The sequence below is a fragment of the Mesoplodon bidens genome, assembly GCF_964165515.1.
Source record: "Mesoplodon bidens genome assembly, chromosome: 4".
Lineage (NCBI taxonomy): Eukaryota > Metazoa > Chordata > Mammalia > Artiodactyla > Ziphiidae > Mesoplodon > Mesoplodon bidens.
In genome coordinates this window covers 86255403-86327491 of record NC_138160.1, presented here as the reverse complement: position 1 = coordinate 86327491, position 72089 = coordinate 86255403, and positions in this window count along the sequence as shown.

Genomic DNA, 72089 nt, shown 5'->3' with positions numbered 1-72089 from the left:
AGTGCTGGGAATGAAACCTTTAATAGAGCTAATAGGGAATCTGCTTTGGAGTATATGTGGAATTAGAGTTCCTTGAGGCCGTGAAAATAATCCAAGTGAAAGATGTAAAAATACAAAAAGGGGTGTGGGAATGAGAAGAGGATTGAATATAAAAGCTCATAGAATATGAGAGATATTTTAGAACTGGAATTCATAGAACTTTAAGGTGGGAGCTCCCTAAAGCAAAACTGTTCCTTTAGCTGAGATGGTTCAAGAATATCTTTCTTAAAATGTAGGTGTCTAGCTGTAGCTAACATATTATTTTATGCTGGTTTCCCACAAAAAGCAGACCTTGTTATGAGTACAAGTAGTTTACTAGGCAGATCTCAAGAAGCACTAGTAGAGCAGGAATATGAGACAAAGAAGGAAAAGAAGTCAATACAGGTGCATATGTAAACAGGTTACCACTGTGAGTTACTGAAGCTCAATCCCCCTGGGAAATGTTTCCAGGGTATTCCACCCAAAGTGTGATTCCCATTCATCAACTCCATCCATCACTTGGTTGTATATTACTCATGGGGGCATTAAATTGTTTGCACTCTGCCTTGACCCTTGCCCACAGACTGAGAATATTTTTATAGCCTAAGATATGCCTCCAGACAGAGTCACAGGTGTTTGCTGTAAGAAGCTGTCAGAGCTGTGAGCACCAAGGAGATTTGGGTGCGAACTCAAAGCATCTGCTAAATACATTAAACCACTATTTCTCAACTGAGAGAATTCTGTTGAATTCTGTATGAATTTCTACAATAAATTTTAATGTTTTTAAAATTTTTTTATTATGTACTTAAACATAGCTTCAGCATATTCTGAATCTGGCTAATACCTTTGAACTTTGCTTCCTGATAGTTTCAGTAACCAAGTGATAAATCATACAAAGAAGTATAAATTTTTAGAAAATAAATAAGAAAAAAGTCATGACATATTGTATGAATGGAGGTTTCAGAGAAATTTTAGTAGAGAAAAGTTGGAGATTTTGTTCAGATGGCCCAAGCTAATAAACACATACTGTTATGGGTTGAATTGTGCCCAACACCCAACCAATTCATTTGTTGAGTTCTAACTCCAGTACCTCAGAATGTGACCTTATTTGGAAATAGTCAATGAAGATGGAATTAATTAAGATGAAGTCATTAGGATGGGTCCTAATTCAATATAACTAATATTTTTATAAAAAGGGGAAATTTGGACAAAGAGACACATGTACACTATGTGAAGATGAAGGCAGAGAACTAAAACCCAAGGAATGCCAGAGATTGCCAGCAAACCAGCAGAAGATATTTCTTCTGGAGGTCTTCTGGAGGAGGGAGGCATGAAACAGATTTTTTTTCAAAACTCTCAGAAGGAACGAAACCTATCAACACATTTATCTTGGACTCTGGCCTCCAGAACTATGAGGTAATAAATTTCTACTGTTTAAACCACCCAGTTTTTTACTCCGTTTTGGAGGCACTAGCAAAATAACACACATACCAAAGTAAAATAAAACCTGTGTCTCAGTAGGCAATAACAAATATCATGATCATAGTGAGACTAGAACACTCATTGTTCATCCCATTAAGTTAATGTTAATTTTTATTTTTATTGGTTTTGTAGTTTTATTATTTTTTATTATTTTTATTATTATGGTATATAACAGCTATAAGCATAAGGAATTTGTTATAATTTCAATAAAGTTAACATTTTAATAAAAATAACTTAATAGTTACTACCTGAGAATATTTTTAATGGGTTCCATTAAAAAAAATCTTGAGAAATCCTGAACTATTGGCATTTTTTTCTTATTAGTATGGTATGACTGATGTGATGGTTAATTTTATGTGCCAACTTGACTGGACTAAGGGATATCCAGATAGCTGGTAAAACATTATTTCTGGGTGTGCCTATGAGGATGTCTCCAGAAGAGACTAGTATTTTAATCAGTAGATTGAGTAAAGAAAATTGCCCTCACCAATGTGGGTTTGCATCAAACAATTCCTTGAGGGCCTGAATAGAATGAAAAGGTGAAGGAAGAATAAATTAGCTCTCCCTGAGCTGAGACATGACATCCACCTTCTCCTGCCCTAGGACATCAATGCTTCTGGTTATCAGATGGGGACTTAGACCATTGGCCCTTGATTCTCTTCCAGTTTCTCATCTTTACTTTTTTTCTTTTGGGGGGGGGTATCTTTTTTTTTTTTTTTTTGGTCTCCAAAAACCTTTATCCATTAATATAAAAATATGTGGAACCTGTAAACTTTCAGGCTAACACCTTTCATTTTGGACATCTGAGATGAATTGAGATCACTATTCTAAGACCTAAGTTCCATGACAAGTCCAGCTTCACAAAAGTGCCTATAATTTTTTATGTTAACTTGGCTGGGCCATAGTTCCCCAGATATTTGGTCAAACATTTATTCCTGATGTTTCTGTGAATGGTTTGTGCATGAGATTAACATTTAAATTGGTGGACTTTGAGTAAACCAGATTACTCTCTATAGTGTGGGGGTGGGGGTGGGGTGGGGGAGGCTCATCCAATCATTTGAAGGCCCTTAATAAACAAAGACTGACCTACCTGGAAAAAGAAGAAATTCTGCCAGCAAATGGCCCTCAGACTTGAACTGCAAACTTGCTTTCTCCCTCCATCTCCAGACCTCCAACTACCTTGCAGATTTTGGACTTGCGAGGTTCCGTAATTACATGAGACAATTCTTTAAAATCAGTAAATCAATCTCTCTCTCTCCCTCCCACCACCCCTGCCTCTACATATACATCCTATTGGTTCTGTTTCTCTGGAGAATCCTATTTCTGAGTACCTGTCCTTAAATAAATTACCTGGATTAATATGGGTGCAAAGGGTATCATTAGTCTACCTTGAGTCAGGTAGCCATCTTTGAGCCAATCAATGGTGGGAGAAGACTGGAATATGCAAAGTATGTCAAGTTCCTATATGAGCATTTGATCATACAGTTATAGCAAGAAAGAAAAAAGTTATTTTACTGAAGAACAAAGTTTGGAGAGCTGTATGAAGAACATCTCACACATATAAATATGTTTGCTGAATCAGCCACCAAAAATAGCACAGTTTAAGATAAAAGACATGTAAAACTAAGGTCCGGGTGTGGTATTTTTTTCCAAATAAAAAATATATAAGAGTTTAATTAATTCCATCTGGCAAAAAGTACCATGTGACTAAACTTAATTAAACCGGTGAATTTCAAAGTACGCAACTGACTGGCCTCACACATCTGCTATTTTTCTAAAAATGACATTTGTAGAGTATCTTAAAAGTGCTTTGGACCTAATTTGTTTTCACTATTGAATTCAATCTAAGTTTTACATGTTATATTACAGATTACATAATATATTATGTAAAATACACAATTCATCTGATTTCTTAATTAAACTGAATTTAATCTAAACAAAATATGTATGGAAATTTAAAGTCAAATAAATATTGAAATATGCTAAAGTATTTCATGCCATAACATTTTATGGCCACATAATTAAGATTTATAATGTGCAGTAAATGTTTACAGCCTGAAAATAGAATCAAAAGAATGTCCAGATATGAGAGAGACTCATGTATTTCCCCCATGATTCCATTACAAGCACTTTGGTAAAGATTTTAGTCACACAGTGGTTGGGTATATGAGTTTGTGGTCAATTCTGGACAAAGGATAGATTAAATTGGAAGGCTGAGGACTGCTAATTTCTATTTTATAGTCTTTCTTAATAATAGCAATCAACAGGAGAGTGGAAGTCTTTCATTTCTGAGGTTCCCCCTTCTTTCATTCAGACCCTAATATAAGGTACTACTACTCTGACAGAAATGTACCAGTAGATCAATTTTATGAAGAATACAGTAATTGTCCAGTAAGTGAATTCATGTCCATAGAGAATTGAGAGGGAGCTAGCTGGCCTTGAAAGCCAGACAACATACATCTGTTGCTAACTCTGTCACCCATTAATTGTCACTGAGGAAACATGTGAATTCTCTGGACATTATTTTCCTCAACTGGATATTGTGGGGAATAGAAGGAAGTCTCCATCCTTCAATTAAATGAAATAAATTTTGATTCTACTATACATAAGTGTTTTAAGGAAAATATCAACAAATAGGGCAGTAGAACAAATACATTTTGATTCTACTACATGTAACTGTTTTAAGGAAAATATCTACAAATAGGGCAGTAGATGTGTCAACTGTTCACAGAACAACCATTTTCACTTTTTCAAGCACATCTCATGTCTTTTTGCTCTGTCAACAAGACTTTCTTTGGGAACTGAAACTGAGTCTCAATACATCCATTTCAAAAATCTGCAGATACTTCGGAATTTCTGTGCATAATGAGATATTTTTCAGAAAAAAAAACTTAGCTGTGTGTGTAATATCAAACTTGCAGATTGAATATTTTAATGTTATATTTTTGGTCACAGAATCAAAATCTTTCTCAACTGAATACTTAATCACTATAACATATCCCTGGAACTTATTTCAAATCTATGGCTTTAAGTTACTTTTAAAATACCATGAGTATTTTTAAAACTAGCAGTGAATACTCCCCATTCCATAAAATGCAACCCTAAACCAACATTCAGGTTTGCACTGTGTTCTCATACTTCCTATTTTTCCATATCATTTGTCTTGTTTCCATTCTTTCTGATTTAGTATCCAGTTTACATAAGCAATTATTATCATTTCAGCTGCTGAGTGCTACAGGATATATTGCCTTAATATTGTTGTTTCATACCAGCCGTTATTCCTGGTGCCTACAACAAATGATCCTTCAAGTAACACTGCAGAACAAGAGTAGTAGGTACAAATGCACTGCTTCCAGGAACATTCAATCTCCATATTGATTGAGACCCCCGGGACATTGGATAATTGTTATGACAACAGAACATGAGTAGTTTCATTTGTTTGTTGGTTGATTTGTTTTAAATGTATTTGTTCATTGGTTCTTTAATTCATTTGCCTTTAAGTTATTGGCTTTTACTGTGTATTTTATTTTGTTGGGTAGTAATTATGAGGGGGAGGCAGGTCTCATTTTTAACCAAATAATTTTTTAAGCAGCCATTGTGGAATGTAGGTACTCTCACAAAAATTGTGTTTTTGCATATTGTTTTATACAGGATCAAATGTTATTTTGCTGTTTTATAGACAACATTGCAATATAACTATCACACACTTGCTTATGCCAACTCTGCTTGTTCCCTCTGATTTTTCTACTACTCTCTTTCTCCTTCTTTTAAAAAAACATTTCCTTTATCTGCCTGGCTACTCTTCTATTTTGTTGTTGTTATTGCTGTTACTTATTTGATTGGTTTGTTTTGTTTAGTTATCCAATTATTATTTGTCGATTAAATCATAATAAATATCACATTCAGAGCCTAGTAAGAATTCTTGTCTCAGACAATTTGGGATAATAGAGAAGGCTTCCATGAGACTCAGAATGCAGGAGAGAGCTTTTAAACATGCTTAGTTTTGAAAAAACAATAATATATGCTCAGGTATAGTACATTTGGTATCCCGAAAACGTACAGTGAAATGCAGTTTGGGATATAAGAAATTTAATCAACATCTGTGGAAAAATAAGGTGGGACAAAAAGAAGAATAATTCAACTATGATATAGGTCCAACAAAACCTCACCCAAAACAATGGAAAGGTCTGAAAGGAATATTGCCTTTCTGAGTGTTCTGTGTCTGGTTGAAATGCCCAGATATTTATACTCCACCTCACTCACCAACCAGATCCATACCACCCTAAGGAGAGCATAACCTTATACAAGGCAGCTCTCTGAAACTTAGGCCAACTCTGAACTAGAGGCTTTCTTTTTCTTTTTCTTTTTTGGCCGTGCTGTGCAGCACGCAGTAGTATCTTAGTTCCCCAACCAGGGATGACAGAACCTGTGCCCCCTGCATTGGGAGCGCAGTGTTAACCACTGGATCACCAGGAAAGTCCATCTAGAGGCTTTCTGATGACAGTATTCCCACAGATGGAAATAAATACTCCTTACACAGGGATCAGGGTGGAACCTCACTGTGTCCACAACATCGGAGAGGACTAATTTGGAATATCATAGACAGATGTTACCATGATATATATATATTCTCTGGCTCAGACCCAGGATATTTTTTCAAAGTTTCACGAAGGAGGAAGCTATGAAACAAAATGAAAATTAACTCTGAGGACCTAGAATAAATTTTAATGTTTCCAAGGTCAGAATATCCCAGTAGACTCAAGTATTTCTAGAAAAAAAAAAACCTGAACTTTAATTTTAACAGAAACAGCACGTTAACAATAGTACATTAACTACATTGGTAGGAAAAATACTTATCCATTCAATAAGAATTTATGCATGCATATTTTATGTTGGAGGTGATGCTGATGATGGAGGGGGTGGAAAAAGCATAGTAAGTTTCAATTGCAGATATAATTATCGAAATTTCAGAAGCTCTCACATAAAAGCTTATCTTTTATCCATATTAGGATGGAGGATCATGACAAGTTTTTGAACTCACTTAGGAACCCACATTTGTTCTTCTATATTTTTCAAGTCCACTACGTTAAGCCAATAGCTAGGGAAGAAAAGGATGGAAAGCAGGAAGTTTCTAAAGATCAGGTCTAATAAAAAGAAACGAAACAGAGTTATTTGTAGTGAGGTGGGTGGACCTAGAGTCTGTCATACTGTATGCTAACATGTATATATATGGAATCTAAAAAAAAAAAAAAAATGGTTCTGAAGAACCTAGGAGCAGGACAGGAATAAAGACCCAGACATAGAGAATGGACTTGAGGACATGGGGAGGGGGAAGGGTAAGCTGAGACGAAGTGAGAGAGTGGCATGGACATATATACACTACCAAATGTAAAATAGCTAGTGGGAAGCAGCCGCATAGCACAGGGAGATCAGCTTGGTGCTTTGTGATCCCCTAGAGAGGTGGGATAGGGAGGGTGGGAGGGAGACGAAAGAGGGAAGAGATATGGGGATATATGTACATGTATAGCTGATTCACTTTGTTATAAAGCAGAAACTAACACACCATTGTAAAGCATTATACTCCAATAAAGATAGAAAGAAAAAAGAAAGAAAGAAAGGAAAGGAAAGGAAAGAAAGGAAGAAAGAAAGAAAGAAAGAAGGAAAGAATGAAAGACCAGGTCTAGAAGCAGTGCTTATAATTTTACTCACATTCATGGACCATAACTCAGCCACAGATTACACTGAACTGCAATGGAGACTGTAAAATGAAGCCTGGCAGGGTTCCAAGATAGATAGGACAAGTTGGACATTGGTGAACATTCATAACCTCTGTAGCAACTCCTGAGATGAGTGAGAACATAGGGAAGAACTCAAAAGAGAAATACTCTTGGTAAGGTAATTATACTGACTTAGAGTTCAAAGCAAGTAGAAGTGTGATTGTCACTCATGCCACCTGAGAAAGTCTGTAGACAGAAGAATTACCAAATAAGAAAAATAGGTTGCACTTTTGCTCTTTTAAGCAATTAGCCTAGGAATAAGTTGAAAGTTATATAAAAGAAAATCTCAACAATTCAACATTCAAAAATTTTTTTCATTTGAAGTACATAATGTACAAAGATTTCTTGTTAAAAACTTGGAATATTTCTGCTTTTGAGTTATAAACTTCTTGTACTTATAGACAATTAGTGGGTATATGATACAATCTTCCATGCAGCTTCAACAATTATTGAAGTGTAGGATGATGGATTACAATAATTAATTTATTTGAAGACAAAATGATTACTTCCAAAATATTGTTAAGTGTCAAGAAAAGCATTAAAATGTGTTGATAGGTTGTTGTAGTTCAGTGGCATTCATATTTCTAATGACGTAGAGGAGGAGGAAGGAAAGAATCCAAATTACCTGTACAATTTTAGTATGTAATCACTTGAGAAAATGTGAGCTTAAGATATAGCATTATGTTGTACACCTGAAACCAACATAATATTGTGTGTCAAATATGCTTCAATTAAAAAAAAAGAATATAACAGAGGAATAAAATGGCAGGTCTATAGAAATCAACCTCCCCAAATTATATGAAATATATGAAATGACCTCACAGCTATGAAAACTCTATGAAGAGCCATACCATTAAAATTATTGAAAGGATGCTAAAACTGAAAGTATAGTTATGACTAAAGGAAAAAAAATCCCAGTGTATGGTTCTATGTGCTCCCACCATACACCCACTGCACAACAATGTTTTGTGGTGAACAGTCACACAAGGAAAACTATGCATGGAAAACAGTAGACACAGGTCAAAGGGACTGAGGAAAACATCAAGAAACATTAAATCTGTCATAAATCTGAAAATACAAGTAAGTAACTGAACTGACAAGAGAATGGACTAAGAGAAGGAGTTTCAAATTAAGGATAATTTCATGGGCCAGACACCATATAAAGCTCCAGGCAGGATATTTAAAGGTACAGATTTCGTTCAAATGGGCAAGCCTGATTTAAATGGACCCACTTCTAAAGACATAGCTTCTGATGGAGACAAAAGTCAAAAAAGAAGAAATAAGCACAATTTGGCAATTGGGTGGAAAAGAGGGAAAGAAGAAAAAAGTAGAAATTTTAGAATCCTGAAAGACAAAAGAGAACTGCAAAAAATCATGGGACTCGCAATTACTCTGTTACCAGCAAAATATAAAACAAACAGCCTTGTTATATATCTGGACTTTGATAGAGTAGCAGAAAAGGATCCCATTAAACTAGAAATGTGGATAACACCCCAATTTCATAAAAGTAAACAAAGTGGTCTATAGACCACTGTTGCAGTAAATCAGGAAACAAAATTTCACAAAAATCAACAGAGGAAAATTTTCCCCTTAAAAATAATAACAAAGCAGAAATAAAGTGTAATTCTGTACTCTAAATAGAATTAAATATATACTCAAACATTTGAGGATATGTAAAATCTTCCTTGAGTCATAATTTCAAAAACTATTAACAGTAATGTACAAGACAACTGGGAGAAATTAAAAGAGTTGATTGAACTTTGAAAAACAATGGAAGAAAACAAAAGCACTGCATAAATAAAGGAAAAAATTATAAGGTGCTCAAGGAGGAATAGAGATGGATTAAAATTTACTAAGGATCTTTGAAGAAAGGCCAGAAAACAACCAAAAAATATAAATGGTATATAGAAAGAATAAACATGGCAAGAGTGAAGGCAGTGGAAATGGAAGACAGAAAAAGAAAGGAACAGTATTTGTATTATTAGTCTCTGAAGTAGAAAAAAATGGAAGAGAATATCCAAGAAAATATTCCAGAAATAGAAAAAATCCTGGATCTACACAATGAAAAAACTTACTAGATACCTGGGAAAATTAACCCAGAATGATCAATGACAAAATACATCTCAAAAAATATATATATTTCAAAGATAAAAACTAAATCCTCAAGACCACCGCATGAAAAGTTCAAATGACTCACAAACTCAAAAACATTTCTCACACTGACCTTTCAAAATCAATCTAAAAGTCAAGCAACAATCAGCCATCACTTTAAAAAATTATAAAGAAAGTACAGAACATGGATTTTATTATGTCCAGCAAAGCTATCTTTCATGTATCAAGGCCATAGAGAGAGAGAAAAAAAAAAAAAAAAAAACTTCTCAACATAGCTTAAGAAATTTTGCACCCATCAGGTCTTCTTAAGGAATCTACTAAAGGATGAGCTTCATCCAACCAAATAATGACTAGGAAAACTACGGTAAATGGACATATGGTAAATGTCTCTCTAACCCTGGTGCAGAAAAAGGCTTTCTAAATTTGACTCAAAATCTAGAGGCAATAAAAGAATATAATGCTAAATTTGGTTACCTAAAAAAATTATATGGCAAAACCCACCATAAACACAATCAAAAGACAACTGTTAAGACCAGGAGAAAACATTCACAACACATGACATCTATAAAAGAATTATATCCCTAGAATAAATATTTCTATTAAAACTTGAGAGGCCAAGTACCCAAAACCTAATGCAAAAACATGAAAATGTATAAACAGACAATTCAAAAATAAAAGATAAAAGTGGTCCTTAAATATATAATAAAATGTTTATACTCACTCATAATTAGAAATATGAAATTAAAACAATACCAAGATAGCACTTCTTACCTATCAGACTGGCAATATCTATATCTATATCTATATCTATATCTATCTATCTATCTATTTACCTGCTACCCACACATTTCATTGGTAGTCTGTTGGGAAATGGGTACTCTCATACATTGCTGACAGTAGTGCAAATTACACTTCTATGCAGATACTTGATAATACTTAATAAAACTGCTTATATGCACATACTTATTTTTATGCACTTACCAGTAGGAGACTATCCTGAAGATGCAGCTTCAGTTATTTGGAAATATATATTTATAAGGTTATTCAATACAGCATTGTTTGTAATTGTAAAATATTGTAAACAACCTAAGTATCCATATGTAAGAGAGTGGTTGAAAAAACTATGGTACAGCTGTACAATGCAGTGCTATGCAGCTGTAAAAAAGAATTGAGGGAGATATCTACTAACCAACAGTGGAATGATTTTGAGAACATACTGTTAAGTAACAAACAAAAAGCCCAAAAGAGTACCCATGTTATGTTACCCTTCAAATGAAGAAGATGGGATATAAGAACACACACATATGTGCTCACTGGTTACCTGCAGGGAACATGTGGCCAAGTAGTGGTAAGAAGGGAAAAACGGAAAAGCAGCATCAGAAATGAAGAGGGAGTGACACTTCTCTGATTATATTTTATAACTCTGACTCTTAGAAACAGTAATGTTTTACATATCTTTCACTCACCACAAAGTAAACAATTAAAGCCAAGCAGGATGTGGAAGAAAGCCAAAGTGGAATTCATACACTAACAAATGAACGGTTTTACATATAATAGCATAATTGCACTGAAGAAAACACAAGGCAAACCAAAATTGTAGGAAATTCTACAAAATAGTAGATCAGTACTCTTCAAAGTTGTCAAGATTTTTAAAGACAGGAGAAGATTAAGGAAATATTACACATTGGAGGAATCCAAGGAGAAATAACAGCTAAACAAAATGTGGATACCTGGATAGGATCCTGGAACAAACAAAGGACCTTGGACCTTAAGGTCCAAGGAGAAATAACAACTAAATGAAATGTGGATACCTGGATAGGATCCTGGAACAAACAAAGGACCTTAGGGGGAAAAACTGATGAAATGTGAACAAGGTCTGCAAGTACTAAACCAATGCTAATTTTCTAGTTTCAATAATTAAACTATGGTTATATAAAGGGTAATATTAGAGGAAATGAGGTGAAGGGTATACAGGAATCTTAGTACTATTTTTGCAACTTTTCTGTAAGTCTAAATTTAGTCTAAAATAAATTGCTAAAACAAAAAAAGGGGTTGTGGAAATCAAATTTCATTTTCACAGCAATATAGTTAGAATAAAGCATAATTTTGAATGGCTCTAATTAAGTAGATTTGTCAAATTTATAAACAAATGTTTAGTAATTTTTATACCATAAAAAGGAGAGTATCATTAATAAAGGGCCAGGTGGACAGAGCTGGTAAATGATCAGTAATGCAAAAAGACCTCCTATTAATTGTTCAATTATTTGTACCCCACCAACTCAAAAAAGATAATAAAATAAAATTAAATGGACAGTATGATTCCTTGTGAATAATTATCTACCATATATCTTGATACGTGGCTTTCCAGTGATAAAATCTTTTTAATAACTGATATAATATTTGTTTAAAAATCAGTCCTGATTTATACAGTAGGGATGAAGTACATACTTATAATCAAAGAAAGCTCTGAATGGTTTCATCATGTTTGTGAGTAACAAGAAAACACCTAAGAATTCTAATTTTAACAGTGTAAAGGCACAGGTTCAATCAAAATAAGATAACTTGATAAGGGAACTATGTTATGTAAATCATTTAAGTGTCCTAAACACAAGATTATTTTGACTCTTTTACTTCAAAAACTTCATTTCCCCTTTCTTGAACACAGATTGCCAGGAGTGTTGCAGTGTGAATTTAGGATTAGTTAAATTATTCAATAGTGCAGTACACTGAATGTTTGTGTCCCCCCCATATTTTATATTATGAAACCCTAATCCTAATATGATAGTATCTGGTTGTGGGGTCTTTTGGAGGTAATTAAGTCATGAGATGGAGCCCACATGAATGGGATCAGTGCCCCTATAGAGAAGCCAGAGAGCTAGCTAGCCTTCTTTCCTTCTCGTGAGGACACAGCAAGAAGACAGCCAAATGTAACCAAGGAAGCAGGCCTTACAATGAACCTCACCATGCTGGCGCTCTGGTCTCCACCCTACAGAATATGAGAAATAAGTGTTTATTATTTAAGCTATCCTGTCGATGGTAATTTTTGGTAGCAGCCCATACTGACTAAGACAAGTTTTTGTTTTATGTGGAGCATTTCAAACTATCCACACTTAAGAAAATAAAAGGTATATTCAGATTGAGACGGAGCAAGGGAAATTCTATCTAGCAAAAAGCAACATGGATGTTTAATGTTTCAAATCATTTTATACCTTAATTTTACTGAATTATAACTAAAACAGTATAACTGTAGTTCTAAAACATACAGCTTTTCATAATTTAAGCTTCCATTAGTCCAAAAGAAGAAACAAATAAACAAAATGATTACCAACCAGTATATACAAGTGGAGTTTTATATATTCTTACTGTTTTCAAGATCAAACGTTTAAAGGAAAAAAACAAAAGTGGGTTTTTGATTGTTGCCTTTAATAAATGTTAGCAAAGTATAAATGATATTTCTCCTTTCGTGCACGCCTATAAGCTCATAATGAACTGTGGGTGTGTGTAGTAATAGAAAACAAGGCCACATGATACTAATTTAGAAATATAATCATTAGAGTGAAAAGGGAGTTCTATACTCCATGCATATTTATCTTGAGGATAAGACCAGGGTCAGAATTGATAGAAGACACACTTACTTTACTAAAATACCTACATATATTACTTAGCATCACCATATTAGCATTGATTCTAACTTGATAATTTTAGTCAGTCTGTGGTTTGATGATAATAGTACATTTCATCTGAGTGCTGCCTTTCATTTTGCTTTTGTGGTTTGGAACGCTCCACTTCCGAAAATCAAATCTCTCTCTCTGCATGAAGTTTTCAATTATCCCGGCTGAAATATTCCCCCCAGATGTGTCAGTGAGGTGGCTGCTACTCTTAGAGACCTTTTCTTTATTCTATTGTATATACCGTCTCCTTTTCTGCACCAAAAGCCTTTGCTTCTTCTTAACTTCCTTCAGCAAGTGCTCTTCACTCCTGCAAAGAGTGCTCCACAGAGTCAAAGGCAGAGAGAAAGGTTGCTGGGTACTCTAAGAACATCACTATCATTCCTCCCTCCTTTTGGAAACTGATTTTACCTTGGGGGAAAAAAATCAAAGATGCAGATTTTACAGCATCACATTCACACAACCTGAAACTTACACATGCAATCCAGCACTAGGCAATTAATATGTGATTTCCATTAGTATGTAAAAGACTAAGTTTTAATCAGTGATTTCACCATGTATTTTGGGTGCTTTATTTTTCTTATCCTTCAAGTCATCTGAGGTGAAATATGGAATAACTATTGAAATACTAAATTTTCAAACACTTATAATTAAAGGTAACGGGTTTCTATTGTTTTTTATAATGTCGGACCATAGATAATCTTGATGCATTTGCAAACCACATTTCTATAGAGTAAAAAGACTTAAAAATGCAGATAGGACCTTACATTTCCTTGGTGCAGTAAGCCACCTGAAGATCTGTAGCAAGTCAGATTTAACTCTGATCCTCTAATTAGAATAAGTTGTTAAATATCCAGTAGTTTAAATAGAACACTCCTGAAAGGCATCACTGTTGGTTGTAAAGATGACAGTCATTTGTCCTTCCACACAAAACTAAAGGCCAAATATACGATAAAAAGAATTAAATAAAACAGACCAAAGGACCCATGAACTGAAATATATTTCCCTGAACTGAAATACATTTACTGGATTAAGGATTGAGCTTCTCTGCTTTAAGTAATCTATTTCATATTTGTTAATCCTCCAGCTTAATTCTCAATAAGTAAATTTGTCGGGCAATTATATAGTTGGTTTAATTTTCTGCTTACCAAAAGAATTTATCATTATGCTTCTCCCACATCTAAATTTCTAGAACTAATTATTTTCTCATCTTATTTCTTGATAACATATTAAAATGTTTTATTATTGCCTATAAATAACTATTTCCAAATACACAACAAATATATACCTCTATGGTTCTAAATGAAATAATAATTTATTTTTATTTTATTTAGTTTGATGGACTTAAGAAAAATTTAAGATTATAAAGGCTAACAATCAATATTTTTCATTTTAAAAAAGTAGTTCTGGAGTTTAAAACTCAGAACATTCATTACTCTAATTTGAAACATTCAACTAGTCCTACCCTCAACACTTACTCTGCCCATAAGTCAGCATAATGACTTACAAGATTTCACATGAAGAATTTGTGTAAAATGGCACAGAGCTGACTATAGAGGTCTCCAGATTTCTTCTCTTTCCTTCTTTTCTCCTCTGCTCTTCCTGACATGTCATGATTGATGTGTTTTTTATTCTCATTTACAAAATGAAGGCTTTGTTTGGCTGGACAAGTATTTTTTTCAGGTGACTGAATCAGAATTCATTTTTGGTACAATCATTGTCCCTTAACACATAAAAATGTAAGCAGTTTTGAGTATAAGAAATAAGTTGTTAAAGTTAATATATTTTGGTTGAAGCAAAACTCTAGTTTCAAAAGCACTAAAGAGGAACACCATAAATTTCTATATATCTACTTTAGGGTCATTTTAGCAAATGTTTCTGTGAAATACAAATGCTTTGGTAATTCTTGATAATTGCTAGTTAGAAGCAAAGACTAAAATCAAAATTACACTTCTGCTTTTAAATAAAAGGAAAAAAAACAGGTAATTTTCTTGACAAAATTTTCCAATAAATTGCTGCTAACTTAAAGGGAAGGGAGATGTTGTCATAATTCCTATTTAAGAAAAACTGATACTCTTTAAATTGACAGTAAATATAATATTAGGGAATAGAGAAAAGTAAAATGGAAAGTGTCTTGCCAAAAAGACTTTAAAAAGTTAGGATCCTGTGTTTCTAAAACCATTTCTACAATATTGTCCTAAAAAATAAACAAAATAGAAAACTTTAAAATGATCTGAGAATGCAACAGAAGGAATAAATCAAATAAAAATCAGTAGATGGATATAAAGGAATATTATTCAGACAATAAAATCATGTCTTGGAAAATTACTTAATAACATAGAAAATACTGATAACATAAAGTAATACGAAAAAATTTGCCAAAAATATCTGTAGTATGATCTCAGTGATTTTAAAAGGGGTGTGTGGAGAAAAATATTAACAATATACATTACAGAACATAATGTGAATTTTTTCTCTCATTAATAGAATCATGAGCAATTTTTAAAAATATTTTCTTATTTTCACTTACCTAACTTTTAAAATAATCTACTTTGGAGTGATATTATTTTGGAATCAGAAAAATATAAACAAGTATAATAAAGTTATTACTTTGGAAATTTCTATACTCTCTACAGAAAACAGTTCCATGTATCAGTCACCCAGGCCAGTAGAGGCAAAAGCACCTAGAGCTGGTTGTTGCTGTTGTTGTTATCATTTTACAAAACAAGTAAATTTATTCATTTCAACTACATAACAAACAAATTTCAAAACAGACTCCTAATCTGGTCCTATATTTCAGACAGCTGCACAGTATAACCTGTGTCTTCAGAGTAGGAGAAAGGAAAAAACATGGTCTCTTACCTTTCTCTCACTTGAGCAATGGCTCTAACTGAGAAAAATTTAAGTCCTCATTTCTTTGTCACTAAAGTGAACATAACTTTTTCCTGAACCTAGTTTTTCTTCTCTTCCTCACATTCTCAGAGTTTTCTGCAAGGAAGATTGTCTTATTGAAAGACAATTTGGCCCAAGTTTTTGTATCTCTCTCTATTTGATCTGTATTTTTAAAGAATGGCTTACTTTTTATAAAATTAACACTTAACAAAGTGAAGACAACAGGGTTCTCCCTGTAACCTCCTTTCCAGTCACAAAGCCGTATTGAACTCCACCATGAGAAGACCTGGGGGTATATCCTGTGGTTTGGCACAGCACATGACATATAACTAATATTCAATAAACAAGTTTGAATGAAACAATATTTAAACAAATTGTTTGGACAAGCCACTACTTTGGGGTATGGTTTCCTGATTTATAAAATGAGAATGCTGTGGTCTAAATGTCTGTGCCCCTCCCAATTCATGTGTTGAAATCTTAACCTCCCAAAGGTAATGGTATTAATGAGTAGGGCTTTTAGGAGGTGATTAGGTCATGAGGGTGGAGCCCTCATGAATGGAATTAGTGTTCTCATAAAAGAAACTCCACAGCAGCCCAAATGGACTAAGAGAAAAGAGGAGATTTTTTTTTTTTTTTTTTTTTTTTTGCGGTACATGGGCCTCTCACTGTTGTGGCCTCTCCCGTTGAGGAGCACAGGCTCTGGACACACAGGCTCAGCGGCCATGGCTCACGGGCCCAGCCGCTCCGTGGCATGTGGGATCTTCCCGGACCGGGGGACGAACCCGTGTCCCCTGCATCGGCAGGCGGACTCTCAACCACTGCACCACCAGGAAAGACAAGGAGATCATTTTTAAGTACGCTTTCCAATCCTAAAATTTCTATAATTCTAACAGGAACATATGTTATAGTGCCCTGAAAACACTGTGGAACAAAACTAGAGAGAATAAATTTTTCAAATACAGTAAATTTATTTAAAAGTTTAAAATTTGCATGGGATCAATGCCAAATTATTTGTGATACATCAATAGTTTTATAAATAGAACGGTTGATAGCTTATGTATAGAAAACACACCCCTCTTCTTGACAATAAATTGACTTTTTTAACTGCCAATATTCTGAGAGTTCATTGTTTGTTGGAATGTAATTCTGCATAAGGTTTCTTTCATTTTTGAATATTGTGTGAAGAGATCAGCTCTCCAGTCATTTTATATCCCATTCTGCTGAAGAGCAGAAGTGACTCTCAAAAGAATCCATGCACGAGAATCTGACTTGGGAAGGTATGAAGAGAGTCTATAAAATCCCAGCTATAATATAATGGAATGCTCTTTGTCATTATTAATAATTCAGTATATAGGAGAGAGTGGCCAAGATGGTGGAGTAGAAAGACCCTGAGCTCACTTTCTCTCACTAGCACAGCAAAATTGCAGCTATTTACAGAATAACCATCAATAACAAAAAGATCAGAACCTACCAGAAAAGATCTTCTACAACTAAAGACATAAAGAAGGAACCACAATGACATGGGTAGGAGGGGTGGATTTGTGATATAACCAACTTACCATATCCCTAGTGGGCAACCCACAAAATGGAGAATAATTATATTGCAGAGGTTCCCCCACAAGAGGAAGAGTTCCAAGCCCATCAGGCTCCCCAGCCCTGCACTGGGAAGATGAACACCCAGAGAATTTGGTTTTGAAGGCCAGTGTGGCTTAATTTTAGGAGTCCCAAAGAACTGGGGGAAACAGAAACTTCATTCTTAAAGGGTGAACACAAAATCTCACATGCACCAGGACCTAGGGCCAGAGCAGTAATTTGGTAGGAGCCTAGGCTAGACCTACATGCTAACATGGAGTCTCCTGGAAAGGCAGGGGGTGGCTGTGGCTCACCCTGGGGACATAGACACTGGTGGAAGCCATTCTTGGGAGCTCCTTCTACCGGGTGTATGCTGGTACTGGCAAGGTACCATTGTGGTATGCTCCCTCTAGCTCATTAGTGCCAAGACCTGCCTGCACCCAAAAGCCTGCAGGAGTCAGTGCTGGGATGCCTCTGGCCAAGCAACTAACTGGGTGGGGATGTGTCATCAACAGGCTGCCCAAAGACTTCCTGAGCACAGAGCCGCTTCTAGACAGTCCACCCAACAGGGGGGCTGACACCAGATTCATGAAAATCATAATTCAACAACCTGCAGAGCCAGCCTTCCCAGAGCAGGCCAGACCCTAACCTATGACCAGCTGGGCCTCAGCCCTGACAACTAGCATGCCAACAAAAGTTTCAGGACACCCTGGAACCAGTACCCAACTGTGTCAGGAACCAGCCCCCCAACGAGCAATCTAACACTAGTGCTGGGATCCCTGGGCCCTGCAGCCAGACTCCAAACCTGGTTCTGTAAGCTAATAAGCTGGGATTAACCCCAGGACATGGCTTCACCTGCAAGTGGGTGGGCAATAACCCCAGAGTTTTCTAGACCTTAAATCTGCTCACCAGTGAGCCACCAGTAGCCCCAGGGCCCCCTGGGGTTCTACAGTTAGCCACCTCATGACCAGGCCTCCCTAACCAGCAGCCAGCAGCCTCTGCAAAAGGCGGGACCTGGCAACCAACTGGACTAGGGGCCAACCAAGCCTATCAGACCACCCACATAGTCAGCCCACCACAACAGCACTCACAGCACACATAGTGGGTAATTCCTAGAGCATATGGCTTAGTTGATGAGAAAGAAGTGGGCTGTTGGTTTGCATAGGATGTCTCCCACAGAAGACCACTTCTCCAAGCTGGGAAATGCAACTAACCTACCAGACACATAAAAATTCAAACAGCAACTTAGGCAAAATGAGGCAGCAGAGGAATAGGTTTCAGACACAGAAATAAGATAAAACACCAGAAGAACTAAGGGAAGTAGAGATAGGCAATCTACATGAGAAAGAGTTCATGGTAGTGATCCTAAAGATGATTAAATAATTTGGAAGAAAAATGGATGCACAGAGCAAGAAGTCAGACATTTTTGAAAAAGAGATAGAAAATAGAAAGAACAACCAAACAGAGATGAAGAATACAATAACAGAAATGAAAAATACACTGGGTGGAATCAACACTAGATTAAATGATACAGAGTAATGGATCATAGCCAGAAGACAGAGTAATGGAGATCACTGATGCTGAAAGAAAAAAGAAAAAAGAAAGAAAAGAAGTGAGGACAGTTTAAGGTCAATATGCTAATATTCACATTATAGGGGTCCCAGAAGGAGAGGAGAGAGAGAAAGAGACTGAGAATATATTTAGAGACATAAAAGCTGAAAATTTCCCTAAGCTGGGAAAGGAAAGCATCACCTAAATCCAGAAAGCACAGAAAGTCTCATAGAGGATTAACCCAAAGGAGAACACACCAAGACATGTAATTAAGTGACAAAAGTGAAATAAAGAGAAAATATTAAAAGCAGCAAGGGAGGGCTTCCCTGGTGGCGCAGTGGTTGAGAGTCCGCCTGCCAACGCAGGGAACATGGATACGTGTTCCGGTCTGGGAAGATCCTGCGTGCCACGGAGTGGCTGGGCCCGTGAGCCATGGCTGCTGAGCCTGCGCGTCCGGAGCCTGTGCTCCGCAGCAAGAGAGGCCACAACAGTGAGAGGCCCACACACCACAAAAAAAAAAAAGCAGCAAGGAAAAAGCAACAAATAACATACAAGGTAACTCACACAAGGCTAAAAGCTTATTTTTCAGCAGAAACTCTGCAGGCCAGAAGGAAGTGGTATGATATATTTAAAGTGACAAAAGGGAGAAACCTACAAATAAGAATACTCTATCCAGCAAGGCTCTCATTCAAAATTAATGGAGAGATCAGAAGCTTTACAGACAATCAAAAGCTAAAAGAGTTTAGCACCACCAAACCAGCTTTACAACAAATGTTAAAGGAAATTCTCTAGTCAAAAAAGAAAAGGCCACAACTAGAAGCAAGAAAATTAAGGAATGAAAAAAATCACCAGTAAAGACAAACATATAGTAAAGGAAGGAAATCATCCAAACACAAAGCTAGTAGGGAGGTTAAAAGACAAAAGTAGTAAAATCATCTGTATCCACAGTAAGCAGTTGAGAAATACACAAAACAATCAGAAGTAAAATACGATACCCAAAACAGTAATATTGAGGGGAGGAAAGTACAAACTCAGGGTATTTAATATGCATTTGAAATTAAGAGATTAGCAACTTAAAACAATCACGTGTATATGTAGACTGCTATACAAAAAAACCTCTTGGTAACCGCAAATCAAAAGAGTATGAGATATACACAAGAAAAATAAAAAGGAATTCAAACATAACACTAAAGAGTCATCAAATCACAAGAGAAGAGAACAAAAGAAGAAAGGGGGAAAGAAAGATCTACAAAGACAAATTCAAAACAATTAACAAAATGGCAATAAGTACATATCAATAATTATCTTAAATATAAACAGAATAAATGCTCCAACCAAAAGACACAGACTGCCTGAATGGATACAAAAATAAGACCCAAATATATGCTGCCTACAAGAAACTCACTTCAGATCTAGAGATGTATGCAGAATGAAAGTGAGGGGATGGAAAATGGTATTCCACACAAATGGAAATCAAAAGAAAATCAGAGCAGCAATACTTATATCAGACAAAGTAGACTTTAAAACAAGGACTGTTACAAGAGACAAAGAAGGACACTACATAATGAAAATGGGATCAATCCAAGAAGAATATATAACAATTGTAAATATATATGCAGTCAACATAGGAGCATCTAAATATATAAGGCAAATATTAACAGACATAAAAGGAGAAATCAACAATAACACAATAATAGTAGGGGACTAACATCAGTGGATAGCTCATCCAAACAGAAAATCAGTAAGGAAACACAGGCCTTAAATAATACATTACACCAAATGGACTTAATTAATACACATAGAACATTCCATCAGAAAGGAGCAGGATACACATTCTTTTCAAGTGCACATGGAATATTCTCTAGGATAGATGACATGCTGGACCACAAAGCACGCCTAAGTAAATTTAAGAAAACTGAAATCATATCAAACATCTTTTCCACCACAACACTGTGAAGCTAGAAATCAACTATAAGAAAAAAAAAAAGCAAAATCACAAAAACACAGAGGCTAAACAATATACTACTAAAAAACCAATGGATCACAGAATAAATCAAAGAGGAAATCAAAAAATACCTAGAGACAAATAAAAATGAAAACATAACAATCCAAAACCTATGTGATCAGGGGAGGAGGGGTAGGGAAAGGAAGGAATGGGAGTTTGGGATTAGCAGAGGCAAACTATTATATATAGGATGGATAAACAACAAGGTCCTACTGTATAGCACAGGGAACTATATTCAATATCCTGTGACAAACGATAATGGAAAAGAATATGAAAAAGAATATATTTATATGTATAACTGAGTCACTTTGCTGTACAGAGAAATTAACACAACATTGTAAATCAACTATACTTCAATAAAAAAAATTAAAATAAAACCTATGTGATGGAGGAATCATGCTCCCTAACTTCAGACTCTATTACAAAACTACAGTAATCAAAACAGTATGGTACTGGCACAAAAACAGACACATAGATCAATGGAACATGATAGACAGCACAGAAATAAACCCACACAGTTATGGTCAATTAATCTGCAACAAAAAAGGGCAAGAATAAACTAAAAATAGAGTTATTATAAGATCCAACAATCTCACTCCTGGGCATATATCCAGAGAAAACTCTAACTCAAAAATACATAAACCCAATGTTCATAGCAGCACTATTTACAATAGCCAAGATATGGAAGCAACCTAAATGTCTACTGACAGATGAGTGGATAAAGATGTGGTGTGTGTATATATATATATATATAGCCATAAAAAAACAATGAAAAGCCATTTGCAGCAACATGGATGGACTTAGAGGTTATCATACTAAGTGAAGTAAGTCAGACAAAAAAAGACAGATATCATATGATATCACTTATACGTGCAATCTGAAAAAATGATACAAATGAACTTGTTTACAAAACAGAAATAGACTCACAGACAGAGATAACAAACTTATGATTACCAAAGCGGAAAGTGGGGGGGGTGAAAAATTTGGAATTTTGGATTAACAGACACAGACTACTATATATAAAATAGATAACTAATAAGGAACAACTGTATAGCATAGGGAACTATTGGGTGGGCCAAAAATTTCATTCATTTTTTTCTGTAAATGGCTCTAGTAGCACTTAGTTGTCTTTAACTTCATTCGAAACAATTTTGTTAGATTGTATGTGACAGCTGTCATATCAGTGTGCATTTAAAAAAAGACTTATCAAAACTGATGAATTTTTGTGTAGCCATTTTAAGACTGAAGATGGAAGGGAAAAAAGCAACGTTTTCAGCATATTATGCTTTTACCATTGAGTGTGGTACTAGCTTTGGTAAAAATACAAGTGAAGGTAAAAATGCAACTGAAACACACAAAACGGTTTGTGCAGTGTGTGGAGAAAGGTGCTGTAACTGATCAAATGTGCCAAAATTTTTTGCAAAGTTTCGTGCTGGAGATTTCTCGCTGGACGATGCTCCACAGTCAGGTAGACTAGTTGAAGTTGATAGTGATAAAATTGAAACAATAATTGAGAACAATCAATGTTATACCATGCAGGAGATAGCTGACATACTCAAAATATCCAAATCAAGCACTGAAAATCATTTGCACCAGCTTGGTTATGTTCATCGCTTTGATGTTTGGGGTCCTCGTAATTTAAGCAAAAAAATCCTTCTTAACCATATTTCTGCATGCAATTCTCTACTGAAATGTAATGAAAATGTTCTGTTTTTGAAACAAATTGTGATGGGCAATGAAAAGTAGATACTGTACAACAATGTGGAATGGAAGAGATCATGGGGCAAGTGGAATGAAAAACCACCAATCATACCAAAAGCCAGTCTTCATCCAAAGAAGGTGATGTTGTGCATATGGTGGTATTGGAAGGGAGTCCTCTATCATGAGCTCTTTCCAGAAAACCAAATGATTAATTCCAAAAAGTACTGCTCCCAATTAGACCAACTGAAAGTGGCACTCAACGATAAGTGTTCAGAATTAGTCAACTGAAAATGCATAATCTTCCATTAGGATAATGCAAGACCACATGTTTTTTTGATCACCGGGCAAAAACTGTTATAGCTTGGCTGGGAAGTTCTGATTCATCTGCCAAATTCATCAGACATTGCACCTTTGGATTTCTATTTATTTTGGTCTTTACAAAATTCTCTTAATGAAAAATGAAAAAAAATTCAATTCCCTGGAAGACTGTAAAAGGCACCTATAACAGTTCTTTGCTCAGAAAGATAAAAAGTTTTGGGAAGACGGAATTATGAATTTGTCTTAAAAATGGCAGAAGGTAGTGGAACAAAAGGGTAAATACATTGTTCAATAAAGTTCTTGGTGAAAATGAAAAATGTGTCTTTTATTTTTATTTAAAAAACTGAAGGCACTTTTTGGCCTACCCAATATATTCAATATCTTATAATAACCTATAATGGAAAAGAATCTGAAAAAGAATATATATATATATCACTTTGCTGTACACCTGAAACATTGTAAATCAATTATACTTCAATTTAAAAAAACCTATGGAAGGCAACAAAAACAGTTCTAAGAGGGAAGTATATAGCAATCCAATCTTACCTCAGGAAACAAGAAAAATCTCAAATAAACAACCTAACTTTACAACTAAACCAACTAGAAAAAGAACAAAGAAACTGCAAAGTTAGTAGAAGAAAAGAAAGCATAAAGACCAGAGCAGAAATAAATAAAATAAAGACTAAAAAACAATAGAAAAGATCAATGAAACTAAAAGCTGGTTCTTTGAAAAGATAAACAAAATTGATAAACCTTTAGCCAGAGTGATCAAGAAAAAATAAGGGAGAAGCCCCAATCAATGAAATCAGAAATGGAAAAGGAGAAGTTACAACCAACACCACAGAAATACAAAGGATCATAAGAGACTACTATGAACAATGAGTTACCAATAAAATGGACAGCCTAGAAGAAATGGATAAATTCTCAGAAAGGTACAATCTCCCAAGACTGAAGCAGGAAGAAATAGAAAATATGAACATATCAATTACCAGTACTGAAACTGAATCAGTAATTTAAAAACTCCCAAGAAACAAAAGTCCAGAACCAGATGGTTTCACAGGTGAATTCTACCAAACATTTAGAGAAGAGTTAACACCTTTGTTCTGAAACTATTCCAAAAATTTGTAGAGGAAAGAACACTTCCTAACTCATTCTATGAGGCCACCATCTCCCTGATACTCAAACCAGAAAAAGATACCACAAAAAAATTGCAGGCCAATATCACTAAGAAACATAGATACAAAAATCCTCAAAAAAATACTAGCAAACCTATTCCAACAATACATTAAAAGGATCATACACCACGATCAATTGGGATTTACCCCAGGTATGCAAGGACTTTTCAATATCCACAAACCAATCAATGTGATATACCACATTAACAAATTGAAGAATAAAAACCATATGATTATCACAACAGATGCACAAAAAGCTTTTTGATAAAATTCAACATCCATTTATGATAAAAAAAATCTCCAGAAAGTGGGCATAGAGGGAACATTCCTCAACATAATAAAGGCCATATATGACAAACCCAAAGCTAGCACCACACTCAATGGTAAACAGCTGAAAGCATTCCCTCTAAGATGAGGAAGACAAGGATGCCCACTCTTGCCACTTTTATTCAACATAGTTTTGGAAGTCCTAGCCACAGCGATCAGAGAAGTAAATGAAATAAAAGGCATCCAAATGGAAAAACAAGTAAAACTGTCACTGTTTGCAGATGACATGATACTATACATAGAAAATCCTAAAGACAAAACCAGAAAACTACTAGAACTCATCAATGAATTCAGTGAAGTTGCAGGATACAAAATTAATATATAGAAATCTGCTGAATTTCTATAAACCAGCAACAAATTATCAGAAAGAGAAATTAAGGAAACAATCCCACTTACCATTTCATCAAAGAGAATAAGATACCTAGGAATAAATCTACCTAAGGAGGCAAAAGACCTGTATTCCGAAAATGATAAGACACCAATGAATAAAATTGAAGATGACACAAACAGATGGAGAGATATACCATGTTCTTGGATTGAAAGAATCAATATTGTTAAAATGACCATACTACCCAAGGAAATCTACAGATTCAATGCAATCCTATCAAAATACCAATGGCATTTTTCACAGAACTAGAACAAATAATTTTAAAATGTGTATGTAAACACATAAAAGACCCTGAATAGCCAAAACAATCTTGAGAAAGAAGAACAGAGCTGAAGGAATCATGCTACCTGACTTCAGACTATACTAGAAAGCTACTAACTCACAATGTCAGAATGGCTATCAACAAAAAGAACACAAATAACAAATGCTGGTGAGAATGTGGAGAAAAGGGAACCCTCTTACACTGTTGGTAGTCATGTAAACTGGTGCAGCCACTGTGGAGGTTTCTCAAAAAACTAAAAATAAAACTGTCATATGACTCAGCAATTCAATTCCTGGGTATATATCCAAAAAAAAAAAAAAACACTAATTCAAAAAGATACATGTTCATAGCAATGTTCATAGCAGCATTATTTATAATTGCCACGGTATGGAAACAACACAAGTGTCCATCAACAGGTGAAAGGATAAAGAAGATGTGGTATATGTATGCAATGGAATACTACTCAGCCATAAAAACGAATAACATTTTGATATTTATGACAACATGGATAGAATTGGAGCATATCATGCTAAGTGAAATAAGTCAGAGAAAGACAAATACTACATGATATCAAGTCTATGTGGAATCTAAAAAATACAACAAACTAGTGAATATAACAAAAGAGAAACAGACTCTCAGATATATGGAACAAACTAGTGGTTACCAGTGGGAAGAGGGAAGGGTGGAGAGGCAATATAGGGGATTAAGAGGTACAAACTATTATGTATAAAAAAAAAGCTACAAGGATATATTGTACAACACAGGGAATATAGCCAATATTTTACAATTACTGTAAATGGAGTATAATCTTTTAAACTTGTGAATCACTCTATTGTACACCGGTAAATTATATAATATTGTACATCAACTCTACTTCAATATTTTTCTTTAATTCCAGGAAAAAAGTCAGTACATAGATGTGAGATTTTATCTGAGGCTTATAACTGACTTTTCTGCTATTTCCTTTTCATCTATAACCCTTCTCTATTTGAACACATAAAACTTATGACAGCCTTTGCTTTGTAGTAGGAATATTATAGAAGAAAGACAGAGAGCTACAAAGAGTCAATATTTGGCTTTGAATTTTGAAACTAATACCAGAAAAAAAACGAGTTTGACAGAAGGAAAGGTAGAAATGCGTATACATTATAAAAAGACACAGTGGACATCCCAGATAGTTTAAGGGATTCAAAAGCATAGAGAGATTGTGCCCCATTTCCCATATAAAGCCTAAATGATGAATTCAACCTTATAGGATCTTCTTGAGTCCAGTATAGAAATGGTTGATAAGCTTGACATAGCATCCCAGAGATTTCACTCATTCTAACATGGTATTGAGAAAAGCTGAATGTCTTGAGGAGTAGAATGCCTTTGCCTTTTTCTGGACTACATTAAAAGTTGCAAAGTGCCTTACAGAAACCATATCAAGGTTTTCATAGCCATTAAGGAATACAGAAAGGGGCTCAGAAGTAGTGGAGAGAACCAGACTTCAATATGCCTTGAAGTTAACAAGAAACCACGTCAAAGTTCCCTGAATAATTTGACAATGGAGGGGAACACTGAAGGACATACAACCCAGAGAGTGCTAGTTTTGATATATGATGACAATAACTATGTGTGCCCCCATAACCCAGATGTCATTATATCATTCCAAATGATCTTCAGCAAATATATCCAGAAATGCAGTTAGAATTGAATTAACTGAGATTTAATTTTGTCATGAAATACTGAAACCTCCAAAATAAAAGTTTATTTAGTGCAAAAGAAAAAATTCATGTGTCTTCTATACCTGAGACTGTGGCCTGAAATTTTTTACACATTGCATGTGTTTTAAAAGTATTTTTATATCTGTGGCAAAATCATAGCTAAATATAAAACCCATTATTTTAATATAATATTCATTAGACACAAACTCATTTAACAATTACCTTCACTAAAGGTGTTTCTTTGAAATCAGTTTGCAGATACATCATGTTTTCCTTTTAATTACAGGTGCAAGAAAACTGAACCATATTATAGTTACAGAGGGTAACATCCATTAACTCTAGTCCCTTATTAGTGATGGAGATGGAAATGTTTCATATCAAAATCACCTGGGAAGATTTTAAAATGTCACCCATTCTGGTTGTCAGATAGCAAGTCTAGTGTGAAAAAGAACTCTACTCCTATTCCAACATACACATCAACTTGGGAACCAGTGCTCTTTTCTCCTGATAAAATACAGGAAGATATATTAAATTGCAAGTCATCTCATACATTCTCAGAATAAGAAACAGATTATCAAGCATAAATTACCAGGATAGATACTATCTTTTGTACATAAGTTCCTTAAGCATCTCTCTTCTCTTTCCTTCTAAAGAATTATCTTTGATCTTCCTGTCATCCTGATTTAGTTTATCTAAATATGTCTTAAGAAAGAATATGAGCACATGTTGTGCTTTATGAAGGACCTCCATCAGCTTACTGCAGAAAGTTACATTTTTAAATTTGCAATCATTCAAAAGCCCATAGCAAACATCTCTGTGTGTGTGTGTGATTTTCTTTAAAAAAAAATCAAACAACAACAAAAAAACCTGTTTTCAAGTTTCACAAAACGTCATCTAACTTTAGCTTTTTCTATAAGGAAAAAGTCATTCATGAAGATTAGTCCTTTATTCCTAAAGGCTCTGATGGAGGGATTTATCGTTGCTTGGATACACATCAAATTTGTTCAACTGCATTCTTTGTTTGAACCAGCAAGAAGATGTTTGTGTGTTTGTTTTCATATTATTTTTTTGGGTTGCATTCTTGAGACTATGCCAATCCTCTATCATTTAATATAAAAATTACATATTTCATGTCCATGTCAGTTATCAGCTTATACTGAATGAAAAGAGGGCATCTGCTAGAATTCATAGAAGAAGCATAATTTTGATCCTAATTAGATTCCTGTTTTTTCTGTTGTTCCATGGTCAGAATGGTGGAGGATAATTAATAAATCTTTGTTTCCTTGGAGGAATAAATATAAGACTCATTAACTGGAAGTTGTCTTTTCTGGAATTAATCCAATATTTTACATCAATTTAAGATTGCTAGACTGCTCCAGTTATGAAATTTTCACACTTTAATTCATTGTTATCTTTAAAGCATTCCTTTGTAAATTTTATTTCATGGGATTTTGAATAAAGGAAACCCAGGTACATACGATAATGTGATCTTACACTAAGTAGGTCTCACATAGGAAAGAATTGCCAGTGCAGAATTTACTGAGTATGTGACTCCTCACCAAAACATGCACATTGCCACTGACTGATTCATTAATTTCAGTTGCTAAGTCTGAAGGTCAAGTCTTCCAAAGTACTCCATATCACTGCCCCCATCTTATGCAATTATTATGCTTTGCACTTAGGGATTTGAGTTTGCTTAAAAATCCAGAAAATGAAAAAAGTATAAAAATCGACTATAATCCAACTCTGAACAACTCTTTCCCCAGTCACTGCTGTTTGACTCATCTAGGACAGAAAAGAATGGAGGAGGATAAAAGACTGTGAGAGAATGAAGTGAACAATGATGGTGAAGAATGATAAGAAACAGAAGAGTAAAACTTAATCTACCATATATTTTGAGAGAAAATTACCTCCATATTTATTATTAAACATGTGTTTGTTGTCAATTAAAGAAATATACCCTAATATAAGTTCTGTGAGTTTTTATAGAACATATGAGTGACAAGTGTAAGGAAATTATAAAGAGGCTCATAAGAGACCCTTCTTTCCTTTCCTGGAATGGCATTACATATAATTTATGTGACCAACAGTCCCTAACTCATTGTCCTCCCATCCCCCTACCTGCCCCCACCAGAGAATGGTAGAATGTACATTGTGGTGAATAGTCCTGCAGGGACCCTATTTCAGGAATTCCTATAGGCAAGTAAGTGGTAAATCAAAAGGCTTTCATGGGGGAAACAGTCAAGGAAAAGGCTTAGAGATGGAACAAGAAGGGGATTAAGAAAGAAAGACTGTCTAAGTCTGGGTTTACAAATGTCAAGCCAGCTTCTTGGACTCATGGGTAAATAGAGTCAGTAAAATCTCTAATTAGCTTTAGCTCATTTTAGGTAGGCTTTTATCCTTGCTAACAAGTCTTTTCTAAAGGAAAGTGAAAACCATGGCCTTAATTAAGTCAAATGTTTTTGGGCACATAATATGTTTGAAAAATATAGTTTCATGCCAAAATATCATTTTAAAATTGCACTAAGATTAAACGTTAGAACACGTAAAGTGCTTAGAACAGTGCCTGGCACAGAATAAACCGTCAATTAAGACTTGAGGTGATTGTACTGCTATACACAACTCCACTTGGAGTCACTCCTTTGACTAAGGGAAAAAATGTCCAATGTATTATATTATAATACTTTCCTTTTGTGATTAAAAGCAAGTTCATTTCCTCATACTGTCATCAACTGTGGTTTCATTGTTCCCTTAAATCAATCTACATATAAGCTAAACCACTCAAGAAACTAGAATTTGGAGCAAAAGGACCACCTTAAAAATAAGTGAGGGCTTCCCTGTTGGCACAGTGGTTGAGAGTCTGCCTGCCGATGCAGGGGACACGGGTTCATGCCCCGGTCCAGGAAGATCCCACATGCCATGGAGCGGCTAGGCCCGTGAGCCATGGCCACTGAGCCTGCGCATCTGGAGCCTGTGCTCCGCAACAGGAGAGGCCCACATACAGCAAAAAAAAAAAAAGTGAGATTTACTGTATATAATCTTATAGAAAGGTATTTAAACTACTTTAAGATGATTGGCTGATGAATCACTTTAGTATCAATTGTCTTTATAATATGACTATGCTATTGTTTCTGAAGAGTACTGTTGAACTGGAAGTTCAATGTGTGTCCGTGTGTATGTTGATCTATGGATTAACAGCAAACAAACCTCTGCAGTGGACATAGATATTTTATAATTATCTTATTAGTTAATGTGCAAAAAATGTGGAAAATGTATTCCCCAAACTACAGATCAGTGAATTCGATGTTTTGAATCTCATAGTAGGATTTCAAACAGAAATGTTGAAAGAATTTTTAATGTATGTTCAGAAAAAATAATTAGCATATTGTTACCAAGAATAAAAATTAGCATGCAAATGTATTTGTATTTTTTTAATAGCCTGATACTTTAGGGCACTCTTTTAACTAGTTTAACTAAAGTTCAGCAAAGCATTGTGTATTTCATGTTATTTTTTTTGTCAAGTATCACCTTAATATTTTTACTGGACTTTTTCAACAGACTTTAATCTAAATTTGTTGCCTCCAGGGCTTTGCACATCATCTGGCTGCCATATTAAACCTCTGTTAAAAATAAATAAAACAAAAATTTAATAAATCAATAATTTAATAAATCAAAAATTTAATAAATCATCAGTCATGATAATATCCAATCTAGAAGCAATGAATAGCAGACTAAAGAATACAAGAGAATGAATAAGTGATCTGGAAGACAGAATAATGAAAATCACCTAGTCAGAACAGTGGACAGAAAGACAAATTTTTAAAAAGTGAAAGCAACATACAAGATCTATGGGATAATATAAAGCATGTCAATCTACATATAATAGTGGTTCCAGAAGGAGAAGAGAGAAAGGGGTTGAAAATATATTTCAAGAAATTATGGCTGAAAACTTCCCAGAGTTAAAGAAGGAAACAGATATCCAGATACAAGAAGCACAGAGGGTCACAAACAATATGAGTCCAAACAGACCCACACCAAGACATATCATTATTAAAATGGCAAAAATTAAAGATAAAGAGAGGACTCCAAAGGCAGCAAGAGAAAAATAAAAGAGTCAGTTACACGGGAATCCACATAAGGTTATCAGCTGATTTCTCTGCAGAAAATTTACAGACCATAAGGGAATGCCATGATATACTCAAAGTTCTGAAGGGGAAAAACTTGCAACATAAGATATTTTACCCAGCAAGATTATCACTTAGAACAAAAGAAGAGATAAAGAATTTCTCAAACAAAAACTGAAATAATACAGCAATATTAAACCTACCCTAAAAGAAATATTGAAATGTCTTCTCTAAATAGAAAGTAAGCAAGAACCTATAGGAAAAAGAAAATCACAATGGGAAATACAAATATACAAAAGGATGAAGATCACTTAAATAAGCCAGTATATAGACAAAAAAAACTCAAAAAATTTTTGTAAAAGTCAATGTAACTACAATTAACAGCAAGAGGATAAACATGATGATGTAAAATAAGACATCAAAATCACAAAATCTGGGGGAGGGGACTATAGTGATGTAGACCTTTTTGAATGTGTTTGAACTTTATGATTATCCGTTTAAAGCAAGTAGATATAGTTATGAGTCAACAATCTTGATATCCAGAGTAACCACAAATCAAAAACATAGACTTACAAAAACCAAAAAGAAAGGAAATCAAGCATAATACAAAAGAAAACCATCAAACCACAAAAGGAAAAACAAAAGGAAGAAATGAACAAAGAACTACAAAATCAACTGGAAAACGTTTAAAATAGCAACAAGTACATACTTACCAATAAATTACTTTAAACATCAATGGACTAAGTGCTCTGATCAAAACACATAGAGAGGTAGATTGGATTAAAAAAAAAAAAGCAAACAAGAACATACAATATACTGGCTATAAGAGACCGACTTCAGGGCAAAAGACACACACAGACTGAAAGTGAGCAGATAGAAAAAGATATTTCAAGCAAATGGAAACTACAAGAAAGTGGGGTTGCAATACTCATATCAGACAAAATAGACTTTAAAACAAAGGCCATAAAGAAAGACAAAGAAAGACATTACATATAATAAAGAAATCAATACAAGAAAGGATATTAAGCTCATTAACATATGAGCACCCAATATAGAAGCACCTAAATATATAAAACAGATACTAACAGACATAAGGGGGAATATGACAGGAATAAAATAATGGTAGGAGACTTTATCTAATGGACAGATCTTTCAGACAGAAAATCAATAGGCAACAGAGGTCATAAAGAACACAGGAGAGCAGTTGCACTTAATTGATATCTACAGGACACTATATCTGAAAACAAAAACAACAACACAGAATACGCATTCTTCTCAAACACACGAGTAACATTCTCTAGGATAAACCACATACTAGGTCTCAAAAAACCTTCAACAAATTTAAGAGGATAGATAGAAATTGTTTCAAGCATCTTTTCTGACCACAACAGTATGAAACTAGAAATCAACCAAGGGCGGAATAAACAGGAAAAGAATGAACACACAGAGACTAAACAACATGCCACTACAAAACCAATGGGTCAGTACTGAAATCAAAGAACCAATCAGAAAATATGTCAAGACAAAAGACAGTAAAAACACAACTTAACAAAACAATCTATGGGCTACAGCAAGAGCATTTCTAAGAGGGAAGTTTATAGTGATATAGGCTTTCCTCAAAAAACAAAGAATATCTCACATAAACAACCTAACGTACTACCTAAAAGAATTAGAAAAAGAAGAAAAAACCAAAAGTCAGCAGAAGAAAGGAAATAATTAAGATTACAGGTGAAATAAATAAAATATTTTAAAAGCAATAGAAAAGATCAATAAAACTAAGAGCTGTTTTTTTGAAAAGATAAACAAAATTGACAAACCTCTAGCCAGGCTCAACAAGAAGAAATGAGAGAGGCCACAAATAAACAAAATAAGAAGTACAAGAGGAAAAATAACAATTGATACCACAAAAATACTAAAAATCATAAGAGAATACTATGAACTGTTATATGCCAACAAATTGGACAACCTAGAAGAAAGGGACAAGTTTCCAGAAACATGCAGCCTGCCAAAACTGAGTAAAGAAGAAACAGATAATTTGAACAGACCTATTACTAGAAGTAAAATAGAATCTGTAATAAAACAAAACAAAACAAAAAAACTCCCTGCAAACAAAAGTTCAGGACTGAATGGCTTCACTGGGGAATTCTACCAAACATACAAAGAAAAAATTCTACCTATCCTTCCAAAACTATTCCAAAAAACTGAAGAGGAGGGAACACTCCTAAATTCATTCTATGAAGCCACCATCACCTTAATACCAAAACCTGGCAAAGATACTATAAAAAAAGAAAATAACAGGCCAATACCTTTGATTAATATACATGCAAAAATCCTCAATAAAATATTAGCAAACCAAATCCAACAATACATAAAAAGGATCATATACCATGATTGAGTTGGATTAATTCCAGGGTCCCATGGATGGTTCAACGTACGCAAATCAATCAGTGTGATGCACCACATTAACAAAAGGAAAGACAGAAACCACACAATCATCTCAATATATGCAGAAAAAACATTTGACAAAATTCAACATCCATTCATGATAAAAAAAACTCTCACCAAAGCTGGTATAGAGGGAACATACTTCAACATGATAAAGGCTATTTATGACAAATCCAGAGACAACATAATATTCAATGGTGCAAAGCTGAAAGCCTTCCAGCTAAATTCAGAAACAGGACAAAGATACCCACCCACACTAATTCTATTCAACATAGTATTGGAAGTCCTAGACATAGCAATCAGACAAGGAAAAGAGATAAATGGTATTCAAATTGAAAGGGAAGAGGTAAAACTCTCACTATTTGCAGATGGCATGATATTCTATATAGAGAACCCTAAAGTCTCCACACAAAAACTCTTAGAACTGATGAATGAAGATAGCAAGGAAGCAGCATATAAGATTAATATCCAGAAATCTGTTGCATTTCTTTACACTAACAATGAAATATCAGAAAGAGAAATATTTAAAAATCCCAATTAAAACTGAGTCAAAATGAATAAAATACCTAGGAATCAACTTAACCAAGGAGGTAAAAGATGTATACACTGAAAACTATGAAACACTGATGAAGGAAATTGAAGATGACTCAAAGAAATGGAAAGATACCCTATGCTCTTAGATTGGAAGAATTAATATTGTTAAAATGGTCACACTACCCAAAGCAATCTACAGATTTAATGAGATCCCTATTAAAATACCCATGACACTTTTCACAGAACTAGAATAAATAGTCCCCAAATTTATATGGAACCACAAAAGATCCAGAATTGCCAAAGAAAAGGAAAAAGGAAAAAGAACAAAGCCAGAGGCATAACCCTTCCAGACTTAAAACTATACTATAAGGCCACAGTAATCAAAACAGCATGGTATATACAAAAACAGACATATAGATTAATGGACCAGAATAGAGAGCCCAGAAATAAGCCCATACACCTACAGCTAATTAATCTATGACAAAGGAGGTCAGAATATACAAAGGAGAAAAGACAATCTCTTCAACAAGTGGTGATGGGAAAGTTGGAGAGCTACATGTAAATCAATGAAATTAGAACAGTCCCTCACACTATATACAAAAATAAACTCAAAATGGTTTAAAGACCTAAATATAAGACAGGACACCATAAAACTCCTAGAAGAGAACATAGGCAAAACATTCTTTGAAATAAATCATAGCAATATTTCTTAGATCAGTTTCCCAAGGCAAAAAAAATAAAAGCAAAAATAAACAGATGTGACCTAATCAAACTTAAAAGCTTTTGCACAGCAAAGGAAACCATCAACAAAACAAAAAGAAAAGCTATGACACTCAAGAAAATATTTGCAAACAATGTGACCAACAAGGGGTTAATATCCAAAATATACAAATAGCTCATATGACTCAATATAAAAAAAAATCAAACTATGGGCAGAGACCTAAATAGACATTTCTTCAAAGACCTACAGATGGCCAACAGAAACATGAAAAGATGCTTAATATCACTAATTATTAGAGAAATGCAAATAAAACTACAATGAGGTATCACCTCATATAGGTCAGAATGGCTATCATCAAAAAGTCTACAAATAATAAATGCTGGAGAGAATGTGGAGAAAAAAGTATCCTTCTACACTGTTGTGGAATGTAAATTGGTGCAGCCGCTATGGAAAACCATATGGAGGTTCCTTAGGAAACTAAAAACAGAACTCCTATATGATCCATCAATCCCACTCCTGGGTATATATCCAGAAAAGGTGAAAACTGTAATTCGAAAAGATACTTGCATCCCAAGTTCATAACAGCATTATTTACAATTCCCAAGGCATGGAAATAACCCAAGTACCCATCAATAGACGATTGGCTTAAGAAGAAGACATGGTGTATATACAAATTGGAATATAATTCAGCCATAAAAAGAATGAATTTTGCCATTTTCAACAACATGAATGAACCTAGAGCATATCATACTAAGTGAAGTAAGTCAAGAAAGATAATTACATGATATCTCTTATCTGTGGACTCTAACAAAATAATACAAATGAATCTATATGTAAAACAAAAGCAGACTCACAAAGAAAACAAACCTATGGTTACCAAAGGGAAAAGTGAGGGGGGGAGGGATAAATTAGGAGTATGGGATTAACAGATACAAACTCCTATACACAAAATAGACAAGCAACAAGGAGTTACTATATAGCACGGGGAACTATATTCAATATTTTGTAATAACCTATAATGGAAAATAATCTGAAATATATATATATATGGGTATGAGTAAATCACTTTGCTGTACACCTGAAACTAACACAAAATTGTAAATCAACTGTATTTCAATTATAAATAAATACTTATATCTAATCATATCTAAATTTGTCAGATCAAAACATTTAGTCAGATATTATATATGTGTATATATATATATATATATACACACACACAATACATTTATAAAACATAGGCAACATATTAAGAGTTAACTTTTCTTAAATATGTGTTAAATAATTATTTATCTGGTGAGAAAGAACTCCACAAAAATTATCTGTGGATGAGAGGAAGCACAAACTTTATCATGCTTCTTAAGCCTGTTCTGGGTTGAACATGCAAGCATACACATGTACATCTTATTTTATCAATGAGCACTGTTAAAAGCCCATATAAAAAACAAACTGAGCAAATCTGAAATAAGAAGATGCAATTACATAAAGTAAAAAATGTCTAGAATTTAGGAGCACTCACAAATATTACTGACTCCATGCTTGTAGGAGTACACTGTGAATGAATAGAAAGTCAAGTACTATCAGACTAGCACACAGGAGTCATTAAACTATAACCATGTTAATCTAATTTTTCCCAAGATGTGCTAAACAATCACATCCTCAGGAACAGTGTATAGAGAAGAATGTAGGGTATTTTTTCCTTTTTTAAAATTCTAAATGAATGGTCTATAGTCTGTGCTCTACTCTCAGTAGCAGTAATAATGATGGTAACAGCAGGGTCTACTGATAATAATGTTTTGAAGATAGACCCCAAGGCATTTTTACTTCAATATACATTCTTAGAAAAAGGATTTCTGAACCACCCATCTAACAGAAGTGTGAATTCCTTACATAGATATCTTGGTGAGGTAAAATTTAGCACTGAGCCTAGCACACAGCAGATATTCAATACATATTTTTTGCATGAACAAATGAGAAATAAATAAATGACAACTTTGTTATCTAGTTCAACAATTTTAATTTTACAGGTGAGAGTGATGAAAAAAGGCTGTCATATGTTTAAAATTACAACGTTATTTAATAGCAGAACCAAACCTAAAATTCATTGTTTGGAGTTTTTCTACCAAATTGTGTTGTCTGAATAAACTCCACAGGAGTGAAATAGTGATACAATGAAGGGGATATAGAGCAGAATTTGTAGCCAACAAGTCTGTGTGCATATTCTTTTCTCCTACTCACAAACTTTGGCAACTTGGGCAAGTTCATTAAATTCTCTATGCCTTCCTTAGTTTATTATGATAGTCAGTACCTTTTTAGTGTAGTTAGTGAGAATTAAATGAGTTAATACATGTGAAGAGTCTTACTAGAGTCCCTGGTGCCCAGTAAAGGGTCAATTAATATTATTATTGTAGGTAATCAAAACTATGCCTCTCTCAAGTCAAATATGATATGCTGGGATGATCAATAATAAATGCTGTTATTTATTAACTTCTTTCTATGTACTAGGAATCCACAGATATCATTTATAATGTCACATATCTGTGCAAGGCAGTTTTAATTAGAAGCAGTATCAGGAGGCAGAATGTTGTAGTGGTGGAGAGTGAGGGATCTGGATTTACACTAAGTAGGTGAGAATTTTGCTCCACCAATTGCTAGCTCTGCAATTGGGCAGGTTTTATTTCATTTATTTTATTTAACAAACATTTATGAAGTCCTACTATGTACCAGGCATTTTTCTAAATACTCTGCAGTTACTGAGTCACTTAGTCTTTATAAAAGAGGAAGAGATTTTATTACACCCATTTTGCAGAGAAACAAACTGAGATATTAACAAAAAGCATCATGGTGTAGTGGTTGAGTACATAGCCTCCTGAGAGTGACTACTTGGGTATAAATCCTGCCTCCTCCACTTCCTAGTGATGTGACTCAGGTGATTTATGATAGCTAACTCTGCAACAATTATCTCTTCTGTACAATATGATAATAATAGCGCCTGCCTCAAAGAGTTGCTGTAATATTTAAATTGGATAACCTGCCAAGAAATTAGAACAATGCCTTGCCGTGCTCAAAATATGCTAAAGATTAACACTGCCAATGTTATCGTTGTTGTTAATATTACTACTACAGGTGGGAAACTCAAGGCTCTGAGAGAGTTAGTCACTAAACCAAAGTAAAGGGGACAAGTAAGGGAGCAAGCTGGAAATCAAGCTCAGTTTATCTATCCCCAGAGTCTGGGCTTTTCTGCTCTTAATTTGCTTCTTATGGAGGACCTTTTGTCTCCCTCCTTGGATCACAAGCTCATAGCCAGTAGGCTGCATCTTGTTAGATATCATAGAAGTAGAGTGACTGCAGGAGTCTGAGAAGCAAAGTAGATGAGTTTCAAGTGTTGATCAGGGCTTTGCAACAGATATCTCCATTACGTAACTCCAGAGAAACAGACTCCTGTCACAAGCCCCAATCCAACGTTACCTGAGTCACATTTTTTGTATCCATGCCCAATTGGATTACCATTTGCTGAACAATGCTATAACATGGATAATCAAGACAAAGTGCTTAGAGTCATAAAGTGAGTAAAGTGACAGTTTTGGAAACAATACAGATATCCTTAGTCTCAGCCTAGCTGAGTTCCTATATGTCACGTTGTTTTATCGCTATTTTAAAATCTATTCAAAATGTTCACACAGTTTTATGCTAATCACTTCCAGGTTCCATTTGCCCGTTTGCTTATTCCTTATTCTCCTGGGTTTTTTGTTTGTTTGTTTGTTTACAGTGGCTTATGTCTGCAAGCTGACAAAAGATGATAGTGTGATACATTTTTTTCACTTGCACATAGCTAAATCTGTGACTTTTTTAAAATAAGATTTTCTGTAAACATCTTCTGTTCACAGAGAAAAATCGTCCTTCTGGGAATTGTGGAAATAGAAAAACAAATAAGAAATGCACCAAACACAAACAGAATTAACCCTAATCGGATTCCTTTTCAAAGTTTCAGCAACTCCAGACTTGATTTCAAAAACTTCAGACTTGATTTCAGAACAGAGTATTAATTATGTGATGAAGAGAGTAAAATTCAAGGTATCTCTTTAGAGAGCTTCCCAAGGCCATCACTTTGTCAGCTGAATAAACTTCTAATGTCATCATCCAGGGAAATTATAGTTTCGGCACAAGAACTGTGCCCTCTGGAATCACAGTTATTAAGTCTGCCCTTCTCCTGTAGGACCTACCCACTTCACCATGTCTTTCTCTCCAGCAATCATGCAATGTTATTAAACTACAAGTGAATCTCAAATTACAAATACAAATTATCCAGCTACAAGCATTTTCTCTCAGAGTATTCAGTTCAGGTTGGCACATATCCACACATAATGGAAAGAGTTTTGGAAGAAAATCAAAAGACCTTGGCTTAAGTCCCAGTGCTAGCACTTTCTAGTTTTGTGACCTTGGGCAAGTTACTTGGCCTCACTGATTTATGGTTTCCACATTTTAAAAACAGGGGATGATAATTCCTATTATTGCTGGTGTGAGGATTAAATATATCTGTTTTTAAGCACTTTGGAAATGATCAGCTTCCATACAAAAGGGGGATATAGTTTCAGCGGCTTTCCTTCCTCCTTTAGCTTCAAACACTGTGAAAAGCACAGTTAGGGCTTCCCTGGTGGCGCAGTGGTTGAGAGTCCGCCTGCCGATGCAGCGGACACGGGTTCATGCCCCGGTCCGGGAAGATCCCGCATGCCGCAGAGCGGCTGGGCCCGTGAGCCATGGCCACTGGGCCTGCGCGTCCGGAGCCTGTGCTCCACAATGGGAGAGGCCACAACAGTGAGAGGCCCGCGTACCACAAAAAAAAAAAAAAAAAGCACAGTTAAATTGTAGGATATATAGTGAATGAATACATGAAAGGATGATTTGCAGTGAGTTTTGTTGTTGTACTTAAACTACACATTTAATCATCAACTATCAGTACCTACTGTTTATTAGTATAATAACACTGGACGTGGAGAAGACAGGAGGTCCCAGAAATAAGTAAATTAACAATGCTATCTCAGTGCATTTAATATGTGCCATGGCAGAGGGATGCACAGGATTGTCCACGATATGGCTTGAAACACTAAGTGATTTGGGATGAGAAAACAAGAGGAGAAGGGAGTGAGAAATGCTGGGACTTGCAAAGTAGTCAGGTCCAGGATTACTTTATAAAACTCTTTATTTTTTAATCAATTTTAAATGCTAACTTTTAGGATGCAAAAATAGTTGAAGCATCACTCTTATGTATTCTTCAATGATCCTGATGCCATTAGGAGAAATTTAAATATGTTTTATTTAATGCATCAGTCAAAAATCAGCAAGCTAGTGTGACATAAGCTAGTTTGTTGGAAAGCATCTTTAACATACTGACATCTTCAAAATTTGGAATTCCTTGTTTGACACGGTGAACACCATTTTGGGTACATGCACTGCTTTCTTATTCATCCAAACTAAAATAAATGTTTTATTGTTTTGCTGGCCTGATTAAAAATAGATTTATATATCCAACTTCTGGTAAGGCAGAGGCACTGATGCCGTCCCTATAACTACTTCCCGCCAACTACAGAAAATCTGCAAGATCACATGTACATTTAATTTACACAAAATTTGCAAATGTTTTGTGTGTGTGGCACTTTATTTTTTTCTTTCAATTTTTTTGATTAATTTACCATGCAATCACTTGATACTATTTTACTATTTATTTTAATCATTATTTTTCATTGCTTCTACCTGACTTCTCCAAAACCATGACGCTCTTTCCATACACCACACAATCCCAAGACTATCAATGACCACCTCTTCCCTCCATGTGACTGTTTCCAAAATTCCAGGTTCTAAGGCCAGTGATGGTTAAATCTCCCAGACTAGGCAGAATCAGGAGAGAACCCCCAAACTCCTTACTATGGCGCTTTGTATCTGAGGCACCTATGAATTGCAGGTTTGTTAGGTGAGATCCTTTTCACTCCATTTTGTCCCATGAAACCACATTTTCATATGACCTGAAATTCTGTTCTATCTTAAGGGTGACCTGAGTGTGCTAATTATGGATGTCATGTAGCCTAGGATCCTGTAGTCCACCCTGAGGCCTGAACCAGGTCTGCAGCAAATTAGCATCTTTCAATTAGAACAATTCTGCACAGGTACATAGCTGCCCTGCTTGCACATTCCTGGAGAGATATGAACTCTCCTTTGTCTCATTTTTTACCTTGGTCTAGGGCAGAGGTCAGCAAACTTCTCCCATACGTGACCAGATAGTAAATATTTTAGGTTTTGTAAGCCAATTGTCTCTGTCGTAAGTACTCAACTCTGTTGTTGTCACAGGAAAATCACACATGGACAATACCAAAATGAAAATTTCAGCAACTTGTCCAAGACCTTATGAGTAGCAAGTGACAAAGACAGGTTTAGAACCTACGGCTAATATTAAATAATGCAATTGCTTCCAAAATTATTTCTCTCAACACGTACACATTGAGGGCCTACCAGTGCTAAGAACTTTCTGGACACAGGTAAACCACATGAAAATGCCTACCCTCATACAGTATATGATTTAATAAGTTCAACTCCTTTATGTAGTTAAAATAATATGCAAAAGCTTGTAATTAAGAGTCTTATCTTTTTCGAACCTTCCTCCAAATCCTCATTGGCTGCCTCTTTCACCAACTTTCATTTTAGGCCTATTCGTCACCTCTGCAACTCTCAATGTTATGTCTACACACCTTTTCTACACATATTAACTCTGAGTGATCAGAATTAATACGTATGTGCCTCTCCTTTCTGAAGATGAAGATATTATTCCACTTTCCATTTCTTGTTTGTCTTTTGCTTTCTTCCACATTCTAAGGTTTTTTCAGTGAACTTTTCACAGAAGTAAAAATAAAATCTTGACGAGGTTTTCATATTTACATTTTTCTCTGTAATGGTAATTGCATATTCTGTGTTTTTAAATTAGCTGACTTTAAACGTTGAAAACTAAATAAACAAAATATATCATTTCAACTATGTAAGTATCGTTTGCTGCAAGCTCAGGTACTAGTCTATCATTTATTTTCTCTACAGGAGTAAAATAATATTGAAGAGGGCTCTCATTTCTATGTAGTGTGAGTTGTCATTTAACTTAAATCTTTTAACTTAGTAGTCATATATGGCCTGTGGCATTGTAATAATCTTCTGAATATTCAATTTGAACAGTCTTAATATTTAAATATAAAATGTTAACATTTATGCTTATTGACAAAAGAAGAGAAGAAACATTTTTTAGTCTTTTTTAAGAAAGTCTTTGCTTACTGCCCTAGCAGTGATAAGGAGTGAGAAATAAAAGTACTATCTTGGGACATACAAAACCTCTTGTATTTTGAAACTACTATTTCTCATCCTTTGCACAATATGTTTTCTTTGTGTGAATAGATTAGGAATAAAAAAGAAAAACACCCAGCAATATCATTCAGTTTTCTTTACAACTTAGAAATAGATTTTCATTATCAAAAGCAAAGAATGTAACACAGTAATTATGGCATGCCTTAGTCCAACAAAATTCTATCATCATTTCAGTATGTCCTTTAATGAAAATAAAAAATAGGTCTATTTTCTAAATGATTGCTTGTAGAAATAACCTTAACTGAGGTTTTTGGTTGTTTTCTTTGATATTGTTTTTGAGAAGTCTTTAATTCTTATTCTGTTAGAGAGAAGCCATATTCACCTTCACATTTGATTAAGAAGTATACTTCTGAAGCCAGGGTGATTACCTTCCCAGCCTTTTCTGTCTTGTCTAGAATAACAGGGTAGCCTTCTATTTTAAAGAATAAATGACAATTACACATTTCCATTTACTTCAAAAACATCATATTTACTTCATGATTTTTAAAGACTGTTTTCTATATGAGAAATTACTGATAAACTGCTTTATGATATGCCTACTGTATCTTCTTCAAGCATTATCTTGGTTGAAATTTGAAACAGACGTATGAAAAAGAATTTTCTTAACATTAGTTATATACTTATACACTATTTCAATGAAAGATGTATTTTTAAAAATGAGCAAGAGTTCAATACCTAAATGCTATCTGATAATTTTTTCTAGTTTACTTAAGATACATTGTTTTTCATATACATTCATATGTTGACTCATCAAATGATATTCTAAAAAAATTAAGTTTCCAATATTTGGGGAAAAGTTACTTTTACCTAAACATATTTTGATCACTAAAATGCTGCTTTTAATCATACTTTGTATCTAAAAATCACGATAATATAGTGAATTAACCACATTTAATCCACTGGTCTTTGAAGAAGTCTTTTTTTATATATTCCCAAATATTATTACTATTATATTATCTTGAGACAATGGCAAAATGAGAAAATATTTTTTAAAAGGAGCTTGAAGATAAGTCAGTGCCAAAGAGATTTTTCAGAAACAGAACATGGCAGCCTTTTTCTTGGCTTTCTGGTTACCATTACTGGTAATCTCTAAGCCCAAAAAGAGGACACAGAGAATAGAGGAGTGAAGAGAAGGACCCACTGCTGTATTTTTGTTCCTTGTCTAATATATTTCTTCAGAACAGTTCTGAGCTGGACCTGCTAAACATTTTGCTAACAGCCTTAGAACGAATCATTATTTTAAGATGCCTGGTGCTGCATGATTAAAGGATTTTGTTGACTTTTTGGCACATCATGATCAGATTTCAATAGAAAGGGCATGTGCCTAGAAGATCTCACCGTAAAGTCTTGTAAAGAGGTAAATAATCTAGAGACATTTGCCTTTTTAAAATGCACTGGGAAACTAAGCCTCAGGAGACACATCAGATGCAATCAACAAAAGCAGCGAACTTTTCACTTATCTGTTTATACTGAAGTTGTGCAATTATTTAGCATCTTTTTAACAAAATCTTTCATGCATTGTTCCCCAAAGAAAGGTATTAAAATGCCAATACCTTAGTATGCACACATAATACTCCCCAGAAAATATTAAGAAAATCAATAAAGAAATCAATATCAGTCTGGAGTCTGCAAGAGTTGCAAAATACATTGATGGCTTCCCTTTTATATGTTTTGAAAAACTGATTTCAATCGCTTGATTACTGATTCTTAGAATTTCAGTTAGAACTTTTTCTTTCTTTCTTTCTTTCTTTCTTTCTTTCCTTTCTTCCTGCCTTCTTTCTTTCTTTCTTTCTTTCTTTCTTTCTTTCTTTCTTTCTTTCTTTCTAAGACTCAGCAGGGACAGGATAGTGTGAATTAAAATCCAGACAGTGCTTTTCATAAAAAAAAAATCAGTGTTCTTTCTTAAGATAGAAAAAGAATATTTTCAATGCATTATTAGTAAGTAAAACACCAAAAGAGGAACACATCACAATGAAATGGTATAGGATTCTATACAGAATAAAATAAATGAAAATTAAATATTCACTAAGGCTCTCAGCATTTTCAGTAAAAAACAGAATTTAAATTTCTAGTCTCATTTGTAACACTTTTGTGCCAATCTATGAACTTTTGTAAATGCTTAATTTGGCAAGTCATAAATAAACTTTCTTTTGTACCCATTTATGCTTCCTCTCATTGTTCCATTTCATGCTCTCCGATAGACTTCTTCTCTCATGTTTCCTTGTTTCCCATCATGCTCTTATCTGAACTGCCATCTTCATTACCCCCTGTGTGTTATCAACACAGCAGTAAAAGTGGTCCTTTTAAAACAGTTCATGTCGGATCATATGGTAGTTCTATTTTTAGTTTTTTAAGGAACCTCAATACTGTTCTCCATAGTGGCTGTACCAGTTCACATTCCCACCAACAGTGTAGGAGGGTTCACTTTTCTCCATGTCCTCTCCAGCATTTATTGTTTGTAGATTTTTTGATGATGGCCATTCTGACCAGTGTAAAGTGATACCTCATTGTAGTTTTGATTTGCGTTTCTCTCATAATTAGTGATGTTGACCATCTTTTCATGTGTTTTTTAACCATCTGTATGTCTTCTTTGGAGAAATGTTTATTTAGATCTTCTGCCTGTTTTTTGATTAGGTTGCTTGTTTTTTTGGTATAGAGGTGAATGAGCTGTTTGTATATTTTGGAGATTAATCTCTTGTCAGTTGCTTCATTTGCAAATATTTTCTTGCATTCTGAGGGTTGTTTTTTCATTTTGTTTATGGTTTCCTTTGCTGTGCAAAAGCTTTTAAGTTTAATTAGGTCCCGTTTGTTTATTTTTGTTTTTATTTTCATTACTTGGAGGAGGATCAAAAAAGATCTTGCTGTGATTTATGTTAGAGAATGTTCTGCCTATGTTTTATATACACACTACTATATATACAACAGATAACTAATAAGGACCTACTCTATAGCACAGGGAACTCTACTCAATACTCTGTAATGGCCTATATGGGAAAAGAAACTAAAAAAGAGTAGATATATGTATATATGTATGACTGATTCACTTTGCCGTATACCTGAAACTAACACAAAATTGTAAATCAACTATACCCTAAAAAAATTTTTTTTTAAAAACAGCTGTTACTTCTCTGCTCAAAAGTCCACAGTAACTATGCATATCACTCAAAGAAAAAGCTACATCTTGCAACAACCTACAAGGCCTTTTATGATTTGTCTCCATTAACTATAAGACACTCCTGTTTCTCTTTTACTTAGTTGACTACACCATCTTTTTTTTTTCCTGTTTCTCAAAAACTCCCAAAATGTTCCCACCTTAAGTTCTTTGCTTCAGATTCTCCTTCTGTCTCTCCCTCAGATATCCTTTTTTTTTTAACATCTTTATTGGAGTATAATTGTTTTACAATGGTGTTTTAGTTTCTGCTTTATAACAAAGTGAATCAGTTATACATATATATATGTTCCCATATCTCTTCCCTCTTGTGTCTCCCTCCCTCCCACCCTCCCCATCCCACCCCTCTAGGTGGTCACAAAGCACCGAGCTGATCTCCCTGTGCTACGCAGCTGCTTCCCACTAGCTATCTATTTTACGTTTGGTAGTGTATATATGTCCATGCCGCTCTCTCACTTTATCACAGCTTACCCTTCCCCCTCCCCATATCCTCAAGTCCATTCTCTAGTAGGTCTGTGTCTTTATTCCCATCTTACCCCTAGGTTCTTCATGACCTTTTTTTTTTCTTTTCTTTTCTTCTTAGATTCCATATATATGTGTTAGCATACGGTATTTGTTTTTCTCTTTCTGACTTACTTCACTCTGTATGACAGACTCTAGGTCCATCCACCTCACTACAAATATCTCAATTTCATTTCTTTTTATGGCTGAGTAATATACCATTGTACATATGTGCCACATCTTCTTTGGAGGTTCCTTAAAAAACTACAAATAGAACTACCATACGACCCAGCAATCCCACTACTGGGCATATACCCTGAGAAAACCATAATTCAAAAAGAGTCATGTACCAAAATGTTCATTGCAGCTCTATTTACAAAAGCCAGGACATGGAAGCAACCTAAGTGTCCATCATCGGATGAATGGATAAAGAAGATATCCTTTTTAGCCAACTCCTCCATCTTTTTCAAGTCTTTACTTAAATTTCACCTTCGCTAAGATATCTATGACATCAATCCTATTCATACTGGAACTGCCCATCTTCCTTCCCATTATTCACAGGAGCTCCTAATTCCTTCAATCTCTCTCTCTCGTGTTTTTTTTTTTTCTCATAGCACTTCCTAAAGTAGTATATAATTTACTTAGTTTTTATATTTTTTGTTGGTTTGTTTTCTTGTCTCTCTCCACTAAAATGTAAACTCCAAAAAGAAAAGGAATATTTTCAGTTCTATTCACAGATAATATACATAATATAAATCTGTCACACTGGTAGCACTCAATAGCTATCTGTTGAAGAAATAAGTAAATGAAGATTTAAGCGTGTACTTCTAAAATTTCAGGTTGGTTAAAAGAAATAATAATAAAGGCAATAATAAGTTAAGGAAAACAATGTATTTTCCTTTCATATTATTTTTTCTTTGCTCTCTTTTAGAGTTCATGTAATATACACATATATCATATACTGTCAGTTTCCTTAAACATAACCCTCACCAGGCTGTGAAATCCTTGAGGCCAAGTGCTATTCAGAGTCATCTTTATTACAATGCCTAACAGCACATTATCTGGTACACAATAAGAACTTAAAAATTAAGGACACCAAAAGCACGAGTCATAATACAAAATAAATTGGACTACATAAAAATTTAAAACTTTCAAGCTACATATCAAGAAAGTGAAAATATGACCCGTAGAGTAAGAGAAAATATTTGCAAATTATATATCTGATAAGGGACTTGTATCTAGAATATATAAAGAATTCTTATAATTCAGTAGTATAAAGATAACTCAAAACATAGGCAAAGGATTTAAAAGGCCATTTCCTCCAAATATATGGGCAAACATCCAATAAGCACATGAAAAGATGTTCAACACCACTGGCTATTAGGACGGTTATAATAAAACAGACAGGTAATAAAGTGTTAGTCTTATATGTGGAATCTAGAATATGACACAAATGAACTTATCTACGAAACAGACTCACAGACATAGAGAACAGACTTGTGCTTGCCAAGGGGGGTGGGGGGTGTTGGGAGAGGGAGAGATTGGGAGTTTGGGATTAGCAGATACAAGCTATTATATAGAGAATGGATGAACAACAAGGTCCTACTCTATAGCATAGGGAACTATACTCAATATCCTGTGATAAACCATAACCAGAAAGAATATGAAAAAGAATGTATATACTATATGTATAACTGAATCACTTTCCTGTACAGCAGAAATTAACACAACACTGTAAATCAGCTATACTTGAATCAACTTAAAAAAATAAAAACTGTTAGTAAGGATGTGGAGAAATTGGAATGAGAAATGGTACAGTCACTTTGCAGTCCATCAATTTGACAGTCCCTCAAGATGTTAAACATAATTACCATATGACCCAGAAATTCCACTCTTACATATATACTTAATAAAATTGAAAACAGATGCCCACACAAAAACTGGTACACTGACGTTAATAGCAACATTATTCATAATGGTCAAAAAGTGAAAATTACCTGAGGATAAACACATTATGGTATATTATTTGGCAACAAAAAGGAATAAAGTTCTGATACAGAGGACAACATGGATGAACCTTGAAAACATTAGGCTAAGTAAAAATAGCCAGCCCAAGAATATTATGTGTTATTTAATTCCATTTATATGACATACCCAGAATAAACAAATCCACAGAAAAAAAAGGAATGTATGGATAGGGAGTGGTTGGAACGGAGAATGACTGCTATTGGTTAGGGGGTTTCTTTCTGAGATGATAAAAACGTTCTAAAAAGGTTTTGTCAATGGTTGTACAACTCTTGTGAATATACTAAAACCATTGAGTTGTATACTTTAAAAGGGCTAATTCTGTAGTAAATTAATCTAGATAAAAATATTAAAGATAAATATAAAAAAATGATGGCAAGGTTATAACATAATCTTGCAAAGTCAACTCAGTTTAAAGCAAAGCTAAAAGTTGACAAATTATTTGTAAATTTGGACAGGGTAGAGTCAACCTGTAGTCTTTGGACACTAATCTTAATATTTATATCCTTTTCCATATAGTATTGCTGTAGTTATTTCGGTAGGAGAGGGATGAATAAATGAAAAGTCTGTATGTTTTCCTTATGTTTTTAGGTCATATGATTTTATCTGTTTAGCAATGCTTATTCCATTACAATAACCGATTTTGGACAGTTATTATAAATGTATATTTTGTTTAGTCAGTTTGTGATTATCCATGCTGATGAAGGGGAACAAGGATAAGGGAGAGGCAGAATCATTCATGTTAGCCTTTACAAATTATGTACCTTCTATTCTAAGAATTTCCAGTATTATAAACAAGCTGTTAAAACTTCAGAAACCTTTCTGTTCATATTCTCCTGCTTGCCCTTTAGCTTAACGCACCCTCATCCACTATTTCCCATCTAGACAGAATTAAGCAGGAGGATTAACAAATATGAAATAGATTATTTAAAGTAAAGAAGCTCAATTTATAATCCAGAAAATGTATTTCAATTCATGACTCTTTTATCCCCTTTATTTTATCTTATCACTGGCCTTGGGAGAATAAATAATTAGACAGTTCCAGACCCAATACCAATGTCTCTCTGTCAAGAAGTTATCCAGGGACCACTGTGTAAACTAGACTGTTCAGCTTGTCAAAAGGAAAAAGAATTACTTTAAAAGTAGAGGCAATCCTCCTTTAGTTGAGACCAGAAATCCTAAAGTAAAGAAAATGATGATTTCTTAATTACTTAGTTTTAGCCAATAATAATATTTCTTTTTCCTTTCTTCAGTGGATAGATGCTCAGTTTATTCACTCCTGTACTCTCTGTGGTGCTTCACAGTAATGTTAGAATTTGCCCTTTCTCTCACTCCAGTCCAAAACCCATCCTATATCCTCTCCAGACAAATCTCCCACCCTCACTCATCCTTTCTTTGAACTCCAGTGGAAGGCAAATGCTGCAGCCAGCAGCCTGCCTTCATGGAGAAAGGAGAAGTTTTGACTGACCTAGCAGTTCTTAAGGTAGACTGACAAATTCCATCCATGATTTCCACTTCAGGGTCCTCTCCCGCTCTCTTACCTGCCTCCTCCAAGCCTGAGTTTGATCCAGGGTTTTGTCAGGTACACTAGTTTCCATCTCTGCTGTACCTGTTTCCCTTGAGTTTTTTTAAATGAGTTTTCTCTACTTTAGTTTATCGATATCCCATCTACCTTGGGCTGATGAAATAAAAATTCATATTTTAAGGCAAGACAAGAAAAAATTTAAACATTACATTTTTCTCTGTCCATTTTGGCTTCCTCCCTCCCTTCTTGTGTGCATTGTGCATCTGCATTATGTGTTAACCAGACCTCCCCCATGGCAGAAATACCTGTTCAATCATAAAGGTCAAATTTTTATCTTCTTCAGGTGTCAGCTATGTAACTACTTAGAAGATAACAATCCTTTCTCAATCTTCTAAGGGGTTATGATGACCCACCACTCACCTTGTACATGCAGACATCTTTGGTGAATTTTATGTACAGTGCCAATATATCATTTCCCTTAAAGATAGCCATTGGTGCAGAACAGACTGGTCAGATGACCTGCTGAGATACTGGGCCACATCTAACAGAAGTTCTTAACTTAAATACTTATTTATGACCTTATTAATGTTATTAGCTAGATTACTTGTATTCTGCCTACTTTACAAGATTCTTGTTTCTTGCATTACCAAATGTGTGACTGAGCCTCAGATAAAATTGATGATGAGGCAACCGGAAATGATTAATTAAATATATAGTTCTATAAGAACAATGATTGTAATAGTGTAACTCTAGATATGGGAAGAAGAAAAGAGGGAGCCATTTCCTGGACCATAACAGGCTAGTAAGACAAACGGTCCAGAGGCTTTGGGCTACTGTTTATGGGGCCTAGTCCACTAGTAGCACATCGAGTGGCCTATCAATGAAATCACCCGCCTTGAGGAGAAGCATTCCTAGTACTGTGGGACAAACTGGTGAGGAAATGTCTCCCAAATCTTGGTCGAACTTGACACCTAAAGGGAAGGGATTATAAAATAAAGAATGTTGCCCACCATCCAATTTTACAAGGATCAAGTTATTAGTCAGTGTAGTCACTGACCTACAGTACCTACCTACAGGAATTCAGGGAGATCAGGATAGGGCACTTTGTGCTCTGGGAAAGTCAACAGAACTGGCCCTCATATAGTTTAAGATTTGGTGGAGATTTTGTGAACCCAGTATCTTGCATCTTCCCATACTTAGAAAAGCACTAAAATGATTAATGAAGATACCTGTTCCTCGCAAATAGCAGTAACCTTCCACCAAGATGAATGCTTGATTGCATGTACCCTCTCACCAAAATCACATACACACTGGCCTCACCCTTTACCTCTTTGGAACAGTTCTCACAGTTCTCTGAGAGACTGTCTCTTGGGTTATAATCCTCAGGTTGACTCCAATAAAATTTTCCATTTCTTTTTTTATATGGAATATTGATTAAGTTTTTCATTGACAGGGTCTTTTAGAAATCCATGAAAATATTCCTTTGTTTTACTGCTTTATCAGCCTTGCGATGGCCTCCTTCTCCTCTCCTCATTTTTCTTCTCCTGTTCATTATAGTGGATTTTTACTGGTAAATGGGATTTTAAATTTTTATTTATTTGTTTATTTGTTTGTTTACTGAGCTAAAGGGCAAGGATGAGGGGAAAGCAAATAGCTGTGCTCTTTCCACCATTTTTAACTAGAATCCCTTGGGAATATTGTATGTATTCCTCTGATTTCATATATATTTCCTCAAAATTGATGTTAAGTACCTAAGGAACTGCAAAAGAGAGATTTTGTGTCATTGCTGTCTGCCCACTTTACTTTCTACACTATGGATGGCTGTATTATATCCTATCGGCTTCCCCTCTCAACCTCTCTCTCCATTAAATCTGAGCACTTGGTTCTATCTCTGTGCTTTCTTGTGTGTTGCAGTGTTGGGAAGAGTAATTATCTTACTGCTTTATTTTTGCAGGTTTGTAAGCCCCTGAATATGATCATCCTGAAAATAAATTTCTGTTAAGAACAATAATATAATCCAGGATAAATTTTATATAATATAATCCCCATTCCTGACTGGTGGCAAGAGTTCAGAGCTTTACTGTTTCACCACATCATGCTCAGTGTACTGTCTCAAATGTTGAGACCCTATTTTTTAAGTGCACACCATTTTTCATGTAAGCCATATATACTGTATCCTGTTTTATTAGCAACCACCATTATTCTTCCTTAGGCCCTATTGTTTTCTTAACAAACAACACAACAAACAAATCTTTATATACAATAGTCAGTGAGACTTCCACAGAGAATTTCAGACGCTGGGACTGATTGTATGTCCATATGGTTTTCATTGACTCAAAAAGGATACTAGGATACTGTATTCATATTCTGTCCCTATTTTTCTCCTTTTCTGAACCTATGTGTCTGTATATGTTCACATATTAAAAAATCAGTAAAAAAAAAAAAGGAGTATAGTAGAACATTTCCCTCATATCCGTGCAACAGACAATGATACATTTCCTCATCAATGGTCATGTGTACACAATAAGAAAAAGGATAAATGACAAATTCTGTCTTATCTCCTTCTTTTCTCCCTGTTTCTGACTTCCTATCTAGTGGCTGGCTCTCTCTGTCAGTAATAAAGAAACCAAACAAAATTGTGGAGGATTCATAATTATAAATGATAAGTGAGCCGAGGTATGAGATATCAAAAAACTTAATCTATTTCATTCTTTTTTAACTCTTAGGCTTGCATGTTCCTGCAAAATATTACCTATGCTCATTTTGTCTGAACAAAAGCCTATAGGAAAGACCTCCCCAGTAGCTCAGTGGTTAAGAATCTGCCTGCCAATGCAGGGGACATGGGTTCGAGCCCTGGTTCAGGAAGATCCAACATGCCACAGAGCAACTAAGCCCGTGCGCCACAGCTACTGAGCCTGCGCTCTAGAGCCCACGAGCTACAACTACTGAGCCCGTGTGCCAAAGCTACTGATGCCCACACACTTAGAGCCTGTGCTCCGCAACAAGAGAAGCCACCGCAATGAGCCCATGCACTGCAAGGAAAAGTAGCCCCTGCTCACTGCAACTAGAGAAAGCTCGCGTGCAGCAACGAAGACCCAACATAGCCAAAGTATAATAAATAGGTAAATAAGTAAATTTATATTAAAAAACTTTTAAAAAAAGCCTATAGGAAGAGATGGAGGTGGTTAGTTTAAACAAGAAATTATTTTATTAATGCCCACAAGAATGGTGAAATAAACATAATAAAGTCTATGTGACCTCAAAAGTCTTCTACATAGTGAATGGAGGAGCAAGAGGTGATCATCAAAATATTTTATTTGCCATGCTTAAAAAAAGGATTTGGCAATTTACCAAATTTTTATATGACTAGAACCATTTGCATTATGAGAAGATAGAGAAGAGTACATAGATTTTATGCTAGCTACTCTTCCTCTAAGCACCTGAAGGCATAAAGATTTTGTGTTATTTGTTATTCTATTTAAAAAAATGACATCTTTCTAGTTGAAGCTAACCAAGTTGTTATAAAAATGTTAGGCAGTTATAGGGCACTGGAAGTGTGATCTTTTAAAATTATTGTGCATGGTGAATATCTTGGAGGATATTTAATTGAGAAACCATGCTCTTGAAAGCCTGAAAATAAGGTAAACTTGAATGATGGTATGAATTTTAGTTTGAAACATATCAGCTAAGTATCAGATAAATACTGAATAAAATGATCAAGCATGAATTTTCCTAAATATCTGTGTTCCTGTTCTTTATAAGTACAGTATTTAAGCAAAATTGAAATTAAAATGCATTTGCTATTTATAAACATTTTTGTGTTATAAGACACTCTGCTACAGCATATAGGTGAAGAGAGCAAAAAAGTAAATATGAACATTATTAAATATCATCAGCATAATATTGGAAATGTGCTTTCATTGCTTTGATAATCTATAAACAAATTATAATTTTTAACAATATATATTGTAAAGTATAAAATTTAAATGTTTTAAAGTATAAAGTATTGCTTCTGACTTAGAAATAACATGATTGCACAGGAAAGACAATTCATTTTTTATTATTTAATATATTTTTATTATAGAGCTAATATAATCTCATTGTAGGTGAGATATGCAATTCAGAAAAAAATATTACTACCCATTGCCCAAATATCTATAGATAAAATTTGGTAGATTATTACATTAGTGTCCAATAATGTATCAGACCTCTTAGTATCTGTTTACTTACATGGGTTTGGCCCTGTGATTTGATTTGGCCCATAGGCATCAGCAAAAATGATAGAAGCTGAGGCTTGATAAGCACTTCTGAATTGGTGATGGTTTGCTTGAAACACTGCCACCCTTGTGTACAAAACCTGGGCTATTCTTCAAAAGAGACCATGTGGAGGAGAACTAAGGTACCCTGACCTACAGCCCCAGCTAACCTCCGGTTACGTGGCTCTGGCCTTGGATCACTCAGCTCTAGGAGAGTGATTAGATGGCTGAACCTGTGCAAAGTGACCCCAGATTAAATCAGGAAATAAACTGTCCAATTGAGCTCAGCCTAGACTGTAGAACAGCAAGCAAATAAATGGTGGTTGTTCTAAGTATAAGTAGCTGAAACATAAATTAGAGTCTAAATCTCGGATGCAACCCTTCAGAAAAATTAAACATAGGGCACTGAATCTGTGATGGGCACTGGGTGGACATATGGTGAACAAACTGTTAGAGAAAGTTAAAAAGACAGTGAGAAAACTCACAATGGAGGCTAGAAGGATGATTAAGCAGTTTTTGTAGTGGTAAAGTAATAGGAGAACACGTAAAGAGTTGATTGGCATCATTTAGCTGCATAGGAGGAGAAAAACAGAGGTACATAAAGGAAAAGAGAAAGAAAGGGGAAAACATACTATTTAGTTTTCAAGTAGAATTTAGAGGAAATATAGAGCATCTAAGAATTTTGGGGTCAAAAAATAAAACTCATGGCCAACAGGCAGATGAAAAGATGTTCCACATCACTAATCATCAGGGAAATGCAAATCAAAACCATGAGTTATCACCTCACACCTATCAGAATGGTTATCATCAAAAAGAACACAGATAACAAATGCTGGCAAGGGTGTGGAGAAAGGGAACCCTTGTACACTGTTGGTGAGAATGTAAACTGGGGCAGACACTGTGGAAAACAAGTTTCTCAAAAAGCTAAAAATAGAACTATCATATGATCCAGCAATTCAACTCCTGGGTGTATGTCTGATAAAAACAAAAACACCAGTTCAAAAAGATACATGCACCCCAATGTTCATAGCAGCATTATTTACAACTGCTGAGATAGGGAAGCAAACTATGTGTCCACCAATTGATGAATGTATAAAGAAGATGTGGTATACATATATATATATAAACACACACACAATGGAATACTATTCAGCCAATGAAATTTTGCCATTTGTAACAACATGAAGGGCATTATGCTAAGTGAAATAAGTCAGACAGAGAAAGACAAATTTGACATGATATCACTTATATTTAGAATCTAAAAAATACAACAAACTAATGAATATGACAAAAAGACGCAGAGTCACAGATATAGAGAACAAAATAGTGGTTACCTGTGAGGAGAGGGGCAACAGGGGGGAGGCTATACTGTACAACAACAAGGCTATACTGTACAACAAGGGGAATAAGCCAATATTTTATAATAACTATAAATGGAGTATAACCTTTAAGAACTATGAATCTGGCTTCCCTGGTGGCGCAGTGGTTAAGAATCCACCTACCAATGCAGGGGACACAGGTTTGAGCCCTGGTCCGGGAAGATCCCATATGCTGCAGAGCAATTAAGCCCATGCGCCACAACTACTGAGTCTGTGCTCTAGAGCCCATGAGCCACAACTACTGAAGCGTGTGTACCAAGAGCCCACGCTCCACAACAAGAGAAGCCACTGCAAGGAGAAGCCTGCGCAGCAAAAGGAAGAGTAGGCCCCACTTGCCACAACTAGAGAAAGCCCGTGCACAACAACCAAGACCCAACGCAGCCAAAATTAAATTTTAAAAAAAGTACTATGAATCACTATATTGTACACCTGTAACTTATATAATACTGTACAGCAACTATACTTCACCAAAAAAGAATTTAAAAATCTCATTCTCAAACCTATTCCACCTGACAAAAACAAGACTCTCAAAGAAATGACTTCAGAGTATGGATCATTCAAGAACACTGCTGTAAGATACTTTGTTAAAACCTTAGAATTCAAAGGTTTCAAACATTAATTCAAAGTTAATGTCTGAATACAAGAACTTTAAACAAGAAAAGAAAACAACTATTATGAATTCTGTAGATATTGTTCCACAGAGTCTAAGAAGCCCAAAGAGATTTATGGTTATGGTTTTTGGAGCATGGAATAAGCCATGATTAGACTCATAAAAAACTAAGAATTTTTTAAGATAACTGTATGCTCTTGGACAAAATGTATCACAAACAAGTCAAAATGGAAAGAAGTTTCTAGACCTCCAACTTTTTACAGAAATTAGACTAAAAATCTATCTGCTTAAATATACCCATTTCTTAAAGAAAAGGAAATACATCTCAGAGGGCAGAGCCAAGCACTGGGTATCTGTGCCCTTCTAAGATCCACTCCCATATTGATTCTGAGTTTGTTCATATGAGCTCAATTATAATTTATTAGGTATGCTCTTAATACATGTCCAACCTACTAATAGATGCCAGTCAACAATATAAAGTAGGTAATTTAGTTTTACAATCCTGTAATACCTGGCATTTTTATTTGCTCCCTTTTGAGCATACTGACCCATAAATGAAAATGCAGCTGGTTTTGTACATATGCTTTTGTTCTGAGAAGCCCTAATGTACCCATTTGTTTTATTCTGTAATCCTCGTGGTTGTGAATCCTGCTCACTTTTCAGTCATTTCCAAGCCTAGTTCTCCTATTTTGAACACATGATTACAAAACCCCAAGTCCTAAAATCTTGGCTGCCTTTCCCATATTCAATCTATAAATGCTCCCTTTTAATACAGCAATACTGTAGATAAATTTTCCAATACAATTCCATAGATTTAGCTTAGCTAGAGATGTTGTGACCTTGGTTATTGCCCCCTAAAAGATCAGATTACTACAAAAAATTATTTTATGATGTACTATATGAAGGAGGTTTTGAGGCCAACAAGGCAGTTAAAAGTGAAATCGTGTGGGTTTATCACTTTGTGTGCTTTCAACATACTATGCATCACACTCCCTGTTTATAAAATTGGTAATAATAATATTATTCACAGATTTTCTTGTAAGGTTAAATAATATAACACATGTAAAACTTGAAATATTTCACATACAGAGCACTTACATATACGTTACCAGTATTATAAAGATTGGGTAGGATTTGAAGAGGTAGGCATTGAACGTTAATTCTAGGCAGGGGTAAGCACACAAGCATAAAGATGGGAAAGCCTACCGCATATGGAGAGACCAATTTGCATGAAGTAGAACTTACAGGGTTAGTGATAATATTGCAAGCTAGATTAGAATTATTAATTTTATATGGGATTTGAAAGGTGCTGAATGTCAATTTAACAATCTGAAACTTCCTTTTCTAGAAAGCATCCTTTTAACTAGTCTAAAGATGTGAAGAATTTAGTCTAGGGAAGCCAGTACAAGGAACACAAGTTTTATCTTGTAATATGAAAAGGACCACCAGGTAGAAGAGATTTGCTCTCTTTTGTTCAAGACAGCAAACCTAGAGCTACCAGTTTAGTTTACATGTGGGCATGTTTACCCTCAGAGTAATAAATTATTTATTGCAAATAGATGTGTCAGGAGAAAGGGCTGCTACATATAATAATGAAATGTAGCTCACTGGAATTATAATGGCAAAGACTGGAAGGTATTAATATAGAATAGGGATTAGGAGTTTATGTGTGTACATGAGACCAGTTCATTGTTCAGGAAAGGAGGGTACATGATTTCATCACACTTTGAAGAGAATCCATCGCTCAGAAAAGTTAAGACCGTTAGAAATATAATATTGGACTTAGATGCCTCAATGTGATTTCTAAGGTCTCAATAGCTAGTCAGTGTTCACATAGAAACACTGAGGTGTTGCAGCCTTGGCAAACAACTAATTTTGTCATGGCATAACTGATTTTCCTGAATTCCTCACTCTGGTGGTCTCTCTTTTTATTTTGATACCATTTGCTGTACTTACTCCATCTACTTCTTACATTTTAATTCCCATCCTGGTCAACTGAGCTATCCTTTAGCATTTTTATTTTGTGAGGTTTAGCATTTATCTCCTGACTTTTTAACTTCACAATGGCCTTTAGACTGGAAGGACAAGAAGTCTTTCTGAATCTTTCTCTCAGTCCCCCACACCTGAACACTTTTTTCTCCTAATCTTTTTAATGTTTTCAGTGACAGGTTTTACTTTGGTTGTCACTCTTTTGTGAAGGCTATTTTTTCAGGTTTAGCAATTGTTAAGTCATAAACCTTATCTGTAAGTCAGTCTATTTTGGGGGAAAAAAATGAAAATTCTGAATCAAAGAAAGATTAAGGAAGCAAACTGTGACTCATTTGCAAGCTATCTTAACTTTGTAGGAAGGGACTTTTATTTTTATTTTGTTCAGTTAAAGGTATTTAAAAAAAAAAAAAACCCAGGGGCTTCCTTGGTGGCGCAGTGGTTGAGAATCTGCCTGCTAATGCAGGGGACACAGGTTCGAGCCCTGGTCTGGGAGGACCCCACATGCCGCGGAGCAGCTAGGCCCGTGAGCCACAACTACTGAGCCTGTGCGTCTGGAGCCTGTGCTCTGCAACAAGAGAGGCCGCGACAGTGAGAGGCCCGCGCACCGCAATGAAGAGTGGCCCCCGCTTGCCACAACTAGAGAAAGCCCTCGCACAGAAACGAAGACCCAACACAGCAAAAATAAATAAATTAAAAAAAAAAAAACCCAACAAGCTATAAATCCAAATCACAGTGTAACACACTGAATCAGGCATATTCGTGTACCTGATGTACCCATGGTGGTACATTTCTCCAAAGGTACTGCATTAGGATTCTCCTAGGATGTTAGCGTGTCTATGATAATGTAGGTGACTCCTAAAATAATCAAGTTTCAGAGCCAATGGGTATGGCTTCATAATATATACTAAATTTGCAATCTTCTGTAACTCCTTTAGTGAACTGAAAGCATTCATATCCCCATGTCTTCATATTACTCTTGACCTTTAAAATTACCAATCCTTAGCTTATTCCTGTCAATTCAAGACAAGTAAGACACAAGCCTGTCTTCTATGAGTCAGAGTGACAAACACTTTATCAAGGTTTAATTATATTTTTTCTCTTTACAGTAAGTGAGTCAATATCCCTTTCATAAAACAATGCTGAAATAATTCATCCATACAGGCTCAAGGAGGGAAAGAAGCGGGTTACCTAAGCCATTCACTGACACTGTGGAATCAAAGAAAAATGGCTCAAAGATAGGGCTGAGAAGCTGATTTTACATGGAGTAGATAGTGTTTCATTTGCAACACAACATTTGATATAAAGATTCACGGCATTACGGTTTTATCTTGAAATACTGACACTGCTGGCAGCTCAACCCGCTATTCCATTAGAACACCTCTTAGGAATTCTGGAATTTATCTGCTGCCCACATAAAAACAGATAAAGCAAAGAAAAATATACTAAGGCTTATTTTTATCACAAAACAGGGCTGCACCTCCAGAATCAAATCTTTTAAACCTCTATCATGAGCCGTTTGCAGGAAAGCTCATGTACAGTAGGAGCAAGGTGAGGGACAATGGCAAAGAAACATATATGAACAGTATCTTTTTTATGTTGACACCTACATTCTATTCAGTTTAATATTTCTCTTCAGAGTCACAGAACAGCAAAGAGTCTTACTTTGTCCCCCATTCTGAATCCATAGTTACAACAATGCTCTGCCTAAAAAGTGGTAACAATGTAGGGAGTGAAAATGCCTAAAGCTGAAGTCCCCTGAGTTGCTTGGGGGAAGAGAGCCTAAGAGGGTATAAAAAGACAAAAATGCACCTTTAGAAGAGATTTATCCAACATGTGGAGTGAGGATTATATGTGACCAGTGGCATCTTGGGGAAGAGCCTCACTGAGATATTGTGAATAAAAAGAAAATTTATCTAATTAGCCACTAAGGTCTAAAGCAATACCATCAAATAGAAATTTATGAGATGATAGAAATTTTCTATATTTGCACTATCCATAACAACAGCCACAACCCAAGTGCAGCAACTGAGCACTTGAAATACGACTATTTGGACTAAGGAACTAAATTTCAAATTTTATTTAATTTTAATTAATTTAAATTTAAATAGTCCTAATTTGACTACTGTCTATGTTATTGCACAGAATAGATCTAGAATATAGCTAGCTAAACATATCTATAAAACCTTAGTGTGTGAAATCAAAGGGAGAATAGTTCTAGCAGTGAAGGTAATTTAAAGAGTTTGATGAACACACTTTCCACTGCATCTCTTTCCAAGTCAGTTTTATTGAATATTTTGTGCCTTTAACCATCATCTGAAAGATTTTCATGTAGAGAGATGCTTTTTAAAATTTATTTTAATGAAGTCATGATTGATAAAGGGAGATTGCTGATTAAACTGACCTGCTTTCTAAGATCTCCAAGTAATTACACCCCTCATCTCAATCCCATGCTAGTGGTCATAGAAAGGTTAGTGACTTATAGACCGGTGCCTGAACTATCAATGCTTTAAGTTGAACATTTTATTGATATGTCAAAACAGTACACTAAGCACGAAACAGAAAGAAAAATAATACAAGAAGGCAAAAAAGACTGGGATTTCAATTCAAACTAGTGATATGAACTGAAGAGATGCAAATAGATACTATATTTATAACCACTGTTAAAACGCTGTGAGCTCTGTGGAATCCCAAAAGGGAAGATAACTTTATTAGTAAAAATAGTCAGATTTTAATAAGAACCATGTTTTTGGTTTCTATAACTTTTAGATTTGCCTGAGTATGACTATTTCAAAATTAAATATTTAAGTTCTTTCCTTTCATTTTTTTTCATTCCTTCCTCAACCCAAACCTGATATTTAACAGGTGTGCCATTTTTTTGCTAAGTTGAGAGTGATCTATGCCTACCAAAAAAGGTTCTGCACCCGATTATGCAAAAGAGTGTGGTTTCCACTGGTTCAGTTAAAAAATATTCCATCTTAAGAATGAAATGATAATATAAACCTGGATTTGTAAATACACTAAACTTCTTGAAAATAGTTTTTTGTTAAGTGTTCTTCCATCAGTTATTTGGGTAATATCAGAAAGTCTACATTTTAAAAAGTAAATAGGATGCAAACAAATTGAATGATCTAGATGAAATGGAAAATTCCTAGAAATATGCAACTTAGCATGGCTGAATCATGATGAAATAGATCATCTGAACAGATCAATGGCTAACATGGAAGTTAATTTGATAATCAAAAACTCAACAAAGAAAAGCTCAGGGCTAAAATGCTTTACTGGTGAATTGTAACAAACATTTAAAGAGGCCAGTTCTCTTCAAATTCTTCCCAAAAAAATTAATGAAGAGGGAACACTTTCAAATGCATTCTATAAGGCCAGTACAGCAAAGCCAGAAAAAGACACTACATGAAAACTATAAACCAATATCTCTTATAAATAATGATGTAAAAATCCTCAATAAAATGCTAGAAAACTAAATACAACAGCACAGCAAATGGATCATACACTCATGAGAAAGGAGGATTATTCCTGGAATGCAAGGATGGTTCAACATACACAAATCAATAAATGGGATATACCACATTAACATAATGAAGGATAAAAACCACATGATCATCTTAATAGATGCAAATAAACACATTTGACAAAATTCAACAGCCATTCATGATAAAAGCTTTCAACAAATTAGGAATAGAAGGAAAGTACCTCAACATAATAAAGACCATATATGACAAACCCACAGCCAACATCATACTCAAAGGTGAAAAGCTGAAAGCTTTTCCTTTAAGATAAGCAAGAAGACAAGAATGCCCACTCTCACCACTTTTATTCAACATATTTTTGGAGGTCCTAGCCAGATGAATTAGGCAAGAAAAGGAAATGAAAGCCATCCAAATCAGAAAGGAGAAAGTTAAACTGTCTCTTTTTGTAGATGTCATAACCTTATATGTAGAAAACCCTAAATATTCCATAAAATGTCACTAGAACTAATAAATGAATTCAGTAACTCACAGAATATAAAATCAATATACAAAAAATCACTTGTATTTCTATGCACTAACAGTGAATTATCCAACAAAGAAATTAAGAAAACAATACCATATACAATAGCATCAACAAACATAAAATACTTAGAAATAGACTTAACGAAGGAGGCAAAAGATTTGTACACCGAAAACTGTTAGATATTGATGAAAGAAACTGAAGAAGACACAAAAACATGGAAAGATAGTCATGTTCATGGATTGGAAGAGTTAGTATTTTTAAAATGCCCATACTATCCAAAGCAATCTACAGATTGAATGTAACACTTAACAAATTCCAATGGTGTTTTCAACTAAATAGAAATATTGATTCTAAAATTTGTATGGAATCACAAAAGACCCAGAAGAGCTAAAGCAATCTTGAGAAATAATAACAAAGCTGGAGCCATCATACTTCATTAGTTCAAACTATATTACAGAAAAACAGTAATCAAAATAGTATGGTACTAGCATAAAAACAGAAACATAGATCAATGGAACAGACCATACAGCCCAGAAGTAAAACCATGCATATATGGTCAATAATCTTTTACAAGAACACTGACAACACACCAGGGAAAGGATAGTCTCTTTAATAAATGATGTTGCAAAAACTAGATATTCAAATGCAAAAGAATGAAATTGGACCCCTAACTTACAGTACTCAAAAAATTAACTTGAAATGGATTAAAGACTTAATGTAAAACCTAAAACCTTGAAGACTATAATCTATAAAACTATATTTAAAAAAAAACTATAAAACTCCTAGAAAAAACAGAGAAAAAAATGCCTCGACATTGGTCTTGGCAATGATTTTTTGGGTACAACACCAAAAGCACAAGCAAAAACAAACAAGCAGAACTACATTAAACTAAAAACTTCTGTAGAGCAAAAGAAACAATTAACAAAATGAAAAGGCAGCCTATAGAACTGGAGATAATATTTGCAAACCATATGCCTTATAAGGGATTAATATCCAACATATATAAGGAACCCATACAACCCAATAGCAGAAAGAACAACTAACCCAATGAAAAGTTAGGCAAAGGTCCTAAATAGACATTTCTTCAATGAAGGCACACAAATGGCCAACACATATATGAAAAGGTATTCAACATCACTAATTATTAGGGGAATGCAAATGAATACCACAATGAGATGTTACCTCACACATGTTAGGATAGCTATTATCAAAAAGGTAAGAGATAATAAGTGTTGGCAAGAGTGCAGAGAAAAGGGAACATTGTACATTGTTGGTGGAAATATAAATTGGAATAGCCATTAAGGAAATGTAAATTGGCACAGCCATTAAGGAAAATAGTACAGAATTTCCTCAAAAAATTAAAAGTTGAACTACCAGCTGATCCAGCAGTTCCATTTCTGAGTACATATTCAAAAGAATTAAAATCACTATCTGAAAAAAATATTTGTACTCCCATGTCCATTGCAACATTATATACAGTGGCAAAGATATGGAAATAACCAAAGTATCCATATATGGATGAATAGTTAAAGAACATGTGTGAGACATCTAGATCTAGATCTAGATCTCTACATATAAAGGTATATATATCTATAGCTATAATTATATATATCTATATATCTATATGTGTGTATATATATTTAATATATTATTATTCAGCCTTTAAAAGGAAGGAGATTCTGCCATTTGGGACAACATGGATAAACTTGGAGGAAGTTACACTAAATGAAATATACCAGACACAGAAAGACAAATACTATATGATCTCGCTTATATGGGAAATCTAAAAATGTCAAACTCATACAGCCAGAGTAGAATGTTGGTTGCCAGGAGCTAGGGTGCTGGAGAAATAGAGAGATGTTGTTCAAAGTGCACAAAGTTTCAGTTATAAGATGAATATATTCTTGGGATCTAATGTACAGCATGGTGATTATAGTTAATAACACTATATTGTATATTCGCAATTTGCTATGAGTGTATACAGATCTTGTGCTCTCTGCAGCAAAAAGAAAAAAAAAGGAAAAAAGATAACCATGTGAAGTAATGGATGTATTAATTAAATTGATTATGGTAAGGATTTCACAATGTATTTAAATCATCACATCTGTACATCTTTTAAAAAATTACATATTACTTAAATATATATATGATTTTTAATTTGCCAATCTTATCTCAATAAAGTTGGAAAAAATTATAATAATGGTATATTTTATATGTATTTTATCACAATAAACAAGCTAACAAAGAAAACAAAATGGAAGCAGTAATTCAGTCATGTCTATAGTATGTATCTTGATATATGATATGATGAAAATGGCACTTCATGTCTGTGATCTTCTCCCCTGAAACACAACCTCAGTATAATCATGATAAAATACCAGAAAAATCCCAACTGAGGGACATTCTATAAAATACCTAACCACCACTCCTCAAAATTCTCAAGGTCATCAATGATATGAAAATATGAGAAATTATCACAGACAAAAAGAGGCTAAGGAGACACAAAGTTTTTAATATAATTTGGTATCCTAATTAGATGGGATTTTGCAATAAAGAAAAAAAGGACAGTGGGTAAAAGCTAAGGAAATCTTAAGTATGAACTTTAATATTAATGTATTAATATTGGTTCATTAATTGTGACAAATATGCCATACTAATAATGTAAGATGTAAAAATAGAGAAAGCCTTTCAAAAACTATGCTCCCTGATCATGGAATTTATTTGTAATTCTATCAATGGTACATTTTTTGGAAATTCAGAAAACTATGTTTTTGTATATACATTATATTTGTTAAACACACATCTATATGTGTGTGTATGTGTGTGGCGGGGGAGAAAGGGAGGATACTACCAATGTAAAAGACTTAAATGATTTACAGCTAAAAAGCACATATTAGAAATACATCATATTATTTGTTAATTTCACATTTTACTTTGTCAACGGTAACATCCACTAGTAGAAACAAGACAAATTGAAAATGAGCATTTTCAATTATTTTGAGTCTTGTTTTCTCGCAGAATTTAATAAGTTTTCAAGAGCAAACTACGTACACTATCACACTTTTTTTTTTCTTGTTGAGTTCTCATTTTTGATTCCCCAAAGGTGAGACAAAGGAAGAATTGCACTTCAGTTGAAAACACAGATATCAGAAAAAAGCATACATTTCCTTCTTAAGAGTCCTTATTCTCTTAGTTCTTAGGAATGCTTTCATTTATTTTGAGCTTTTCAAGCCCAATAACCTTTTGATTTCATTAAATATCATAGTGGTTTCCATTTTAGATGAATGAATTTGAAATTACTAACTTGTCAGAATAGGCTGGCAGGGTAAACAACTTTGGTTACATACATTTAAACTGCTTTTTAATTAAAGCAACACAGTTGTGATACTCATTAAAAAGTGAAGTGAAACAACAAAACCTTGAGCTTTCTCAATTAAACTAAAAGCTTAATAGGGTTTTGTTATTAAATGTTCTTCATATTTTGACATTTCAGGTAAATACACACATATACTTAATTACATAAATTATTTTTATTCATTCAGCAAAAACAACAAATAAATAAAGAAGAAAAAAATCTCAGAAACTAACAAGTTCTATGAAGAAAAATGAAAGAAGTGTAAGGTAGAGGGAAGTGGGATTACCTTTCAGATTGGGTAGTAGGAGAAGGTCTCTCTGAGGAACTGACAATGGGCCAAAACTCAGTGGAGCGAGGGGTAAGTCATGTGGATTTCTGGAGGAAGAACATTATAGTAGAGAGAAAAGAATGTACAAAGCTCTGACACCAGGGAGTTCACAGTATGTTTGAGGGCAAGATTGGAAATCAGGGTACCTGATGCACACTAAAAAAAAGGTGAAGATTGTAATAAAAATGTTCAGAGAGGTAGTCAGGGATTAGGTTTAGTTGGATTTTATAGACATTAGTAAAGAATTTAGATTCTATTTTAAGTGTGATGGCAAGTGCTGGATAAATCCTAGAGTATGATTTCAGACAGGTTTGGAGAAAACCAAGTCCAGTTCCTCAGCTTGGTTAAGGAAAGATAGACTAAGCTGTTAGATGAAACGTCTGAAGATCAGAAATGACCATGTCGTTTATACCTAAAGATTATATACTGTCCTCTAGCAAATACATTTCTATTTCTAAGAATGAAGTGATGACTCTGGCCCAGGTGAATGAATAGAGATAAGTATCCTAAGAGATTATATGCTGGGCTGCTCCAGCTTCATGTAGCTATAAGCCTTATTGAAGATTGTTAAACATCAAGGAGGTGTGTTATGACTCTAAGTCATTCACCGACATTTTAAATTTCAAATTGGCAGATTTCTATGACCTTAAAGCTTACAGTCAGATCTCTTGTACTATGATTCTCATCTTTCTACTGTGACTCCTGACTCTACTGACTTCTCCGTAAATCATTTAGACATACAAATCTTGTTTAATTTGGCTAAATTATGTCTGTGTCTGATCTATTCATCAATATGTACTATTCACACTTATTGATACAGTCAACCAGCAAAAAGCCATTGGAGGATATTAAGCTGGAAAGAAACATGATCTGACTCATGTTTTAAAAGACTATACAATAAATATAATGAAAGAGTAAGAATAGAAGCATAGACATAAGTATAGGCTTTATTGCAAAATAAAGGCAAGACATAATGGAGCCTGGATAAAAGTGACAATGGAGGGAGTGTGGATGAAGAGTCATCAGATTCATGACATCCTCTGAAGGGGCAGAATCAAAGTATTTTCTAATGATAAATATGGAGTATGAGTATAATAGAGAGGTAAAAGATAACTCTAAGGTTTTTGGCTTGAACAACTGGGTGAATGATTATAATATTTACTGAAATGTGTTACACCATAGGAGGCATGGGTTTAGGTAATCAAAAGTTTAATTTGGGGTATTTTATGTTTGAGGTTCCTAGTAAGATCCATGAAGAAATACCAATAAGTCAGTTGGATATGACAGTCTTTATTTCAGGGGAAAAGCTGAAACTGTAATCACAAATTTGTGTGTCATCATTTTATATATGGTAATTAAATCATGTGATATAGTTGTGACTATAGAAGGATAAAAGATTATTCGACAGAAAGTTGGGGGAGTCCCCAACTTTTAGAGATGGGAAAAGAAGAATTATCCAGTAAAAATAACTGAGAAAGAATGGCCAGTGAGGTAGAAAAACACATACACACAAATGTGAGTCACAGTAGCTGAGTGAACAAAGTATTTCAAGAGAGAGTGATTATATGCTTCTGCAGATTCAGAATGTCAGACAAGATAAAACAGAGAGAAGATAGTGAAAATTTGCCATTAAATACCTCAAGGTGGAGGTCAGTGGTGACATTGACAAGAGTAGTTTTAATAGAGTCAAATTGGGCAGTCTTCAAGAGAGTAAGGCTATGGATAAAATCAGTCCAATGTATTCCATTTTTTTGGTAACCTGAAACCAAATGCAATTCTGAGTACTGCTGAAAGCAATTGGTTGGGGTGGAAGAAGTGAAGAGTTGTTAGCAAAGAGAAAAGACATGGAAAATACACTGTAGGGAAATGTAGTATGTGTCTTTGAGGACTCTCTTAAGCTTTTGTGGTCATATTCAGAGTGATATCAGTCAGATTAGCTTGTGTGTTAGTAACTTCAAACGTAAGGAGATCAACAGTGAATTACTGGCTTCAGTGGGTAGAGGTCATGGTAGAAACAAATAATTTGGAGAGTTGGAGTTCTTGAAGAGTTCATATTTTAATATGAAAATATGAGCAAGACACAGGGATGGCTTTATTTAAGATTTTGGACGTGGTCCAGACATTGGTAATGATAATATTTAGAAAGAATGATGATGGAAATGGGTGATTGAGGTGAAGTGTAGGACAAAATTATTGGAGGTGAGCAAAGTACAAAACTAAAATTATAATGTGTTGCATAGGTTGTCTATATAGGTATTGATGGACAACACTAAGAATAATAATATAATATAATAACACAAGTACTGGTGGAAAAAAGGTAATAAGCAAGTTGATAAAACATCAATGATATTTTTGGTAGGTGTTTACAACCATTAGGAAAAACATTCAGATATCCCCCTGATACGTTTGTTATTCATTTGCTTGTTTGATATGAGGAGGGGTGAAAATCTATCCTAACTCCAGGACCACCGCTGCTTGGTGTGTGAGTGAAAGACGACTTGAGAGTCCTAGTGTGGAAACAGTATACTTAGATACCTAGATATCAGTTAGAATGAGAAGTGGAAGAAACATTGAGCCACAAGGAGGATATAGGGAATTTTCTTTATTCAGTGATTACTGAAAGAGTTTAAATTGTGAGAGAATGAGTCATTTCAGTGGATGTACAGAGCCCTGTGTCTTCAAGAATTTAGATGATTAAGGAAGGAGCGTCTTGAACTGTACAGAGAGTATTAGGATTAATTTTTATGGTTTCTTTCTGGGATGTGATAATCAGCTCTAGTTATGGTCTTCTATGGAGTGATATTTCAGAAAGTTTGTGGTTCTGGAACAAGAAGCTTGGGGATCAGAAGAAGTGGTGGTTTCACCATACACATGGGGGATTCTCAGATTCCCCCACCTTCAGTCTTGATGTGAGAAATGTCAAAGTTGGGGGGAGGTAGTTTTATCAGGAGCATGGGTACTCTGTGGGACCCTTGTAACCCCAAACTGAACTCTACCTCCCAGCAAAATGCCTCTCCTCATATTTTGCTAGTCATCATTTTCCTCCATTTTTTAAGGGAAAAAGAAAAAGTTTGCCTAATACTGTAAGGTAGAATTATGATAAGGGGAGGATGAATCATCTTTTTGGTGAATTGCCTAAAAAAAAACAAAAGATTGTATTCGTTTCCCCCGTGAATGGAAGAATACAATGGGAAGGAGAACACAATGTCCTAGGAGCCAATATTGAAGTGGTAAAAAAAATGCTAAATATTAATGAGAATTTTAGTAAAATGAAATTTCAAAGTGCTAGTTGGATCTAATAACAATAAAAAATATTTATACTATTTCTTTAAGATTTCAGAGAATGATAATCCTGTGTGATACTCCATGAAAAATTGTTTCTATGGCCAATTCACTTTGGAATACCTTACCTAATATATACATATCTTGGATTCAGACAGTTTAAGTTACTGTAGTAATAGTATCTGAGAATTCTTGTTGGAAAGAAACTCATCTGCCTTTGTTTAACCAAGAGCTTCCCAATTTAGTTGATCCGTAAAACTGTGTTTCTGTGTGTGCCTGTGTGTAAATACTTATTGAAATCCTGCAGAAATATATTGTCCCACCAGATATTATCTCCTATTTATCTAGGAGGCTGTCGTTTCTTTACCTAAAGCCAAAATTCAAACATATGTTAGGTGTTGCCCTTAGTTTTTGACCCACCCAGGCACAATGTCTGTGCATAGAGCTTTTCAACTAAAACATTTGTGAAGTCAACTAAGAACAGTGAAGTTCAAAACGTAAGTTCAGTTAAACTTGAATTTTCCATTTTAGAGAACACTGCTAATTGACTTCTGACAATTTAAACATCTGACTATATTATGGAATATAGTATATAAATACCCATGTGAACATAATACTTTCAAAACAAAGAGCATTAACATTATTTTTGACCTGAGGATAAATGCATAATGCCTCTTGATAATATGTGTCGAATCATGTGTTATTCTGGTTTCCAAACTTCTAGTTTTTTAAATGCAAGATTACTGATATCATCAGCATATACTTTGCTGTCTTCTCTATCCTTGGGCATTGAGAAATAAAGTCACTGGTTTTTGAATGGCCTAATAATCACAACACATATCTATTAATGTAGATAAATAGTTTTTCCTTTGCTTTTGAAACTTGCTTTTCTTTTGAGACCAAAATAAGATCTCAAATAAAGCAAAAGCAAGACAGTTTTATATATCAGTGATATCCATCACTTGAGAATGCAAATCCCTTTGCATTTCCTTCACACAAAAATAATTAGATTTTTTTTTAGATCATCCATTGGAAAATTCTCATAATGATATCCTCCATTCAGGGATGGAAATGATAGGATGATATCCACTTATTATAATAATGACTTTCAACAAGATAACATTCACAAAACTTAATGGCTCAAGCAAACATTAAATGTATAATTTTAGCAAGCAACTATATGGCATGAGAAAAACAAGTATATACAAATTACCCAATATAACTATTCCATGTACAACGCAGTAGACAAAGCAAGGATTAGGCCTTCAGTAACTATAAAATATGCACAATAGCACAACATAGTGAAATCAAATAAAATGATTAAAAAATTACAATGATAAGTTTTATAATTGTGTAGACATTTCAAGTGGCCTATTATGGAGAGAGATATGTATACATACACAAACAATACACATACTTTTTACTACTAAATCTTTAAGTAAATGACAAAAATTATTATTTTATAAGGCTTTAAAATGGGTGTGGTGTGTCTTTCATGGTTAGTACACTCATATTGAATTAGATGGCCTTTGACTTTAACATATTATAAATTTAACAAGCTTAAATGATTATTTCAATTTGTCACTTTTTAAATGTAAGTGACCCTCCATGCTCTATGCCTGGTTACTCGGGGGAAATATAACTTGCATCAAGCTTAAGTTAAATGTATAATTACCAACTAGAACTGAGCATTTAGTAATGTTTCAAATCTTTTCATATTTACTATTTTGTGATGGCCTTCAAGTTAAATAACAATAAGAGCAAAACTGCACCACATTTTATACAATAAAATCCATCAGCCATGGTCCTACTCACTATGCAATCCAAGTGTATCTCACTACATGAACTATTCATAGTTTTGGCATCATGTTATCTATCAATTTGAAATAGGTTAAAGATGAGAAAATAGAGATATTCTGTGCTCCGACTTCTATTTAGTTTTGTATTTCTCGAGGACATGCTTGTTGAGAGCTATATTCATATTGCAATCAATAACTTTCATGTCCTTTTATTCTTTCTCCATATCATTCAGAAGTTTATATTCAGTATTAAAACACAGTAAAAATATTAGTCTGAATTAATGTTGGAAAATATGTTATCTAAAAAATTTGATGTTAAGTTCACTTTGACAACTTTCAAAACAGGAAATATGAGTTTTTACTGAGAAAACAACAGAAAATATTGCTGTTTTCTAATCTGGCATGAGTCAAAATACAGCATTCCTGATTTGATATGAAGAGCTGTAAAATAGAAGTACCATTGCTTGCTAATAATATCTATTATACATTAATATATAAAATATATTTGCAAAAGCATGCATTATAAAATTGATCAACATTCCCAGCTATCTATATTAATATCCATACACAATATAAAATAGAATTTGATACAGATAAGGCCCTTTTCTCCTAAACTGTTTGTCCAAATACTCCACTAGTCTGAAGTGAAGATATATATTTTTTAAAGTGTAAGTCTTCTTACAATGTAATAATATCAATTTTTACTCACATTATAATTTTTCCCTCAGGTACTCAAAATCCACAAATCCTACTGCGTTGTCAAGACCTGGAGGGAGGAGAGAATGTTGTCTGGACACAAACTCTATGGTAAAGATTTATGTCTAAAAATACAAAGAGACATACTGATACAAAATACACAGGTTTGCTGATAAAGCTTCTGCTCCCTGCCATTACTCTTCAATGGTGTAATTGATTTGAGGAACTTGATTATTGCCTCCAGTGCTGAGTAAATAATGATCAAGCACAGCTGCTTTTATTTTCTTGACTTAAAAGTCAAATGGTCACCTATTTCAGTTAAAAGCGCTGGTCCCAGTACCCTCGGCTCCTTCCTATGAAGTATCCCAGTTTAGTTATTTTTAAACACATTTCAAGTGTTTTAAAAGTCCTAATCATTAAGATTTATTTGAAAAGTACTTAAGAATAGTATCCCAGTGGCATTTTCATCTTTTAACCATGTCTCAGACTATGGTAATTTAGCAAATAAATGCAAAATCACATGCCAGAATTGACTTTGAGGAGCCATAGGTTTCATCTGCTCATTCCACACTGAACTACTTCAAATAGACGTCACTTAACAATTAGTTTAAAAATAAATGGGGGTCACAATAGGGAACAAATACAAAAATTAGTTACATAAGGAAAAGGAATAAAAATTACAATTTCTGAGCAAAATAGGGCATTATCAAAGGGCTCAAAGTTTCATCATCAAAACACAGTGACAGTTTTATATTTCAGGTTCAAGTGTGACATACAATTTATATTTCCTTTCCAGATATTTAAAGTCAGAACATTCAGTTCCAGCTACAGGGTTTGAAAAGAAGTCTGCATATTTACACTTTAATGTTTATGAGTCAGTAAAAATGAAAGCGGTTTTCATCAATATTACTTTTACTTTATTTGGTTGAATTACTTCAACGGCATGTTACAATTTTACAACTCAAGTGACTGCGAGAGAAAAAATATGATG